A 72089-nucleotide genomic window follows, 5' to 3' on the forward strand; every position below is an offset into this window, starting at 1 on the left:
TCCAGGACATGGAGATTGCAGGATTGTGAGTGGAGGCGAGGGCAGCCCAGCCCCGTGCACCTGACTATTGGGAGGGGGTGGTGGCTGCAGCCTGACATGCACACAAATACCAATGCAGCAGCTGGCAGTGGCCCTATGGGCGTGCACAAACCCCCTCATGGCACCAATGGTGGCAGTGGGCCAGCATGCATGCAAATGGCTGAGGGCAGGCAGCAATGTGGCAGTGGCCCTGCCCCACAACTGTCAGTGGAGTGGTGGCAGAGGCAGCAGCCCGACATGCACAACTGCAAGCAGACAGGGTGGGAGCATCCAGCCCCTGGTGGCAGCACCCCTGAAACCAACTCCACCAGTGCAGGGGCTGCTTACAAGTCCCTGGGTCCCTGGGCCCCTATTAGTGACAGCATGAACACAGCATAAACACAGCACCCCTGGCAGCAGTACAACTAGCACTCCCAGACAACTGTGGAACAGCCACACAGGTTGAACATGGGACAACAGCATCTGAAGCTGCAAAGAACCAGTGGAGGAACATGAAACCTAGGCAATCAGAACCAAAGTAACCAAAGCCATACTCAAATAAGAGAGGGTGATTAGTAACATAAATACACCAACAGAGGATCACTTCATCAAACTCCATGAAGAACTACAGTAACATGGCAGAACAGAAGGAAAATGACAACTCTCCAGAAACTAAATCTGAAGTCACAGAAGTATACACTCTAACTGACAGAGAATTCAAAATAGCAGTCATAAAGAAACTCAGTGAGTTACAAGAAAACCCAGAAAGACAGTTCAATGAGCTCAGGAATAAAATTAATGAATAGAAGGAACACTTCACCAAAGAGATTGAAACTCTAAAAAAAACCAAACAGAGGGCTGGCCCCATGGCTCAGTGGTTAAGTGCGTGCGCTCTGCTACTGGCGGCCTGGGTTCGGATCCTGGGTGCGCACCAATGCACTGCTTCTCTGGCTGTGCTGAGGCCGCATCCCACATACAGCAACTAGAAGGATGTGCAACTATGACATACAACTATCTACTGGGGTTTTGGGGGAAAAAAAAGGAGGAGGATTGGCAATAGATGTTAGCTCAGAGCTGGTCTTCCTCAGCAAAAAGAGGAGGATTAGCATGGATGTTAGCTCAGGGCTGGCCTTCCTCACACACACACACGCAAAAAACCAAACAGAAATTGTGGAGATGAAAAACACAATTAATGAGATAAAAATTAATGTAGAAAGCATAAAAAGTAGTGCAGACCTTACAGAGGACAGAATTAGTGACTTTGAAGATAGAAACATAGAAATGATTCAGGAGGCAGAGAGAGAGCTAAGATTTTATAAAAATGTAGAAATTCTTCAAGAAATATCCAACTCAATTAAGAAAAGTAACATAAGCATTACAGGCATCCCAGTGGAAGAAGAGAGAGAGAAAGGAGCAGAGAGCTTATTCAAAGAAATAACAGCTGAGAATTTCCTAAACCTGGGGGAGGAACTGGACATATAAGTACGTGAAGCTAATAGAACTCCTAATTACATCAGTGCCAAAACACCTTCTCCAAGGCATATAATATTAGAACTGTCAAAAGTCAATGACAAAGAAAAAATATTAAGGGCACCAAGACAGAAGAAAATAATCTACAAAGGAGCTGCCATCAGGCTTTCAGCAAATTTCTCAGCAGAAACCTTACAGGCGAGGTAGAGTAGAATGATATATTCAAAATACTGAAAGACAAAAACTATTAGCCAAGAATACTCTATCCAGTGAAATTATCCTTCTGATATGATGGAGAAATAAACACTTTCCCAGACAAACAAAAGCTCAAGGACTTCATTGCCACTGGATCTGCCCTACAAGAAATGTTGAAGGAAGCCCTCCTACCTGAAACAAAAGGCTAAGGTTTATGAAGCTTTGAGAAAGGAGATAAATGGACAGACAAAATCAGAAAATTGCAGCTTTATTTCAGAACAGGTTAGCAAACACTTAATTATAACATAATTAGGATAAAAGGATAAAACGAATACCTGGGAAGCTGTGAAACTAGGGGAGCAAACCCCCTGACCCCCAGTGGGGTGCATTCTAAACATAAGGATAAACATAAAGGATGAAAAGAAAGAAAGCATCAAAAATAACTATAAACAATTGAATTTGGTCACAAACTCATAACACAAATAAGAATAATTTGTGACAACAAAAACATAGAAGGAAAAGAGGAAAAGGATGGGACCTGCATAGGTTAATGGAGATAAGAGGCTATAAGAAAAAGGACTATCTAATCTATGAGATCTTTTATACAAACTTCATGGTAACCACAAATCAAAAAGTAAGAGCAGAGTCACAAATCGTAAATAAAGAGAAAACCATCACAGTAAACCACTAAACGGAAACGGCAGATAGATACAAGGAAAAAGAAACAATGGAAATATAGAACAAGCAGAAAACAAGAGAAAAAATGGCAGTACTAAGCCCTCATATATCAATAATCACTCTAAATGTAAATGGATTGAATTCTCCAATCAAGAGACACAGAGTGGCTGGCTGGATTACAAAACAAGACCCAACAATATGCTGCCTCCAGGAAACACATCTCAGCTCTAAAGACAAACATAGGCTCAGAGTGAAGGGATGGAAGGTGATACTTCAAGGAAATGGTAAGCAAAAGAAAGCAGGTATAGCCATACTTATACCAGACAAAGCAGACTTCAAGATAAAAAAGATAATGAGAGACAAACATGAGCATTATATAATGATGAAAGGGACATTTCACCAGGAAGACATGACATTCATTAATATATATGCATCCAACACAGGAGAACCAAAGTATATAAAGCAACTATTAACAGAACTAAAGGGAGAAATTCACACCAACACAAAAATAGTAGGGGACCTTAACACCCCAGTTATGTCAATGGATAGATCAGCTAGACAGAAAGTCAACAGGGTAACAGTGACCTTAAATTAAAGACCAAATGGACTTAATAGATATATATAGGACATTTCATCCCAAAACAGAAGAATACACATTCTTCTCAAGTGCACATGAAATATTCTCAAAGATGGGCCATATGTTGGGAAACAAGGCAAGCCTCAATAAATTTAAGAAGATTGAAATCACATCAAGCATCTTTTCCAACCACAATGCTATGAAACTAGAAATCAAGTACAAGAAAAAAGCGAGAGAAGTCACAAATATGTGGAGACTAAACAACATGCTACTGAACAACAATTGGATCAATGAAGAAATCAAAGGAGAAATCAAAAAATACCTGGAGACAAGTGAAAATGAAAACACAACATCCCAACTCTTATGGTATGCAACAAAAGCAATACTAAGAGGGAAATCTATAGCAATACAGGCCTACCTCAACAAATAAAAAAAATCTCAAATAAGTAATCTGAAACTACACCTAAAAGAACCAGAAAGAGAAGAAAAAACAAAGCCCAAAGTCAGTAGAAGGAGGGAAATAATAAAAATCAGAGCAGAAATAAATGAAATAGAGACTAAAAAACCAATAGAAAGGATCGATGAAACTAAGAGCTGGTTCTTTGAGAAGATAAAGAAAACTGACAAACCCTTAGCCAGACTCACTAAGGAAAAAAGAGAGAAGACCTGAATAAATAAAATCAGAAATGAAAGAGGAAAAATTACAATAGATACCACAGAAATATAAAGGATTATAAGAGAATACTATGAAAAGCTGTATGCCAACAATACATACAATACACAGATAACCTAGAAGAAATGGATAAATTCTTGGACTACACAAGCTTCCCAAACTGAATCAAGAAGAAATAGAGAATATGAATAGACTAATCACAAGTAAAGAGATTGAAACAATAATCAAAAACCTCCCCCAAAACAAAAGTCCAGGACCAGATGGCTTCCCTGGTGAATTCTACCACACATTCAAAGAAGGTTTAATACCTATCCTCAAACCATTCTGAAATATTGAAGAGGATGGGATGCTTCCTAACTCATTCTATGATGCCAACATTACCCTGTTGCCAAAACCAGGCAAGAACAAGACACACAAAAAAGGAAAATTATAGGCCAATATCACTGATGAACATAGATGCAAAAATCCTCAACAAAATATTAGAAAATTGAATACAACAGTACATTAAAAGGATCATATGCCATGACCCATTGGGATTTATTCTGAGGATGCAGGGATGGTTCAACATCTGCAAATCAATCAATGTGATACCCTACTTTAACAAAATGAAGACTAAAAATCACATGATCATCTCAATAGATGCAGAGAAAGCATTTGACAAGATCCAACATCCATTTATGATTAAAAACTCTGATGAAAATGGGTGTAGAAGGAAAGTACTTCAACATAATAAAGGCCATATATGACAAACCCAGAGCCAACATCATACTTAACGATGAAAAACTGAAAGCCATTCCTCTGAGAAAAAGAACAAGACAAGGGTGCCCACTCTCACGACTCTTATTCAGTATAGTATTGGAAGTTTTAGCCCGAGCAATTAGACAAGAAAAAGAAATAAAAGAGATCCAAATTGGAAAGGAAGAAGTAAAACTCTCATTGTTTGTGGATGATATGATTCTAGATATAGAAAACCCTAAAGATTCCATCAGAAAACTATTAGAAATAATCAACAACTACAGCACAGTTGCTGGGTACAAAATCAACTTACAGGGCCAACCCGGTGATGCAAGCGGTTAAGTGCTTGTGCTCCACTTCAGTGGACAGGGATTCGCAGGTTCGGATGCCGGGCGCGCACCGACATACCACATGTCAAGCTATGCTGTGGCGGCGTCCCATATAAAGTAGATGAAGATGGGTATGGATGTTAGCTCAGGGCCAATCTTCCTCAAGAAAAAAGGGGAGGATTGGCATCAGACGTTAGCTCAGGGCTAGTCCTCCTCACACACACACAAAAAAATCAACTTACAAAAGTCAGTTGCATTTCTGTACTCTAATAACGACCTAGCAGAAAGAAAACGCGAGAATACAACCCCATTTACAATTGCAACAAGAAGAATAACATATCTAGGAATAAATGTAACCAAGGAGGTGAAAGACCTATACACTGAAAAATATGAGACATTATTGAAAGAAATTGAAGAAGACACAGAGAAATGGAAAGATGTTCCACGCTCATAGATTAGAAGAATTAATATAGTTAAAGTGTCCATATTACATTAAGCAATCTACAGATTCAATGCAATCTCAATCAGAATCCCAATGATATTCTTCACAGAAATAGAGCTTCACAATAATATACTACAAAGCTATAATAATCAAAATAGCTTGATACTGGCAGAAAAACAGACACACAGATCAGTGGAACAGAATTGGGACCCCAGAAATAAAACCATATGTCTATGGACAGCTAATCTTTGACAAGGAACCAAGATCATGCAATGGAGAAAAGAAAGTCTCTTCAATAAATTGTGTTGGGAAAACTGGACAGCCACGTGCAAAAGAATGAAAGTAGACCATTATCTTACAGCATACACAAAAATTAACTCAAAACGTATTAAAGACTTGAATGTAAGACCTTAAACCATAAAACTCTTAGAAGAAAATATAGGCAGTATACTTTTTGACATCAGTCTTAGCAGTATCTTTTTGAATACCTGGTTTCCCCAGGCAAGGGAAACAAAAGAACAAAGAAACAAATGGGACTATATCAGACTAATAAGCTTCTGCAAGGCAAAAAAAATCTATGAACAAAACAAAAAGACAGCTCACCAATTGGAAGAAAATATTTTCAAATCATATATCTAACAAGGGGTTAATTTCCAAAATATATAAAGAACTCATACAACTCAACAACAACAAAATCAAACAACATGATCAAAAAATTGGCAGAGGCTATGAACAGACATTTTTCCAAAGAAGGTATACAGATGGCCAACAAGCACATAAAAAGATGTTCGACATCACTAATTATTAGGGAAATGAAAATCAAAACTACAATGAGATATCACCTTACACCCATCAGAATGGCTATAATTAACAAGACAAGAAATAACAAATCTTGGAGAGGATATGGAGAAAAGGGAACACTCATACACTGCTGGTGGGAATGCAAACTGGCGCAGGCACTGTGGAAAACACAATGGAGATTTCTCAAAAATTAAAAATAGGTATACCATACGATCCAGCTGTCCCACTACTGGTTATTTATCCAAAGAAAATAAAATCGACAACACGAACAGATTTATGCAGCCCTATGTTCATCATAGGATTATTCATAATAATCAAGACTTGGAAGCAACCCAAGTGCCCATCAACAGATGGGCATAAAGAAGATGTGGTATATATATACAACGGAATACTACTCAGCCAAAAAAAAAAAAAAAGGACAAAACCGTACCATTTGCAACAACATGGATGGACCTTGAGGGTATTATGTTAAGTGAAATAAGCCAGACAGAGAAAGACAAACATCATATGATTTCACTCATATGTGGAAGATAAAAAAAAGACGTTGATAAGGAGAACAGATTAGTGGTTACTAGAGGGGAAGGGAGTGGGGGGAAGGCCAAAGGAGTAAAGGGGCACATATGTATGGTGACTGTTAAGAACTAGACTATTGGTGGTGAACATGATGCAGTCTATACAGAAACTGATATATAATAATGTACACCTGAAATTTACACAATGTCATAAGCCAATATGATCTCAATAAAATAATTAAAAAAATAATTTTGAGTGATAAATTACCATGTCATTTTTATCCTATAGCTCAGAGGAATTCAAAGAATTGAGTGACATTGGTATCGCAAATCTCATTGTTTCTGTAACTACAAATACAAGTGACAAGTGTTTTCAGAGTTGACGTATAAAAATGAAAGCCATGAATAAAATTTCCTCATTTTAGCAATAAATCACAGTATCCAAGCATATGTAAAATCAAAGAGTTCTCATTCTGGTCATTAAGAGACGGATTTATCAATAACATTTTCCTTCGTATACTTAAGAAGTATCAAAATTGAGATATATCGGGGTCTTTATCCAAAGCTACAAGCATCTCAGCTGGTACTCAAATCACTGATGTACCTCTTCTTACAAACTCCTTGAAGCCATCTCAATACTTCTTCCCTTGCCGTTGTGCACTGTGAGCTTACAAGATTTATGCCCTGAGGTTCCTCAGGGAAATATGTGAGCTGATGGAACCATTCCTTACTACTTCCAAAGACTGCCTGTCAGCAACTCTTGACACCTAATCGTGATCAGACTGTTTGCTACAAGCTTTGAGCTGCAGAGAGAGGCCTGTGACATGGAAAAGGCCATTGGGGTCAGAGATTGTTTCCTTCACATTCTTGCCACGAAGTGATGGTTGTATGATATCTAAATCTCTTTTCTGCGTCATAACCTAGGAAGAAGAATGTAGGAAAACATCAGAAATTCTTGGTTTGCTCCTGAATTTTCCATAACAGGTTCTCATTGTTTGCACTGCCCTATTTGTGCTGTTCATGATACTGAAATCTAGTCCAGCTATCAGTTGAGACACAACCTAGAGTTTGAAGATCCTTCAATCACCTGTAAATTGACTTCATACACCGTCTCGCATCAATGGGGTTCTCCTATGACCACTAGATCATGTACGCTCTCTGGATGGCTTGAGGCCTTCTCTCCCGAGAAGTCAGAAGCTGTGTTCATCACAACACTTTTGATTTACTAATACAGTTTTTAACTTTGTATTTGGAATTAACTTTGACTTATGGAAACATTGTAATAATATATATAGCAGAAGAAGATCTGTATATCTTTACCCAGATGCAGTTGTTGATGTGTTACTGGACTTACTTTAGTATACATTCTTTTGGAGAATTCTACTCACAAAGACTCAGGCCAAAGATTTCAATACATGGAACAAACTATTGAACAGGAATTCAAAGCCTTAAATATCAAATTACACTCATATGTCCCACTCCCCCACCCTTCCAGAGCTCCGGTAAGGTCATACATAAAGCCAGTGACAACGTAGGGCATAAATAAACTACAATGAACAGTTCTTTAGTGGCCTCAAACCTTTCCATGTCAAGATGAACATGCAGGCTACATAAAAATGAAATGAGGAACATTGCACATATGAGACTGTCATGGCCCATGAGATCTCCAGGCGGTATTCCAGGGTGTTCCTTTACCACATAGAAGACACTCCTGTGTCAAGGATTCTCCTTCCCTTCTAAGTTCCTTTTCAGCAGGAGTCAATACTGACAGACCAATGAGAGGCTGTGTTCCAATATATCTGTTCTCCACGGGGAACTGATCATACATAAAGCAATTCCAGAAGAAGACCTGCCTTGCAGCAAGGAAGGCCATGTCCTAACAACTCTTCTTGACCATCCTCACAGTCCATTAGTTGTGCTGGAGCATCCTGGGGGCTCGTGCATCAAATTGTAAGTTGGCCTCACATATGAAGGAGACGTCTGAGGACAGCAAACCACAACACCATCAACGGTACCTCCCAAACAGGGGGAGTTTGAGTCTTCTGCAAACACAGGTGCCACTTATAATGATGAGAATGAGCAGATATTTTCCATCTTCATTTTAGAGAAAAATGGTTACGGTTTGACACCCATGACAGATTGAATGTAGTTTTTTTTTTTTTATGAATTCTGGAAAAGACGCATGGAAGAGGAAGCCAAATAACCTCAGAGCTTGTGCGGAGGACCAGGAGAGTGCTGAGCCGATACTCACTGTAGGATCCTCAAGAATATTTACTTTTCTTGATTCTATACTTTGCTCACTGAAAAGCCTTTCCTTCCCCAACAGTCTATTGTAGTGAAGAGGACAGTAAAAGTCTTTGTTTCTTGTGGTTGTTGGGCCTCATTAATATCCATTACCATCTAATATTTTTGTACACAAAGTTTTACCATCTTCCCCGAAATCTCTCTCATTGTAGATCTGCCGCTCTTGGAGTCAGGCATAAGGCATGAGACCTGACAGGAATTTTTCTTATTCCAGCTTTATCTTGTACACAGATACTGACCAATGAAGTTGTGTGTTCATTAGTTGATTGATATATTTATTATGCTAATTTTGTCTTGTTTATCATGTTGTGGGCAACAAACTGTCCAGCTATTAACTCTTCTACAGGTCAGACAAATGGCCTTCAACTGTCTAAATAAAAAGACCAAGACTCTGTAGATTACAATTGCTCTGCCAAATAGGGCCTGTATTTTCTTAGTTCTAGAGTTGCTTTGTCCTACTCATCCCTCAATTGCTAGAACTGAAAGCCTGCAGGTTATATATCCCAGACTCTCTCGCCAGCTGCCTTCTTGTTGGGTTCTCCAATGGAAGGCAGTGATGGGAGACTGAAGGTGAGAAGAGGGCAGAAGTCATGTTTTCTTAGCTTTGATGTAACCTCTTGGCAGTGGTTGTGGCAGCAGTGTGTCTAGTAGACTAGCAGCCCAGCAACGGCAGTGTCCGCAGTGGTGACTGCCATGTATGGGCTCCTGGGTTCCTGCTCAGGCAGCTCAGTTCCAGCAACAGCCTCAGCTTCACCTGCAGTCATGGGGTCTGAGAAACACCATTTTTTTTGTATCCCAGTTCTAGCAATGGATTGTCTTTCTGCCATTATTGATCATTGGGCATCCTTCATAGTCTCTTTTTTGCTTCTCTAGCCCTTCAAACATCTTTATTACCAATTCCTGTATGAAATTTGCTCTGTTCAAAATAGGATATTTTCCATTTTCTTGATTGGGCACTAACTGATAAACACTATAAAAATCTATTTATAGCTTAGATGAATACATATATGACAATGTGTAGTTTGAAGAATTACAATGGGAAGAGAGAAGGCCAATCATGACAGAGATTAAAGAAAATTAAAATTTTTTAATTAAAAAAAAATTGAAGTACCAACAAACTTCAAGACCTTGTTGTTTTACACTCTGTGGACAAATATTCTGACAACTTCAAAAGTATGTGATCAGCACTGTCTACCAGTAGTTGAGGAATTTGACTAATCTCTGGTTTATATGGTAGTTGACACTGTATAATGATTTGTAATGCTGTATTATTTCAGCCTAATCAGTTGATTGTGTGTCTTAATGTACTTATGGAAAATCACTTGTCTAATTTTTTACTCCTGTCTTTGGAAGATGTAAAACCACAAATTGAGGAAAGGACTGATAGAGTGATGTAGCTGTCCAAAATGTGGTTATGCATTTCTACTCTCATCTTTTCTTCTTTTCAGCTTTAATAAATATACAAGTCCTACTCTAAACCTCAATTCCTCTTTCCCACTAAAAGCTCCTCCTTCTAAAGAATTTCTCTAGCACGTTTGGAATTCAGCTTTTTTAAAATTTTTTTTTTTGGGTTTCATCTCTGTTCTCTAACAGGAAGTCTTCAACAGTCTAATCAAAGGTTGTCACTTTCTCTTTTCCACCACACTGTGGCATATACTGCTTTGATCTTTTCTCATTGTTTAATATCATTGTTTATATATTTTGAGATTTAAAAGTAAGATGGACAGAGATTAAATCCATGCTGTCTGTGTTCTTGATCCAACCTCAGGTCAGTTTTATTTGTTGACTTCCTTTGTGGTCAGGTGCTTTGACTGACAGATCACTGTGATATTGTGGGCTCGTGGTGGCAAAGGGCAGCTTGTTTGCTTTTTAAGTAAATGTAACTCCCTCTAAATCTCTTTTTGACATTTAGTTTTGTACTGAGTAACCTGAAGCTTCCCAGATTTGCTGATAGTGACGTGAAGGAGATGATTCCAGAAAAGACAGTTGTAGCAACAACAGAGAAGGATGTTCTGGCATTGTTTAAGAGAAAAAACTAGTCCAGCTTCCTATATTCAGTTTAGAATTTTTCAGTCTGTAGGACACCACTAATTGGGGCTCTGACGCCTACACAGGATTAACAGGGAGAGACAGAGAAACCAATCAGTAAAATAAAGAATTTGAAGTGTGGACCTAATTTTCCAGCTGTGGGCTATATGAACTAGGTCAGCCTGGGAAAGAGGATTCATCCTTTTAAGTCACAGTAAATGGAGACTACACTTCTTATCTGAGTCATAGAGATTAAATAACACTATGTGTGTTAAACACTCAGCACTGTGCTTTATGTAGATTATATCTTTAACATGAATCATCCAGGGAGTCTCATTCCTCTCCAAAAAAGCACTTTTGGGTCATCTTCACTTCCTCCCTACCTTCATCCTTCAAATGTTACTACCTTTTCCTCCTACAAACCACCAATTAACAACATATGCCCCCCTGTATTCCTCCACCCACTATGGGCACTGGTAACCTTGGTTCTACTCACCACCTGTCTCATAGATTCATAATCCTATGTTGTCCACGATTTCATTGTATGTATTGTCCATGAACACATATATGACAATGTGTAGTTTCAAGAATTACAATGGGAAGAGAGAAGCCCAATCATGACATAGCTTAAAAAAAATTAAAATTTTTTAAATAAAAAAAATTAAAGTATCAACAAACTTAAAGACCTTGTTATTTTACACTCTCTGGACAAATATTCTGACAACTTCAAAAGTGTTTGATCAGCACTGTTTACCAATAGTTCAAGGTATAGTTTACCAATAGCTCTGTGGCTATGAAATCTGAGGAGATAGCAGTTTTATACATCTGCTGCAATAATGCAGAGCCCTCTTTTGTGAAGAAGAGAAAAGCTGGTGAGCTATTTTGAACTCATAGAAACCTCAGTGAAGCATACATTTCATTTTAGTCATTTTGATCCTTGCATGCAGGAATGGCATGTAAGGGCTCCCTCATTAGGCCCATGGTATACTTCAAGTGTTCTCGTAGAGTCCTGATTCTACATGAAAGGGTGCCACATAGAGGTTCAAATTTATGTTCAGTTTAAGAAAAACTCATTTCATTACTGTGCTAGACTTGTGATTGAGAGATTTAAAACTCATGCACCCAAGGATTTCCCAATCTATGGTGAAAGCAGACCCATGAATATTTTCCTTCATTACCATTGTGTTGAATACAATTAAATACCAAACATGGACCTGGATTTAGATGTGCTTGAGGCCTTGGCTAGAGATATGCATAAGGAATCATAGAAAATGACCACCTAAACCAGGTGGCATTCAGGGGAGGCTGTGTGAGTGAGGTGCAAGGGGTAGGGGAATCAACAAATCTTAGCCTGGATGTAAATGCTCCATGGGTCCTAAGTGCAAGAGAGGGTTAAAGTCCTAGCAGAAATCTTGGGATTTATACAGATACGCAGACAGGATCTATCTCGGGGGTTAAGACAGTATTACAGCAGTGTGGGAAAGTCAGTGTGTCAGATGGCACTGTGTACACATTGTAGACTAGAAATTCTGAGACATTCGTATGTGGTCAATAAGAAGTCATTAGAATTCTTAGAGGTCTATCATGCATCACTTGATCATGAGAGGTATAGGAGACTGTTGTGAGTTAGCGACCAATAGTTGGTAATTAATTATTAGGTGCCACAGATTTAGTAGGGAAGAATAAAGAATCTACTTTCTCCACCTGCACTGAAGAAAAACAATTTGTACTGTGTTTCTGAAAGTTCTGCTGTCTCCCTCTAAGTATCTTTGACATTTGCACCATCACATCTTCCACATACGAATATATACTTGAATGAACTCCTCTAGCTTGGACAAGGGACAAGTCAAGTAGTAACAATGTCATAAAGACCAGAGTGCTTCTCCAGGATTAGGGACTATGGATGGTTCTGGAGACTTCAGTGGCTCAGGTAGTGGAAGGTCTTCACCCTTGACTGAGACTGACTTTCCTCCCAGGGTTGGAGTGTGAAGGACAGAAGCAGAGAAAAATATGGAGAAAATATGAAGAAAAATAAAATGTCAATTCTTAATCTCTATTTTGGGACAACTTCATAATCATTAAAAAAATAGAAAATACAGGGCCGGCTCCGTGGTGTAGCGGTTAAGTGCACGCGCTCCGCTGCTGGTAGCCCGGGTTTGGATCCCATGTGCGCACCGATGCACCGCTTGTCAGCCCATGCTGTGGTGGCGTCCCATATAAAGTAGAGGAAGATGGACGCGGATGTTAGCCCAGGCCCAGTCTTCCTCAGCAAAAAGAGGAAGAGTGGCATGGATGTTAGCTCAGAGCTGATCTTCGTCACAAAAAAATAAAAGAATAAAAAAATAAAGAATTCATTAGAAAAAAATAGAGAATACAGTATAAAAATAAATAAAGACATAAAAAAACAATTAAAAAAGGCTTTTCTAATTACTAAGAGATATGGTAGCTCAACCAATGTCAGAGATGATACTGGATACGGTAATGAGAAAACTAATGGGTTCTGAGTCTGGGACCAGAAAGCATGTATCCCCTGGTCCATAGCCCTAGGAAATAAAACCTCACTCCAAGGTCATGGGCTCTATTAGTGATTTACTTTTGCAGCCAACAAAGTATCCAAAATCATGCTTTGTTGATAACAGATGCTCATCATATATTTGTTAAAAAAATTAATATTGTTGACGTTCATTTTAGTCTTTTGACTGGAATCCAGATTCTAGCTTCTGAACTGAATTTGAGTTTCTAAGTGAGTTTCCCTACAAAGAACAGAATATGCTATCTCGGGCAGTGCAAAAGGAGGAAGACAGGCTGGAAAATCATAGAAATAGCATGACAGATGCAGTGTGGACTTGTTAATTGCAGATGGCTAAATTGGACAAACATCTTACTGAAAACAACTAGAAAAGCTGGAGATAACACATGCGGTACTATCAAGAGAATGAAGAATTACCAGGCCTATAGCTAGGAAGAATATAGGCATTGGGAGGAGATTCCCACATTTGGGGCTGGTTTTTCTCTGAGAGTGTTTGGCAATCCTGCAGGAGAAACTGACAGGCCGTCATATTCAGGTTGGATCAAGAATGGAGTTCAAGGTCTGCCTAGGGGGTTGTTGATTTTTAATCACCTTACATTGAGTTGGAAAAAAACTTGAGAATAAAAATGAAACAAAGGAAGACAGGCCTTTGTCAGGGATGCAGGTCAGTGCAAATGGGATTGAGGTGATCAGAGAGCTTAGTGCCTCCAGGCATCCTGGTGTGTCCACAGTTGGCTGTAAGAAGACAATGTAGATAGAGGAAGATAGAGGAAGATGATATCATCCTAGGATGGTATTTCAAGAGATTAAGGATGTGCCTCACAGATCCTGATCCCCTCAATCAGACCAGAGAGTCTTAGGAAGCATAAGAACATATTCTTTGGAAAGAGGCCGAAGTAGCGAAGGGTGTATAAAAAAAATCTGCAAATATGGCTTTTGTCCAACATGCTGAATCACAGAGAAATCCACCACAGACCTGTAAAGTTCTCATGACATTTCATACTTTCCCCTCTTTGACTCATCGGTTGTTGGAGAGTGTTTTCTTTAATTTCCACATATTTACAAATTTACAGTTTTCTCTCTGGAGTGGGAAAATCACTCCTGAATTTCTCCTTTACTCACACACACAACACTTCTCACACCAGATGTGTGGGTTTTTTCCACATCAATCAATTCTCCCACATGAGCTGAGTGTCCTACAATTTAACTCAGTTTTGACAGTGTCTTCCTGGAAATTGATTCCACAGGAATTGATTCTGCATCAGATTCCACATGTTAAGGGCTCAGCTCCATAAGACTCCCCTCCACACCTTCTGATACCAGTCACAAGTCCAGCTTGCTACTTGTGCTTCCAACCAACCAGATATAAATCAGAGGTTCCCACATCTTGCTCCTAAGGATCGATTAATTTGCTAGAATCATTCACAGAACTCAAGAGAACATTTTACTTACCAGATTACTCACTTTTTATAAAAGGATATAACTCAAAAACAGCCAGATATAAGATATACGTAGGGGAAGGGCCTTGGTATTTGGGAAGGAGTACGGAGCTTCCAGGCCTTCTCCTAGTGTGCCAAACGCCCAGCCTCTCCACATGTTCACCAACCTGGAATCTCCCCAAACCCCATATTACTGGGACTTTTGGAGGCTTCTTCACAAAGTCATGATCGATCTTTGACTCAATGTCCAGCCCGTCTCCCCTTCCAAAGGATGGAGGTGAGGATGAAAGTTCCAAGCTTCTAAGCATGGCTTGGTCTTCTGGTAACCAGACACCATCCTGAAGTTATCCAGGAGCCCACCAAGAGTTGACTCATTAGAAAAAAGACAATTCTGTCGCCCAGGGAATTCCAAGGGGTTTAGGATCTCTGTGTCAAGAAACAGGGTGAAAGATCAAATATTAGAGAAAAGATGCTCCTAGTGCTCCTAACACTAAGGCAATTATAAGGGTCTTAGGATCTCTGTGCCAAGATCTACGGGCAGAGACAAGCATATATGTCCTATTATTTCACACCTCTGGTATTGATTTCTAGTTTTATTCCACTGTGGTGGGAAAAGATACTTGGTATGGTTTCAATTGTTTTAAATTTCTTAAGACTTGTTTTTTGATGTAACATGTGATCACTCCTGGAAAATGTTCCCTGTACACTTAAGAATATATACTCTGCTGCTGTTGGGTGGAACGTTCTGTAATGTCTATTAGTTCTGTTTGACCTATGGTGTTGTTCAAGTTCACAGATTTTCTATTGATTTTCTGTCTGCACGTTCTATCCATACTTGAGAGTAGGGTATTAAAGTCTCCTACTATTCTTGTATGGCTCTCTATTTCTCCCTTCACTTTTGTCTATGTTTGCATGATATAGTTAGATGTCCTGATGTTGGGTGCATAAGCATTTATAACTTCCTGATGAATTGACACTTTTATCAGTATATAATGACCTTTGTCTCTTATGACAGTTGTTGACAAAGTCTGTTTTATTTGAAGTAATTATTGCCATTCCTGCACTCTTTTGGTTACTACTGGCGTGGAATATCTTTTTCTATCCTTTCACTTTTAGCCTATGTGTGTCCTTAAATATAAAGAGTTTCTTGTAGACAGCATTTGGTTGAATCTTTTTTTTTTTAAAAATCAATTCAGCCCCAGCTTCTCTTTTGATTGGACAGTTTAATCCACTTAGTGTTGAAAGTGATTATTGATTTTGAATTACTTACTATTGCTGTTACGTTCATTGTTTTCTCTGATTGTCATTGTTTTGTCCATCTTTACCTCTCTTGTGTTTTTTTTTGTTGTGACTCGTGGATTTTTTGTAGTAGTTTGCTTTGATTCTTTTTTCTTTTTCTTTTTTGAAAATTCTATAAGTACTGTCTTTGTGGTTACCACGAAACTTACAAAAAACATATTATAGTTATGAACCTCATAGCTTAATTTCAATTGCGTTCCTAAACTCCTCACTTTTCCTTCTACCTCCTCACACTTTATATTATGGATGTCACACTTCACCTCTTTTTACATTGTGTATCCCTTAACTTTTTGTATTTATACTTATTTTTAATACTTTTGTCTTTTAAATTTTATACTAGAATTAAAAGTGATTTACACATGACCGTTACAGTATTACAATATTCTGTTTGCTTATGTATTTACCTTTACCCATGACTTTTGTACTTTCAAATATTTTTATGTTGCTGTTTAGCATCTTTTTGCTTCTACATGAAAAATTCTATTTAGCATTATTTGTAATGTAGATTGAGTGATGATGAAATCCCTCAGCTTTTGTTTGTCTGGGAAAGTCTTTATCTATCCTTCATGTTTCATAAGGGTTTTAAACTTTATTCTAAGAACACTGTTAAAGAACTGAGTGGTTTGAGGCAAGGGCTTCAAAAGGGCTTTCCTCCAGTACATATTTGAGCCTTTTCGTTTTTAAATTGACAGTTCATCTCGTATAGTTTCTTATCCTCATCCATATGATCATTAAGATGTGTCTACTCTTCCATCACATGGCTGTTAAAATTATATGTACACAGCAGTAAAATTGGTTGTGCATATTCTTACTAATTTTCTTATGATAATTTTTAAAAGTAGAATTGTTAAATCATTCTTTTTGTTTTTATGGGTAGTTTTGATGGTTATGATATCCTTGGTTGGCTGTATTTTCTTTCAGCACTTTGAATATATCATCTCACTCTCTTCTCATCTGCAAAGTTTCTGCTGAAACGTCTACTGATAGTATTATGGGACGTCCTTGTATGTGATGAGTTGCTTTTCAACTGCTAGTTTAAAAATTCTCTTTGTTTTTGATTTTGACAATTTGATTATAATGTGTCTCAGTGTAGATTTCTTCAGTTCATCCTAATGGGCTCCTTTGGCTTCATGAATCTGGATGTCCATTTATCTCCCCAGATTTGGGATGATAACAGCCATTATTTCTTTAATGAAATTTCTACCCAGAGTGCTCTCAGAGTACTGAGCTTACACTCTCATTCAGTGGTCTGTAGACCACCAACAACACCTGAAGCTAAGAGTCGGTCCCTGGAGTGATAACTTTGTTAGTGTTCATGCTCTCCATGGATCTCCTCACACCATTAGCTGGGATCAGGATCCATTTGCCACCAGTGTCCCTTGAGCTGAGGCACTGCTCCAGACCTCTGACTCCACAACACTTCATCCAGTCTTGATTAAGATCCTCAGATCCATCCATGCCCCTGACAGAAAATATTAATCCCACTGGGGAATTCCCAATGGCATACATGTTTCCCTAAACTATGTGCAGAGGTAATCTCCTCCATCAGCCAAGACCCTGAGCATTGCTGTGAATGTTCACTTTTTCCCCATTTGAGTATTGTTGAAATTAGGCTTTTCCCTCAAAAGTCACCAGTGATGACCCCTCTAAGCAAACTGGCATCTCTGTTTTCCCCACCTCAGCCATTTGGAGTCATTTGCAACCCTACCTTCACTGAGCCAACATGCCACTGGTCAGTGATGAGTTTCCCAGTGGTCTTCAGATGGGTCCTGGGCTGGGCATCTTATGCCTTTGAGGCATAAGATGAGATCTTCTCATCATCCTCAGCCTACTTTGAACCCTTTCTCTGGAATGTCCTGTCCCTGGGCAGTTTTGGGAGCTTTCAGCTACATTGCCTTACCTGGTTGTAGAGTTCATGTTCAACTGCATGTATCTGACATATTTGGCTATGGGAACTTCCTTGGAGACAACCTCTTATTTTTGGACCCTCAGATGCTTGCCACTTGGCATGGGCATTCTGGAGCTGCTGCTTCCCTTTGTGCCCATCTCTAATATTTCTTTTAACGTGCCAGTCTGCATGACACTCTGGCAGTTGCTGGTCCTGTCAAAACAACCCACCATCATTCACTTCAACTCTGATTAGTAATGCAGGCACAAGCCCCCTCTGACAGACACTTTCTCCTTATATCATCAGATGAGTGATGCACCCAGGAAACACATGACCATGTAAACAGGTGCCCTCACTCCCCTGGGGCAGCTCAGTGATGTCCTAAGGCAGACAGAGTCCAGAGTAGTCAAAGTGCTGAGACTGAGGAGGGAGAGGGGCCTTCCAGGGCCTGCCAGATGTAGAGGTTTACATCCAATTCTACACTCCTGGGAAGGTATCTCCTTGGAGCTGCCATTGCTCAGAATTCTGAGGCCTTTCAAAACCAGTGACCAGTCTACTAAAGAATGGGAATTTCAGTGACTGCAGCCATATTTATCCTACTGAGTCCCCCCCACAGGGCCTTCTGCAACTCCGTCAAAACGTCCACTCCTCATTGGAAAAATATACACACCCCTCCCGACATAGGCCAGGGCCCATCTCTGAGCAGATGTGAACTTCTGCATACCCTATTGTTCATATTCAGTTCCTGCATCTGAATCTTTTCTTTTTCCTCTCCTCTTGGGGTCCAACAGAGAGAGGATGGACTGAGGTCCCCATTTCTGGGGAACAGAGAGAGCCAGCATCTCCTCCCTCCCCAGTGGGGATGTACCAAAAGCACCAAGAACTGAGCATACCATGAATTCTTAATAAATAGTAGTGTATGTGTGTGTGTTTGTGTGTATTTGTATGTGTAATGTGTGAGATCTTTTAAGGTATAGGTCCTGGGAAAGGGTCCATTTGCCTGGGCCTAATGGTGTCACAGATCCTGAGGTGTTCTGGAGAGGGGGAGGGGAGGGTCTCGCGATGAGTTTTGGGAGTCATATACTTTTGGCCACTTGTATGAAAAAATATATTAAATATTGTATCTTACAACGCCGTTGTTATAAAGATGAATATACCTCACACTGGTTCTTTGGTTATATTCATTAATACCATAGTCACTTTTGGTGAATATTTTTAAAGAAATTGTAACATTTTTGTGGAAATTTAAAAGTATTATGTGCCTAATTCCCTCTACACGTTATGCCTCGTGGAAGAACCAGCCCTGGTGGGAGCTGAATTGTCCTGAGAAAGGGTCAGGGGTCTTCCTGGGTGAGAGGACAGCCCAGGAAGGAAGAGAGTCCTGCTGAGTTGTGAGCAGAAGGGGTGGCACTAACTTATCTCTGTGACAAGATTGTGGGGACTGAAAAAGTAAGGAGAGCTCAGGTTCAATGACATCTTGTTTGCTTTGCATTATTCCTACAGAACACACATATTTCCCTCAACCTTCATTGCTTTGTGGGTCACTGCGGGAACGAACGAATGGACCACATTGCCACTTGCAGGACAGGACTAGGGGGCATCACACAAGTTAAGGGGGCACCAAAAAATCTCAGTAATTAGGGTACATAACATTTTAATAAAATATTTTTAAAAATCAAAATTAACACCATATATCAAATTTTAAAATCAAGATACGATTCACCCCTGCTTTGCACGAGTCCCCTCCCTGGCTGGCTCTGTTCCGAGCCCTGCACACTTGGGTCAGGGACAGAGAGAGCCGGGAGAGGAGCCTCGCCATGGCACGCGGGGCTCAGAGTGGAGATGAAGCCTGCAGTGGATCAGGAACCTGAGCAGGACCCAACCAGCAGAACCTCAGCGCCCGAGGACATCAGAGACAGTCCTGGGGGAGACGGGGTGATAAGGGAGGAAAGTCACTTTTCCAGAGCGAGGATCAAGGTCAGGCTACAGATGGGAAGGAACAAGGGCTTTTCAGATTCTTCAATCCCTCACCCACGAGTTCTTAATGAATAATTGTGTGTGTGATATATGAGGCTCTCTAAAGCCTCCATTTTAATTGGATAACAAAAAAAGAACTTTAGGTTTGCAGATACTTTATTGAAATGAAAATGTAAATGAGGTTTCAACAATTGTCTTGCAGTTTGTAGATCAAAAGACAAAAAAGAAAGAAAAATTGTGGTTTATAGCAATCCATGGTTGGTTTCTGAGCATTCTCTGTAGTCCTTTGAGCCAAAGTTCTCGTGGAAAGTTAATATCCATCACACCAAGGACTGTTGTAAATTACGTGCTGGAAAACAAACACAGAGACATCACTTAGATTTCGACTCTCTCTTACAAAGTAAAATTCTGAAACACAAACATTTCTTCCCTTTGTTTTCCTGGGTTTGTCCACACACATCTGACATCCAAGAAAGTTATTGCTGGAAGTAGCACTAACTATGAAGAAGGGGATCTTTTTTGCTGATCAATCCTACAAGTGAGGGGCTTCTTCAAAATCAGATTTTTTTACTTTGATAGAAAATGTGTGTATGTGGACGTGTGTGTACCTGTGTGTGCGTGTGTGTGTGTGAACTGGGGAGCTGAGAGTTAGGTAAGAGTTTTCCTGAGTGATCTTTTCTCTCTTTTGTCTTTTTCAATCATTCACTAAAGATTCCACAAAATGAATAGGCGAATCACCACTGGGGCCTTGATGGCTTTCTTGGTCTCAAAGTCACCAGACTCACCCACAATTAAATTCTCTGAGATAAAATAAGGCATGTTCACCGTTGATCTGTCATAATTAGTGACAAACTTAGAGTCTGCTTGTCCCTGTCCAGTGGTTTAAAAGCACATAAGAAAAAACTGAAATTACCATCATCTTTCTGAAATTGGTCAGAGTTTCATTTGACTGGTTGAGAAAACATTGCTTGAATTCCTCTCCAGCCTTTGCAGTGGCCTCATCTGATATGAACTCTTGAAGAGCTGCTAGATATTCAGTCGTGGACAGTTCAGGATTAATTGTCTTTTCAACCACATCCTCGAGAAGTTGGCAGCCGGAACCTGGGAGGAAAGCATGCAAAAGTGGTCTCAATTATGGAAGTATGAACCCCTTTTGGAGCATCACTACGATGTTTGCCATCTTCTTACATCCAGTAGAGACATGCATTCAGAAAGATTCTGGTGAATGATCAATGAACTCAAGATCTTGAGTTCTCAAGATCATTCACTCAGAGCAAACTCAGGATCTGGGATTTCCTTTAAGCCCTGAAACATCTGCTCTCCCCCAGCTTCCTGCCTCCACAGCCCAGAGAAGCCCAACATTATGTAACCATGATTAAGGCGGATGCTGGAGTAATGACAGGCTCTGATTTAGTGCAACACATTAAACATTATCTGGTCTTTCTTTGTTCAGAGTCATGTGATGCTTCACTATTATCATTCAGAGCATCAAGTAGGATTTCCAAGTACTGTAGATGTATTGGGTCTAGAATATTGTCCATTAGCTCTGTTGACACAAATTATTTTCTGCAACAAAAATTAGCACACAAACAAAATTCTTGTTCATGAAGTGATCTGTTGTGGCCACTTGAGTTGCATAGGGAAAAGGGCTCTGGAATTGGATTCAGGAGAGCTGGATTTTACTGCTGGTTCTGCAATTTTCTATTTAGTTGACCTTGAGCATATCACCTTTAACTTATCTGCACATAGTTCAGGAACAAGTGAGGTGAGATATTAAAAGAGCTTGGTTAACTGAACAAAGCACACTATGTAGGTGATCTATTATTGAAGCTCAGATTCTGGCTGCCAGGGCATTTTCCTCCCTCTGGCTCTTCATTGCCAGAAGGAGACCTCTAAATGGTGTGAGTTCTACCCAGTCAGTGCTGACCATGAAGAGACTAGGAGCTAATGGGCATCCTGGTAGGATGAAATCAACTCTGTAAATGTGTGAAGAGTGGACCCCCATTTAGGGGGCCACACTGGGTCACACATATAGCCTGAGCCTTTTCCCCTTGGAGGTTTCCCTTTTCTTTCCACATTTAAGGAAACTCCATGATGCCTCTTTCAGGAAACCTAGCTAGTGCAAATGTCAGGGGGCCATCGTAGCATGTGTTTCCCTTCTCCCACTGAAATATCTAATTCTAATGTTCAATTCCAAGACTCATCCTGGTTTTCATGGTACCTGTGATGATGGTGATATGCCCTGAACAGGATGAGACGCTACATGCAGCTCCACTGTAGAAGCAAAACCTACGAGGAAACTTAATTTTTTAGAATTAATGATAATTACACCCTTTGGGCTATTACACCCAGACACATTATACTAGGGCTGTCCTGTACTGGGGTTTGGGGACCAGGAAATCTTCCACAGGCGTCCTGACAACAACCTTTAGCCCAATGCTTGCCCTCTCTGTCATTGCTCACCTGCATAGCAGTAAAGGGGGAGGGCCAGCAGCGTGAGGACCGTCACCAGCTTCATGGTGGAGGCAGCTGTAGCTGGCTGGTCTCTGATGTGGGAGAGAGACGAAGGAACTCACTTTGGAGGGGAGTGCCCAGAACTCCTCCTTTTATTCTCCTGGTCACCACCTTAATCCCTCCCATGAATAAGGGAATGAGTCATACAATAAATCTGGCATTGGACCAGGAAACAACGGTGAGAATCAGCCAGAACCCAGCCAGCCTGAGCTCTGTTTGTAGAAACCAAGGAGGCAGAGGTTTTGACCCAAAACAATTTTGGAACTGCAGTAATGATACAAGACTTTAGGTAAAATTAATTTAAAAGAGCTTTCTAAATAATAAAGCAAATTATACCATTGTGAGCCTGTGTTGTCACCCTTGTGGTTTTTATTATTATTTTGGTTGTCATTATCTCCTCTTCCTCCTCTTTGCCTCTTCTTCTTCAAGGTACAAAAAGCTTCATATCCCCTGAGCCTGTTCCTGCTGGTTTACCACACACCTGCGCTCAGTGCAGTACCACCTACCTCCTCTGGGAGGCAGACTTCTCTCGCCCACAGACACTCCCTGGGGTGCTTGAAGTTTGGGAAATTATGTCTCACCGCTTCGAAGGTTGTTTTTACAAAGAATATCTCACTTAGTTAACTCAATTCAATAAATATATCTATTATAAATCCTTGAATTAATTTTTTAAAGTTTTTGTTGGCTGTTTGAGGTTTTTCTTCCACTGACTGAAAGGATGACGTGAAGAAGTAGAATAACTGATTGCTTAGGGGAGGCAGTGCTGATGGTGGAATGGTGATGAGACCTGGGCTCATGCCGGGGTGGATTTGAATCTTGGATGCAACACCTGATAATGAAGTGTCTTTGGGTAAGTTGAAGTGCTGATCATTTTGAACTTCCTTTGCCTCATTTCTAAGAGGGACATAAATGATACCATGCCTGGTTTTATAAGGAGGATGGACACTCTATGTAAGGAGCTGATCACAGGGCTTAAATTAGGGTAATCATGAACAAATGGGAGGTTTCATCCATCCATCCACCTATCCATCCACTCATCCATTGTTCAACAGTAACCATGAGCTTCTCCTCTGACTGGGCTCTGTGTTCTGTGCCACAGATTGAGTTGTAGGAATACATTAGAGGAGGACCTTGCTCTGTGGAGCTCACCTCTCACCAGGGAGACAACAAACAAGCTTACAATTGAGTGAGTGATATTGGATAGTGACTGTGTGAAGAACAACACAGCCCCCAGGGGCAGCGCCCTGCACAGAGGTCCAGGCAAAGCTATAGAAGGAGGGACTTCTAAGCTTGGATGAGTGGACAGTGATGTCCAGGGGAAGATGAGGGGAAGGGTGTTCTAGGCAGAGGGAACAGCATGTACAGAGGCCTGAGAGGAGACGGCACTTGGCAAGGTAAGGAATGAGTGTCTCTTGGTGCCAAGAGAGGGACAGCACAGCCTCATGATAGAAAAGCCAATTCAGTTTAAGCAGGGACAATACGAATGTTATAGGAACTAGAGAAACAAAGTTGGCTTAGGTTAAAAAAAGAAAGAAATGGATGAGAAAGCCAGAGAAATGAGTCAATAGTTAATTACCCGTGAATGCATTATTTGCTGTCTGGATTATTTGGGACATCTTTGTTTCCGTTCTTCACCGGGGCATAACTTGCCAAGAACAAAACGGATTTGGCAAGATGCTAGAAACAGAGAAGGTTATGTTCTCACGTGTGTACTTTCACACAGTTGACATTTGCTGGCGATTTTCATTCCAAAGGCAGGTGAAAGACTTTAATAATGAAATGGGATAATGTTTCTTTCACCAGGACTTAATAGGGACTCTGCCTGGGGCCCCAGTTGTTATGGGTCTGCCATGTCACCTGCTGCGACTCTGGACCCGTCAGAGGTTTCTTACTCAAAAAAATTCCCACCCACGTCATGTACACAGTGCCCACGATAAAGAGGTGTGTTTTCTTTACCTCCACGTTCTTTCCATACAACTGATGACGATCATTCTCAGGTGAATCAAAATACAATGAATTGTCCCAGAAAAGACTCTTTTGGAAGCCAGCATTTACAGGGAGAAATAGGAGAAGCCAAAAAGCCAGAATGCTTGAGTTGCTAGCCTGATTTTTTCTCTTCCCAAAAGGAACTTTGACTCGGGTCCCCAAATCAAGTTCAGAAACTACGGAGTGAAATGGCCTTCAGTTTCAGTGTTTGTGGGACATTTATTGATCACCTACTATGACAAACCATGGTGCAAAGTTAAATGATTCAGATTCTACCCAGAATGAGCTAGTGTTTTCGGGGAGAGATAAAGCACGTGGTAAGAGGGAATTATATTTGGCCTGTCCTTGGAGTCATAGAAGCCCTGAGATACACTAATATTTTGGTTATTTGAGGCCTTGCATACTTAATAAAAGTCATAACAATCAGTGAGAGCCATTTTTTCTTAGTGACTCGTGCATTGGCACAAAAACCTTCAAAGGAATTATTTTGAAATTGAGATGATCTAAATTTTTTAAAATTGTGAGTTACTGATATCAGCCCCACAGTATTTAGAGTAAGAGATGCCAATTTTTTTTTCACTTATCCTCTAAAACTAGTCCTGCCCCTCACCTCCAGGGCTGTTGGGACACTAACCTCAGGCACGTTCTTTGGAGGTGAACCTCTTCTTCTTTAAGATCATGCCAAAGTCTAGAAGTCTGGTGGAGAGGTAGGTGCCCAGGAGGGAAACTTTAAGGAAGGTCCTGCTCTTGGGGACATCTTGGCTGTCAGTGAGATGTTCGTTGTTCACGGTATCCAGGCCATTCCTAGACCAGGTGCCTCCCTTGCCTTGGTTCCAGACTGGTGTGGAGATTTCACAGCCATGTCTCTTCATACGTTGGGAATAGTCCTAGGATTGTTGTGAGTCCTGAATGAGCTACAACATGTAAGTGCTCAGAACAGGGCTGGGCTCAGAGTAGGTGCTAGCTACATGTAAGCTACCAGGGATTAATTTTATAAAATTGATAACGGTGATATGGTAAACCTTGTAGGACTACATTGTGATATGGTAAACCTTGTAGGACTACTAGGACCATTATAGACCACTGAAGACTCTGCCTCTGCTTACATTCTCTAAAAGATCCAGAGATAATCGTGTTCAGATCTGAGGTCAAAGTTGTAAGTTTGAAAATAAAGCACTGTACTTAATCCATGCTTACTTGATATTTTTCTGACTCCTTCTTAAAAGAGTTTTATTGAGATATAATTTTTATATCACTTCTTCTCAAACATATTCTACATACTGTTGGCCTAGTCATCTTCTCAATACCCAGCACCAATCCATGATTACTTGTTTTCAGAATTCGGTAAAATATGAATGGCAAACAATTACATAACACTTACTTGATGCAGGGCACTGGTGAGAGACTCTTTTAATCTTCACAACCACAACCTAATGAGTAGGGTGATGATGAGACTTATTGGCCAAACCTGGGTACTTTGGAGGGTGAAAGAGGTCACTAAATGGGTGGAATGCTGGGACAGCAACATAAACCAGGATCTCCTGAGCAAACTGAGATGTGTGGTCACCCTCCACCTGAGGTGGACATATCATTTCTCCCCAGCTGCAGACAATGAGATAAGAGAGGTCAAGTAACTTGACCAAGGGCACACAGTTAGTGGATGACAGAGCCTGTATAAGGAGCCAAGTGTTCTGATTTTAGAGACAGCTCTCAACACCATCGACATCTTGAGTTTGAGTTGTGGACCTTCACTTTATGGCTCAGACAGATCCTTGTGATCTCAACTGCCACAACTGCCCTATGTGAACTCCAGGTTGATTTCTCTGCAGGCCCCACAGTTTCTGCTTGAGGCCTCTGCTCCCTGTGAACTCCCTTCCCCCACTGTCCTTGCCTCAGTCCCACTGAATTGAAACTCCTTATTCATTCCGAATGCCACATCAAAGACAGCCCACTTCTTTTGCCCTTTCTGGCCCGTAAATCTCTGGGAACTCCCTTCCAGGACCCCATGGCTTTCTGTGTGCAGCTCTCTCCTGACATCCCAGGACCTGATCCCATGGCCCTTTCCTCCCTGTTCATGCTCCTTGGGGGCACGGCCTTTGCACCTCTGCTCTTTGAGTGACAATACTCACCCTGTAGCTACTTAATTAATTATTGTATAACTGCCTTTCAGGGCAATTTTGAGTTTTTACATCTATTTAGAAAGAGAAGCTCATTTAAATTTGAATCTTTAGTAAAGGCGGGGATCAAATCCAACACTAAACCAGACTCAGCATGATATCGTGGTGCTAAGACCACCTTTCTTCTGTTCCTGGATGAGGACTCTGGAGTCACAAAAGGGAGGGGACAGGTGAGGAGAGGAGGAAGTTGGAGCCCATGCCATCAGGGACTGGGCCACCTGGGTCTCTCTGTTCCCCACAAGTAACCATTACCTTGATCCAATCTAAACTTGATCCATCTAATGACTTGGGTCAGTGAGCCGGATTTGGAAGGTGAGCAAGGATCACAAGTCAGCCCCAGGTAATTCTCCTTGGCTCATTCACCAAAACCCTGAACTTTACACAACTTGACATTTCCCCAAAACGTGTACTTGAATGTTTAATCCACTACTAATGTGAGAGTTCATTACACCAATACCTCCTCTATTTGTTAGTAATTTTCCCTCCACTGCATGTCCACATTTTCTTGCTAACCATCGGCATCCATGGTTGTGAACATCTTGTCCTTGCAGGCATCTCAGTGGTGTGTGAGGGGACCTGATATAAAGTATTTCCACTGATAGAGCAGTGATTCTTTTCTGAGGCTGATTTACTCTCTCCTTCCATGCACCCCTGTGGACATTCTCAGTGTCTAGAGATGTTTGTGGTGTCTCTGCAGAGTGGGTGGTGTCCTAATGGCATCAAGTGGGCAGAGACTAGGGATGCTGCTAAACAACTTGTGTGGCTCAAGACCTTCACTAAGAAAAGAATCCTTCAGCCTCTGATGTCAGTAAAGCCGTGGTTGGGAAACCCTGTCATACAGAAATACCTAAAAGCATTTGCCCTTGTGGTGAAAGGTCAGTAGTACTAGGTAGCCGCACACAGTGGACAGTGAATGGAGCCCCAGTGCAGAGAGAGGCTGACAGGAGTGTGGGCATCTGTATCCTCTAGTGTGCGGAGCTCAGCTTCACAGCTGTGCCTCTGCTTGGACTTCTCCCCACAATTTCTCTGTTCCATCATCCTCATCCACTTTGTCCTTCAAGATCCAACTCAGTCATCACCTCCTCACAAAGTCTTCCTTCCTGGAGAATGCAAGCTCGTAAGGACTTTGTTCTTCTTTGAATTTCTATGGGCCTTTAATTTCTAAGGTAAAATCTCATTCTCAAATAGTGATATACTTCATATCTTTCTTCAGTTCTCACTGTGTCATTTTACACGATAAAAATGCCTTGTCATTTGTCATGGTAATTAATTTTTAAGGAAATATAATAAATTGTGTTGGCACAGTGGCCATAGTTAGCAAACAAAAATGTTTCTGCTCTTTTTATTACCTCTGTTGTTATTAGCTACAGATGGTTTTGCAACCCAAGGACATGTATGGAAGAAGACAAGTGTATGTTTCCAGCAAGGAATGCTGCTGCTCCTATTCTCTGTGCTAAGCAAATTTGAGAAAACCAGATATTGCCCTGCAGTTACGGAGCTGAAGTCCCGGGGGCTCGCATCAATTAACTGATTATACAGTTGTAAGTCTACAACCTCATAATTGAGTCAAAAGTTGTGTAATGTTCCAGCAGAGCTCATAAAAGGGACATTGACCAAGTCATTGGGGTAGGGACCAATCCCCCAAGGATGGGAAGATTGAACTGAAATTGTGACTCTGTTAGACAAGGAGGAAGGCAGACATGAAAAAATATGAGCTATGAAAATTTTAAAAACACTGAGAAGGTGAGAAGAGGTTTTATATCAACAAAAATATGTCCCTCTCTGATGGAACATACTGTGACCCAGAGTCTGTGTCAGCACAAGCTCTGTTCAGCAGATATGGAGACGTCCTCACAGCTCAGCGTGCAGTAAGAGAGGTTTCACTGCCTAATTCATGTCGTTAGGTCTGTAGACTCAGACCATGAGCTGAGTTTGCTTCTCCATATATTTCAGAGAGAGGTGGTGTATCTAGGTTTCCTTACAGTTCTGAAAAGTGATTATGTAGTTTTCATCAGTGCTTTAATCTAGGAACTGGTGACAACCCATGATGTTTGACAAAGAGAACAAGATAGGAGTATTCAACATTTTTTGACAGTTTAGTATGTGTCAGACCCTGGTAAATTTACACACACAAGCATATGTTTATTCATCCTATAAAACCTATCATGGGGCACTTTTATTAGCCACCTTTTCCAGATGAGAACACTGGGTTCTCTTACATAAACTGGGTAATTGTCCTAAGGTCTGAGACCACAAACAATCTGAACCCAGGTCTTCGTGGTCCTCACCATGTGCCTCCTGTTCCTAGTTGGGGAGGCAGAGCCGCCTACAGGAACCCCCCACCATCCTGTGTGATTGACGTGGGTACCACTGTGGCCCTCCACTGGGACTTATCCAAAACCTGCAATGTGCTCACTGACAACACAGCTCATAAACATGCCCCTTGTTAATAAAGGTCTTTCTCAGTGGTTTTCAGTCCTGTTGCCCCATAGAATCACCAGTGGAGTTTAAATAGTACGGGTACCTAGGCATCACCTCAGACTTACTGAATCAAAATCTCCAGAGGGGGATCCAGGGAATCTGTATTTTTTAAAAGCTCCCAAGTGATTTGATTGTACAGTTGGGACTGGAAACCTCTGGACAGGACCATGAGTCCTCTCAAATATACTTTCATGTAAGTGGGTAATTTCTGATGAAAGAAAATGCGGAGCAGCATGACCCAAGAGTGGAATGGCAGGTGGGGAGTGTATTGCTTTAGCTGGGGGCCGCCTTCACCTAAAATGAAATTGACCCAGGTAGCAAAACTAGGTTTGGGTGGAAGACTTGAGCCCATGGGCGAAGGGGAAGTGGATACCCACCCTGTTCACCTGTCTCTTCATTCCATCATCTTCCCTGCCTGGAGCCCAAGAGCAGAGAAACTCTCAACACCTATGATGCTTACTTGGCTTCTGACACCCCAGGGCTCCCTGGAAGAAAGAGCTGAGTTCATTTAATCATCATAATAAACCTAAGATGACATCATGGCAGCCTTGCTCTTCATGGACTGAGAATATGAACCTCTGCGTTGTTGTCAACTCCGCCAGAAACAAAGACTCTGGCCTTGGAATGAGCTGGGAGAGAACAGATAAAGGAGGTTTTCCCCAAAGAAATTCTCCAAGGGTGGGATGTGTTCAACAGTGTTTGAAGGTACCTCTGCGTGAAGATGGTGGTGATGGAAGGGGAACTGAGGGAGAGGATAATTCTTGTTCAGACTTGATCAATGTACATTTGAACCAGATGTGGTTCGCTATCAGCACGCAGACAAGGGGTCAAAGCTGGGTCTCTCTACAGCCTATCTCTATAACAATAGTGGAGCCTCCAGATTCCCAGTCCCTTGATTTGCCCTCTTGATGTCAGAACACACCTATGCCTCTGCACTGACACAAAGAACACAGATACAATGAACAAAAAGTCAGAGGCAAACTGAACAAACAGGACACATTTCCACAGGTGATTGAACACCCTCCTAGAAGGCAGAGAAGAATCCTTCAGGGCTGCTTTCCTGCAGTCTTCCCCGCTCAGGAAGGAGGGAGGTGTGGGGAATGAGACATAGATGAATAGCATCAGCCCTCAGTGAGGAAGGGAGGGCTGGAAGCCAGACCTTGTGACCTGCCACGTGCCATGTGGGCAGGACCAGTGAGGCTCTCAGATTACAAATAGCTCTGGGCTCCCCAGGATCCTGAGTCCTAATTGCTCATCCTTTGCTAAAGCTGAAAGCTCAGAGCAAATAAGCCACCATGAGGCTGTCCCTGTCTGTTCTGCTGGTCACTCTGGCCCTTTGCTGCTGTGAGGGTGAGTATCATTTCTAATCAGTCCAGCACCAGCCCTGGTAAGTAACCTTCTCTGAACTAGGTGAACTTAATTGGAGTACGAATAGATCAAAATCCAAAACTTTTCCTCTACTTGTGAACTAGACCCTCAAAAGCCCAGGGCTCATTTTATCAAATCCCAATACTCTGAAACTATTACAAAAAATCATTGCAGGCCAATTTTAAGAGTTTTCACCTGAAGCCTCACTCCTTGTCTGTGGTCTGTGTTTGAGAAGCAGCATGACATAACAAGTTTTGGATGTGAATCGTGGCTCTGCCACTTACCAGCACTTTGACCTTGAACAAAATGCTTAATCTCCCCAAGTACCTTCTTGTCATCAGGTTTTACAGCTAGCACCAAGAATAGCTATGACAATGGGGTGGGTTGAAGTGTGTCAGGAGCCCAGTTCTGGGTATCACGCAGACATCTCGTAGTTATCAAGATGTCCTCCATCCAGAGATTTTTAGGTGCCAGTTGAGTCCACAGCTTTTTAACTCATAGATTCAGAATCATAAAGTGTTATAGCTGGAAGGGTTTTTAGAGAGTTCTCAGTTCAAGAAGAACCAGTGTTCTCTGAATCTCTGAATAATAATTCTTCACATGTGCTTGGTGAATAAACAGCACTCAATGTGTCTACAATTACTACTAGTTTTCTAGGATTACCACCAGGAATTATAGTAGAACTAGTACAATTATTAGGGCTACAATTTCCATTTTTCTAGATTAATTCTAGCCATTAATTCAACAATACTTTTGCATGTCTTCATGCCCTCTTTACTGTCCCATTCTTGTGGAGTCTTTCCCTTCCATTTGACTTTCTAAACATCCTCCTCTTTCCCTGCATGGCCTCTGATTTTACCCTCTCCAAGTTCTCTGCATAGTTTGATGTCTGACCAGAGGTCAGATCAGAGCCTGGTAGGGCACATCCCATGGTGCAGGGTGGTTGCAAAGACTTGGGGGGATGGAGAATCCAGACAAGTTTCAAGTCTCAGCACAATTCCAGTGGGGTCAGGGAAGAGCCACCCTTCCCACCTCTCACCCTATCCAAGGAATTCTGTACTTCACAGCAGAATAAAAGAGCCAATCATAACTTTGTACATAAGCTTCAAATGTGTTTAAAGTGATTAGATTTATCTTTTTTTTAAGCTTTTTAGCTATGTCTGCATCCAATTACATAATGTTATTCTTTAATTTGGTCTCAAAATAGCATCTTCCACTTTACAAATAGTTTACTTACTCTTTTCTAGATTTAATCTCCCTTCTATGATCTCTAATAAGATTCTGAATCTACCATTTATTTGTATTTAATTATCAAAAATATCCTCTTTCCCAATATCTAAGACAAATAAGGTTTCACTCTATTAGCAGCCAAAACTTAATATTTTTAAATCTAGGGAAAGTGAATTTCAGTGAACCAGAGTAGTTTTGGAAAGTAGTGGGGTGAACAGGAAAGAAAAAAAAAGAATTAGACATCAGGAAACTTGGTGTCCAGTCCTAGCTCTGCTGCTTGCTGTGTAACCTTGAGGAAATCATGACATTGATTTCCTCACATTATTATCAGCACAATGATCAATGGGAATACAAAATCCTTGAGTTTCCTGTCTAGTTCTAATTTCAGGAGCCATAGGAAAAAATCACTTTTCTCACAGTAATTGTATTTCTTTTTCTTCTTCTTCAGCCAGTGAGATCGTTTGTCCATTCCTTGCTATTGATATGTCATCCTTCCTATTCACTAATGACCCTCTGTACAAGCTACAAATTGCGAAATACCAGGCACCTCCAGAAGCTGTTGAAGCCAAGTTTGAAGTGAAGCAATGCACGGATGAGATCTCCTTTGAGAACAGAGTGCTAATTAAAAAGACATTGGTAATTCTTTTTTCTTTGTGCATAGAGACTTTTGCTCAGGTGAACAGCCAGGAAGGAGTTTAGCATGCTGCTCTTGGGGGGCACAGATGGTGGAGGCTTCTGCCTTGTTGCTCACTTCTGATAGGGTGACCCAGTGGCCACAGAGTGGATGATCACATTACACCTGCTGAGTTATACTGAGGCTGCACAGACAGTATGGTCACGTTCCTCCTTCTCAAGTCAGCTCTCTGGCTGCCAGGTTCCCCATAGTGTCTTGAAGAAGAGAACACCTGGGGCCCCATGCAGTGATGTTGAAGGGCCAAAGCACTGCTGCCTCCCTGCCTGGGAGCTTTCTTTAGGGTGAGTTCCCTCAGCCAGTGGACACAGTCCCTGTGGAATCTCATGGAGAGTGTTGGGAGTGTTGAAAGGGGAAGCCGGTGGTGGGGAACTATCCCCCACCCTCTGTCGGGATTGCAGGGCAGGGGGACTGGCTGGGTTCTCTGCCAGCTTCTGCAGAGCCAAGGCCCACTCCTTGCACCTCCATCCACTTTTCTACTCCTCACCTATGACTCTCCTCTTTATCACAGCCAATGGGCAGAGACCCTCCTTGTTATGTCTTCTGCAGCCACATGTGAAGGTGAAACACTTAAATTATGTCTTTATCAAGAAATCAGATTGTTAATGGTGTCTCTCAGCCTGTCTACCACTGCATTTAGGTCATGAAGTTCAGCTGCAAATGCCCATAGATGCTGGATTCTCAGTGCTGAGAAGAACATGTACTTTCAGGTTGAGCTTCCACATCCTGAGGCTGGGAATCTCCTGAAAGCAGTACTTCCCATGTCCTCTCCCACCCTTGTCCCCATCTCTCAATTCTGTGTCTCCTTTGGAGTGAAATGGTAGAGTCTCTATCCCTGGACATCAGAGAAAATGGGCTGCTCTCTCCAACCTTTCACCCCCTCCTTCCATAGAAACCTGAGTCCTACTCTAGGGTCGCCTCAGCGTTTATTGGCCGGACTATGGAAATAGTGCTTTCTTGGCATGCATGGTTGGTTGTAACTGTCAGGTCTATTTAGTTTACATGCACACTGGGGTCCTGCCTGGTGTCTTCCATATGCCCTTTGTTGGTTGAAATTTCATTGACATCTTGGTGTGGACAACAGTCTGTGTTAACGTGTCATCTCCAGGAGCAGCATGACTGACCTCCCATTTCTTTCTTTCTTTTTCTATTTCAGGGGAAAATACTGTTGAAGTGTGGTTTCGCAGATTTCACAAATTGACCAAGTCTTATATAGTAGTACCTCTGTCTTTCAATGATCACCTGATCTTTTCTGGAAAATGTAAAGGTTTCACCATCCTGCTTCAATAAATCACTTGCCCTGCACTTCTCTACTTGTCTTGTCATTATCCAACAGTCTCTTGCTTCAAGTTGGGGTGAATTTCATCACAAAGTGTCCATTGGGTGTTGTCACTAGTAAATTTCAGAGACCCAACGTCCATTTAACCTTGGCGGCCTGAGGTGCAGAGATCACAAGAGGAAATATTTGTCACAAATCATCCTGCATTACTTTACAGATTTCCCATTTATGTTGCCATAAGTGAAAAGGATGGAGAGGATAAAAGCAATTAAAACGTTCCTGCTACTGGTGTTTATTTAGCGATACTTGTAGCCTAACCGTCTGGCCAGTCATGTGGTTCCCAACCAGCAGCATCACTAATATTTTGTCCTCATCATAACCACAACCAACATGGTTTGTCCTCACCACTTCACTGTGGTTTCAATCATATGAACTGTCCAGTGTAATTTGTTTTCATCTACCTCTCAATTTAAGTAAATCCCCAGGGTTCAACCTTCAATTAACTCTTTTTCACTCTGCACACTCACATGGCTCATTGATGTCTACACCACTCACCAACACCTCAGGCTAATGCTTCCTTCCTCAAATTCTCCCAAGTGCTCCAGAAATAAGCATCCACCTGCTATCTGAACAACTCCATTGAAGCACTGAATAGTCATTTCTAAAGGAATATATAAGATTGAACACACTACTATAGCAACCTACTCCTTTTCCATGTACCCTCCCCCCCATCTTGGATAATGATCCACCACCCAATGAGGCATCTGACTCAGAAAATTTGGATACATCACAGGCTCTGGGTTAGTTTCCAGTGGCTGCTCTAATACACTACCACACACTTGGTGGCTTAAATCAGCTCATTTTCTCAAAGTTTGGAGGGAAGAAATCCAAAATGCATACCACTGTGCCAAAATTATTGCGTCAGAAGGGGCACACTCCCTGTGGAAAGTTGAGGTGAAAATCTCATTGCTGCTTCCAGCTTTGATGGCTGATGGTATGTCTTGTCTTGTGTCCACATCATTGCAATCTCTGCCCCGTGAGGTCACACTGCCTTCTCCTTTTCTGAGTGTGTCTAACATCCCCCTGTCTCCTTCATTTAAACAATGGGATTGCATTTAGAGGACACCGGAAAATTCAAGGTAATCTCCCCATCTCCAAATATGTTAACTTTATCACATCTGCAAAGTCCTTTTTTGCCAAGGAAGGATAATATTACAAGTTTCAGAGATTAGGATGTGGATATTTTGGGGTGTTTTATGAGCTTACTGCAGCTCATTTTCCTGGTGACATCTAAGAGTCTACTAAATTATGTTCCCTCCACTGCCACATCGTTACTTCTGAGTATCCCCTCCTTTCCATCCCCACAACCATCATCACAGTCCAGTTCTTGTCCTTCCTGGCTTGCTCAAAAGTTTCCTAAATGTTTTCCTGGGCTCTGAGATACCTTCCTGCAATACATCGTCCTCACTGACACCGAAGGGATCCTCCTAAAATCAAAATGTGATCCTGATCTCACTTCAATAACTGTGAAATTCTAGTGGGCATTGGTTTCCGAATGTTTCAAGTAAGAGGACTTATTATTAGTCCTAAACTCACTCTTAAATTATATGTAGTAGGTGTTTTGACACAACCTCTTGGCTGAGAAATAGAAGATAAGTTATCTACTCTTATCAGTTATCAGCAATGCTTTTACAATAAATGTCTATTTTTAATCACATCAAGAAATATGTACACTTAAATTAGTCCTTATTTTGTGAAACACATTACATATCAGTATACATACTATGCTTGGTGGATGCAAGGACTCATGGAGCTCTTGTAACACCCAGAGAAACCCAGATTGGAATCACTGCTGGAGGATCCAGTCCCACCGTTGTCATTGCACACAAGGACATCCAAGACCTCATCTCTGGCACTCATCTGAACTCACCTTCCTGCTTGCAAAGGATTCTATGCTTAGCCATAGTTGTGCATATGCCATTTGCCTATGCATCACATTGAATCACACACTTGCACCAGGCCGGTGGTGCACCCTTCGCCTCTATATCCTTCCCCTGCATAGGACAGCTGACATAGTATGTGTAGTGTCCATTTCACATTTCGTCTTTTCCTCTGAAGCCCTCTTTGACTCTTGCATTATAAAATAAACCTTTGTACACATTGTCACACATTTTATACTCAATAGCACAGACAGAGATACACATTTTTACACACATACACAATCAGACATGCACACAGACACAGACATACACAGACACACCTAGAGACATTCACAAACGGACACATACACACAGACAGGCATATGCCTTCATCTATTGTCACTTTATTTTTCTGCGATATAATATTCACATCACAGAGTTGTTGTGAGACTATATTGAATAAATTAATAATGTGAAGCAACGCATATTATCAATCATTATTATTATTTCTAAAACACTGAGAGTTTGCATGCATCGAGCACCCCTATGGTAAGGAAGGTTTACCTGTTTTATCTTACGTAGTCCTTACTAGTCTCCAGGAAGGTAAAAGATGTTCCTACCACTGACCGTTGGGGTGAAGGATGCCCTACTCAATCCTGTCCTTCTTCAACCCTGGCTCTGTGTTAAAATTAACTGGGAAGATTTCAAAAGCAAGTGATGGCCAGGCCCCAGCCCAGGAGAAATACATTGATATCTCTGCAAATAGAACCCATGCAGTCCCCATTTCCTCACCTCTGCATCCTACAGGGGCAGCCACTCAGTGAATAGGGAAGAGCACCAGACTCTCCATGAGGGTCAGAGAACACCCAGTATCACCAAAGTGATCATCTTGAGACCTTTCCTTGGCCACCTATCGCCCCTCATATCTGGCAATTACAGGTCATCCATGAGTTTCACTGTTATAAAGCTAATAAACTTAGGGTCTCATATAGGAGAATTTTCTTCATGAGCTGCTGTATAAGAGTGTGAGGTGGGTTATCACAAGACTCCAAAGGCTGGGGCTGGGAGGAGAGAGGTTTAGAGGTTTAGTTACCGTGTAATGGGTACAGACTTTCTGTTTGGGATGACGAAAAGTTTCTGGAAATGGGCAGTGGTGACAATATTGTGAATATAGTTAATGTAATTGAATCATATACTTAAATATGGTTAAAATGGTAAATTTTATGTTACGTATTTTGCCAAAAGACAAAAATAAACTCCACAGCCTGAGCTCTCTTTGAGGCAGCAGAAAGATAACTGAAATGGGACTGGGGCCTATATTTCAATCCCTAATGGACATGCTCTCCCAGAGCTGTCAGCTCCTCAAAGTCTAATTATGTCTTGTGCCAACTCTGTTTGATTTGCCTCCTGGATTTTTCTCTGTTGAAGATATCACTAATTTTTAAGAAACTTTGGTTCAAACTCACAAATTGAGTTTAACCAAGTACAAAGGATTGACTCATGCAGAATCTTGACTTTATCCCTCGAGGCCTCTTGTTCTTCCCCTGGACAAGTCCTGTTGTGCTCTGTCTGGGCTCTCCTCCTCAAGTCTCTTCTTCCTGCAGCCATCTCACTCTCTACGACAAGGTCAACATTCTGAACACAAAGCTCTGGTCTTGCCACAAGCTCACTTAAAGCAAACTTTCAATGACTTCCGTTTCCTATGATATGAAGCTCAATTTCTCCACTCTGAAACTAGAATATTCAGACCTATATAATAATTAAGACTACATTGATTCAAAATTAAGACTTCTCCTTTCTTTCTCTCCTTTACTTCCACTTTTCCTCTCCCAGCTACTAAACATAGTTTCTCACCTTGTTAGGGCATAAGAAAAGGAGAGACAAGAAGATAAGAAAGTCCTGAATTGACTCATACTCTTTTGGGATTGGCCCAGGCAGATCTTTCTCCTGTGGGAAACCTTCATGGGTCTTCAAAAATCTTATAATACTAAGATCTCTTCATGGCTTAATAAATGCTCAAAGTACAAAAAGGAGCTCTGGAAAAATAAAAAATATGACAGCTGGAAAAAATAATAAAGGAGTTGGAACACAAAATAAAATAGTGGAAGGATGGTAGGGTGACTGAAGTGGGAAAGATAAAGAAATACGAAGGAAGAGAAAAGAATGTTAAAGCTTCCATCCAGAATGTCCAACTAATTGATAGGAAGAAAATGAGGGAGAACTGATAGGAAGATAGGAAGAAAACAACCAAAGAAATACTACATGATAATTCTCTTGAAATGAAATCTATGAAATTGAATAGACCACTCACTCCCCACATCAAAACACATTTTTGTGAATTTTTAAAATATCATCTTAAAGAAAGAACTTCTTTTCAGAATGAAACACTAAATCATGTCAAGGATGGGGAATGAAAATCGAATCAACACAGGACTGGAAGACACAGGAGTAATACTAAAAATTCAGAGGCTCTGACCTATAATTGTATACAAATAAAATTCTATATGCAGTCAACTACATTTAAGTATGAAGACAAGTAAAGGTATTTTAGAAGTGCAAATCTTCAAAAGTTTTATCTCCAATGAGATTTTGTCTGAAGATATCAGGGTATGCTGTACCAAAACGAAGGAGTATATGAAGAAAGATAAGGCATGGAATCCAGTAAACACAGGATATAAAATAGATTTTTATAGATGAATCAGGACAGAACTGTAAAAAACAATATTTTGAACATGTCAATACCAGGCAACCCAGTGGAAGAAGTTGTAGGTGAGTATGAGACAACGTGGTGTGGATAGGAATGGACAGGGGTCTAGTGTTTCTCATTGGAGCTGTTTTTCAATATTTTCCTTTTGAGCAGTGCTCCTATAACACTATTTTAAAATAAAAATTTTGAAAAATACATGAAGATGTAAGATAGAAGTGAAAAGGAAAGACAGGATTGAAGAAAATGGGCCAAAAAAATGTGTAGGAGCAAATTTTCACAACTTATAGGATATGATGCTACAAATTAAGGTCAACTTGGAATACATACTGCATGAAACCTACAGAAACTTCACGTATTTTATTGAAAGAATTAATGAATTTCCTTAAGGAATTCATTATTGTGGTAAATGACAAGACATACGACAGAGAACTGAAGAAAGATATGAGGTATATCACTGAGAATGAGATTCTACCATAGAAATTAAAAGCCTATAGAAATTCAAGGAAGAACAAAGCTCTTATGAGTTTGCGTTCTCCAGGAAGGAAGACTTTTTGAGGAGGTGATGACTGAGTTGGATCTTGAAGGACAAAGTAGAAGAGGGTGACAGAACAGAGAAAGTGTGGGGAGCATCTGAGCAGAGGCACGGCCGTGAAGCTGAGGTCCACATACTGGAGGATACAGATGCCCACACTCCTGCTGGCCTCTGTCTGCACTGGGGCTCCACTCACTGTGAACTCTGTGATGCTACCTAGCACTACTGACCTTTCACCACAAGGGCAAATGCTTTTAGATATTTCTCTATGACGAGGTTTCCCAACCATGGCTTTATTGACATCACAGGCTGAAAAATTCTTTTTTAGTGAATGTCCTTAGCATCACAGGTTGTTTAGCAGCATCCCTGGTCTCTACCCACTTGATGCTAACAGGACACCACCCACCCTGTGGAGACACAAAAATCTCTGGACACTGATATTGTCCACAAGGGTGGTGGAAGGAGGGAGTAAATCAACACCAGAAAAGAGTCACTGCTCTAGCAATGGAAATGCTTTACATTAGGTCTCCTCACACACCCCTTGTATTGCCTCTAAGGACCAGAGGTTCGCAACCGTGGACGCCGACAGTTAGCAAGAAAATGTCGGCGTACAATGGAGGGAAAATTACTAACAAATAGAGAAGATAATGGTGTAGTTATATAATGAACCATATGAACTGTCACATTAGTAGCAGATTAAATATTTAAGAACACATTTTGCGGAAATGTCAAGTTGTGTAAAGTTCAGGGTTTTGGTGAATGAGCCAAGGAGAATTACTTGGGGCTGACACCTGATCCTGGTTCTGCTTCCAAATCCGGCTCACTGACCCAAGTCATTAGATGGATCCGATTTAGATCCATCTGGGGAACAGGGAGACTGAAGTGGCCCAGTCCCTGGTGCATTGGCTTCAACTTCCTCCTCTCCTCACCTACCCTTTACCTATAGTGACTCCAAGGCCTCATCCAGCAACAGAAAGAAGGTGGAGTTAGAACTGGGAATGACATGATGATGTCTGGTTTTAGTGTTGGAGTTGATCCCTGCCTTTACCAAAGATTCAAATTTAAATGAGCTTCTCCCTCTAAATAGATGGAATAATAAAACATGTAAAATAACCAGTGAAACCTTTGTAAAATTTCAAAATATGTCCTGAGAATCAGTTACACAACAATTAATTAAGCAGCTACAGTTTGACTATTGTCACACAAAGAGCAGAGGAGCACTGGCTCTGCCCTCAAATAACACGATCAGGGAGGAAAGGGCCATCAGTTCAGGGCCTGGGGTGTCAGGGGAGAGCGGCACATGGAGAGCCAGGGGGTCTTGGGAAGGGAGGGCCCCAGAGATTCAGGGGCAACAAAAGGGCACAAGAAGAGGGCTGTCTGTGATGTGGCTTTGGGAATGAATAAGGAGTTTCAATTTAGTGGGACTGGGGCAAGGACAGTGGGGGAGGTGGGCTAAGGCCTCGAGCAGAAATTGTGGGACCTGCACAGAAATCTATTTGCGGTTCACTTCCACTATCACTTCCAAGGTCACAGGGATCATCTGACCCATAAAGTGAAGGTCATAAGAGTGAAACTAAGGAGGTGAATAGTGTTGCGGGCTGTCTCTCAAGCCAGAACACCTGGCTCCTTATCTGTGCTCTGACACCTACTACTTGTGTGTCCTTGGTCAAATTACTTAATCTCTCTTGTCTCATTGTCTGCAGCTGGGGAGAAATTATATGCCCAGGCTCATGGGGAGGGTGACCACACATCTCAGTTTGTTCAGGAGAATCTTGTTTTATGTTGCTGTCCCAGCATTCTATCCATTTACTGACCTCTTTCACCCTCCAGAGTACCCTAGTTTGACCAATAACTTTCATCATCACCCTACTCATTGAGTTGTTACTGTGAATATTAAAAGAGGGTTTTGCAAGTGCCCTACACTAATTACTATATTCATATTTTATTCAATTTTGAAAACAAACAAGAGACCTTTTGGTGATAAGTATTGAGCAGATGACCATGCCAACAGAATATAGAATATGTTTGAGAGAGAAGTTATATGTAAATTATATCTTAATAAAACTCTTTAAAGTAGGATTTAGAGAGGATTCTGGGAAGATGGTGTTATAGGAGGACTCTGAAATCACCTCCTCCCATGGACAGAACAAATCTACAACTACCCATGGGACAATTTTCTCTGAGAGAGATGTGGAAATTGGAGAAAAATATCCCTCACAACAAGGGACAACACTGACAGGGGTGGATGAGGCAGAAATACACCTCTGCTGATGAAAAAAAATGCATCCTATACATGGCGCTTCACGGTGGGAGCAAACTTAAATGTACGAAGCTTTTCCTGGAGGAGCAGGGGTATCTGAGCAGGGGATCTATGTCACAATAGGCATCCCAGCCTTTAGATTCATCACAACCCAGATGAGATCCCATAATTTCTGGCTCTGCTGGCTTTGAAGCAACAAGGAATACCCCTAGAAAAACTGTCAAACTTCAGAGAAAGAAAAACCTACTCTTAAAGGGCACATGCACAGATTCACCTGTTCTGGAAACCAACACAAAAACACCAGAAATAAATGTGCATAGTCCATTGGTAAAAGAGACTCAGTTACTAAGCTTGGAGTGCATCTCAGAGAGGCAGGAGGCAGCTGAGCCCCTGGCCCAGCACCAAGGACTGAGACACTGGCGGCAGCCATTATTGTGACCTAGCTCAGCCATGCTGACACAGGCTCTGAAAGATGCTAATGGATTCCTCCATCTAGTCTGTTAGTGCAGAGATTTGCCCTGCCCACTAGAGTACTAATTTAATGTAGTACAGCCAGGGCAGGGAGCCTGCCCCAGGGACTGACCCCACCCACCAGCAAACCCATGGGTACTGTGGGCATGTAGGTGGGGTGTGTGGGACCTAAGCAGTGGGGGTGAGTGGGTCTGCCTCACTTGGGCAGGCCTGCATTGGTAGGGTGTGTGGGCCCACGGGCAGTGGGCCACGTTGGCTGCAGCAGACTCGGTGCTGCTGGCCATCTCAAACAGCCACACGAGATCTGTCCCACCCTCCATGACCTGAAAGGACTGTGGGCTGCTGCACCTTGGGCCAGCCCCAACCATCTGTGCTCCCGAGAGAGCTGACAACAGCACTGTGCCACAGGGGGCCCCAAGGGAGGCCTGCAGCAATTGTGAGCCCCTGAGCAAGCAACCAGCCACACTTGGGGCCTGACTCACTTAACAACAAAACAGCAGTAGTTGTGTGCTATTGGACCTCACAGCCAGCTATGCCTACTCAATAAAGTGACTAAAATGACTGTAGCAGCCACACGCAGCTGAGTGTTACAAATAGCTTTCCCAGGGGCTAGCTTAGCCAACCTGTGCACCTGCAGCAAGAGAAACTCCACCACAGGGGACACCCTGGTGCATTTGGAACAGGTGACAAGAGTGAAACACATTACTGGGCCCCATTAGGCAGCTCTTATATAAGGCCACATTTGCAAGATTGGGAGACATAGCTGATCTACCTAATACATAGATATAAGCACAGAGAGGAAGGAAAAATGAGGAGACAAAAGAATATATTCCAAAACAAGGAACAGGACAAATCCTCTGAAAAAGAATGAAATATAACAGACATAAACAATCTATCTGATAAAGAGTACAAACTAATAGTCACAAGGATGCTCATGATCTTGGGAGAAGAATAGATGAGCACAGTGATAACTTCAACAAAGAACTGTAAAATATAAAAAACAACCAATCAGAACCGACTAATACTATAATGGAAATGAAAAATTCACTAGAGGGAATCAACAGCAGAGCAGATGACACAGAAGAACAGATCAGTGATCTGGATAAAAGAGTAGAGGAAATCTCCCAAGTTAAACAGAAAAAAGAATCAAAAAGAAGGAGGACAGTCTAAGGGATCTCTGGGACAACATCAAGCATACTAACATCTGTATTATAGGTGTCCCAGAAGGAGAAGAGAGAGACAAAGGGGCAGAGAACCTATCTAAAGAAATAATAGATGAAAATTTCCCTAGACTGAGGAAGGAAATAGATATCTTGGTACAGGAAGCACAGAGAGCACTAAACAAGATGAACCCAAAGAGGCCCACACTAAGATACATTATAATTAAAATGTCAAAAATCAAAGATAAAGAGAGAATCCTAAAAGCTGCAAGAGAAAGGCGACAAGTTACATACAAAGGAAACCCCGTAAGGCTATCAGCTCACTTCTCAGCAAAACCTTACAGGCTAGAAGGGAGTGGCTCAATATATTCAAAGTGCTGAAAGAAAAAAACCTATAGCTGAGAATACTCTACTGAGCAAGGTTATTGTTCAGAATAGAAGGAGAGATAAAGAGTTTTCCAGGGCCAGCCCCGTGGCTTGGTGGTTAAGTGCGCATGCTCCGCTGCTGGCAGCCCGGGCTTGGATCCTGGGCATGCACTGACGCACCGCTTGTCCGGTCATGCTGAGGCCGCGTCCCACGTACAGCAACTAGAAGGATGTGCAACTATGACATACAACTATCTACTGGGGCTTTGGGGAACAAAAAAAAAAAAAGGAGGAGGATTGGCAATAGATGTTAGCTCAGAGCTGGTCTTCCTCAGCAAAAAGAGGAGGATTGGCAATAGATGTTAGTTCAGGGCTGATCTTCCTCACCAAAAAAAAAAAAAAGAGTTTTCCAGACAAACAAAAACTAAAGGAGTTTATCACCAATAAACCGGCCTTACAAGAAACGCTAAAGGGACTTATTTAAGTGGAAAAGAAAAGGCCACCAATAGGAATAATAAAATTATCAAAGGAGAAAAACCACTGGTAAAGGGAAATTATACAATAAAGGTAGCAAGGTAGCAGATCAACCACCTATGAAGCTAATATGAAGATAAAAAGTCAAAACTACTCAAATTATCTATTTCCATGGTAAGAAGTTAAGGAATACACACACACACAAAAGAGGTTAAATATGAGATCAAAAGCATAAAACATGGGGGAGAGGAGTAAAAGAGTAGAGCTTTTGGTAAGAGATCAAACTGAAAAGACCTTCAACTTAATGTAGACTGCTATTTACATAGGTTATTATATATGAACCTCATGGTAATCACAAACCAGAAACTTATGATAAATACACAAAGAATTAAGAGAAAGGAACCCAAACATAAAACTAAAGAAAGCCATCAAGGAACAGAGAAGATCTACTGAAACACCCAGAAAAAAAAGTTAAAAAATGGCAATAAGTACATACTTATCAATAGCTACTTTAAATGTCAATGGACTAAATGCTCCAATCAAAAGGCAAAGGGTGGATCAATGGATAAAAAAACGAGACCTATATATATGCTACATACTAGGTACACACTTCAGACCTAAAGACATTCAAAAAACTGAAGGTGAAGGGATGGAAAAAGATACTGCATGCAAATGTAAAGGAAAAGAAAGCTGGGGTAGCAATACTTTTATCACACACAATAGACTTTAAAACAAAAGCTCTAACAAGAGGCAAAGAAGGGCACTGCACAAAGATAAAGGGAACAATCCAATAAGAGGACATAACACTTGTAAATATCTATGCATCCAACATAGGAGCACCTGAATATGTAAAGCAATTATTAACAGACATAAAAGGAGAAATTGACAGTAACACAATAATAGTAAGGGACTTTAACACTCTGCTTACATCAATGTATAGATCATCCAAACAGAAGACCAATAAAGAAACATTGGCCTTAAATGACACATTAGTCCAGTTGGACTTAGTAGATATATACAGAACATTCCATCTAAAAGGTACAGAATACACATTCTTTTCAAATGCACATGGAACATTCTCCTGGATAGATCACATATTAGGCTACAAAAAGTCTCAATAAATTTAAGAAGATTGAAGTAAAACCAAGCATCTTTTTTGAACACAGCAGTATGAAACTAGAAATAAAAGACAAGAAGAAAACTGGAAGAGACACCAATATGTGGAGATTAAATAAAATACTACTAAACAACTATGGGTCAATGAAGAAATCAAAGGAGAAATAAAAAAATACCTGGAGACAAATGAAAATGAAAATACAACATGCCAAAATTTATAAGATGCAGCAAAATCAGAACAAAGAGAGAAGTTTATTGCAATAAAGGCTTACCTCAAAAAATAAGAAAAGTCTCAAATAAACAATCTAAGGCTACACCTAAAGGGACTAGAAAAAGAAGGAAATAATAAAAATCAGAGTGGAAATAAATGAAATAGAAACTAAAAAAAAAAGAAAAGAAAAGAAAAAAATCAATGAAACTAAGAGCTGGTTCTTTGAAAACATAAACAAAATTGACAAACCTTTAGCTAGATTTATCAAGATAGAATGAGAGAAGCCTGAAATTAACAGAATCAGAAATGAAAGAGGAGAAATTACAATGAACACCACAGATATACAATATGAGAGAATACTATCAAAAGCTATACACCAACAAATTGGATAACCTAGAAGAAATGGATAAATTCTTAGAATCATACAACCTCCCAAAACTGAATCAAGAAGACATAAAGAATCTGAATGGACCAATCACAAACAAAGAGATTGAAACAGTAATCAAAAACCTCCCAAAAAACAAAAATCCAGGACCGCACAGCCTCCCCGGTGAGTTCTACCAAACAATCAAAGAAGACATAATACCATCCTTCTCAAACTCTTCCAAAAAATTAAAGAGGATGGGAAGCTTCCTAACTCATTCTAGGAGGCCAACACTGCTATTATACCAAAACCTGACAAGCATAACACAAAAAAGGAAAATTCCAGGCCCATATCACTGATGAACATAGATGCAAAATTCTCAACAAACATTAGCTGATTTAATACAATGACACATTAAAAGGATCATACACCATCATCAAGAGGGATTTATTCTAGGGATGCAAGGATGGTTAAATATCCACAAATCAATCAATGTGATATACCATATGAACAAAATGAAGAATAAATTTCACATGATCATCTCAATAGGTGCAGAAAAAGCATTTGACAAAATCCGACATCCATTTATGATAAGAACTCTGAATATAATGGGTATAGAAGGAAAGTACCTCAAAGTAATAAAGGCCATATATGACAAACCCACAACCAACATCATACTCAATGGAGAATAGATGAAAGTCCTCCCTCTGAGAACAGGAACAAGACAAAGATGCCCATTCTTGCCTCTCTTATTCAACACAGTACTGTAAGTTTTAGCCAGAGCAATTAGGCAAGAAAAAGAAATGAAAGGGATCCAAATTGGAAAAGAAGTGAAACTCTCACTATTTGTGGATGACATGATTCTATACCTAGAAAACCCTAAAGAATCCAATAAAAAACTACTAGAAATAATCAACAATTACAGTACTGTTACAGGGTACAAAATCAGACCAGCCCCATGGCTTAGTGGTTAAGTGCATGCACTGGTGGCCCGGGTTTGGATCCCAGGCGCGCACTGACGCACCGCTTCTCCGGCCATGCTGAGGTTGTGTCCCACATATAGCAACTAGAAGGATGTGCAACTATGACATACAACTATCTACTGGGGCTTTGGGGAAAAAAAGGAGGAGGATTGGCAATAGATGTTAGCTCAGAGCTGGTCTTCCTTAGCAAAAAGAGGAGGATTAGCACAGATGTTAGCTCAAGGATGATCTTCCTCACACACACACAAAAAAAGTGTACAAAACCAACATACAAAATCAGTTGCATTTCTATACACTGATAACGAACTAGCAGAAAGAGAAGTCAAGAATACAATCCCATTTACAATCGCAAAAAAAGAATAAAATATCTAGGAATACATTTAACCAAGGAGGTGAAAGATCTATACAATGAAAACTATAAGACATTATTGAAAGAAATTGAAGAAGACATAAAGAAATAGAAAGGCATTCCATGTTCATGGGTTGGAAGAATAAACATAGTAAAAATGTCCATACTTCCTAAAGAAATCCACAGATTCAATGCAATCTCAATCATCCATACTTCATGGAACTAGAGCAAAAATCTTAAAATTTATGGAACAACAAAAGACTCCAAAAAGCCAAAACAATCCTAAGAAAAAAGATCAAAGTTGGAGGTATCATACACTCTGACTTCAAAATATACTACAAAGCTATAGTAATAAAAGCAGCCTGGTACCGGCAGAAAAACAGACACACAAATCAATGAAACAGAATTGAGACCCATAAATAAAACCACATATCTGTGGACATCTAATCTTTGACAAAGGAGCCAAGAACATACAATGGAAAAAGGAAAGTCTCTTCAATAAGTTGTGTTGGGAAAACTGGACAACCACAGGCAAAAGAATGAAAGTGGACAATTTTCTTACACCATACACAAAAATTGATCAAGATCGATTAAGGACTTGAATGTAAGACCTGAAACCTAAAACCCTTATAAGAAAATATAGGCAGTACACTCTTTGACATCAGTCTTACCAGTATCTGTTAGAATACCGTGTCCCCTCAGGCAAGAGAAACAAAAGAAAGAATAAATAAGTAGGACTATATCAGATAAAAATCTTCTGTACAGCAAAAGAAACCATGAAAAAATGAAAAGACAACCCAACAACTGGGAGAAAATATTTGCAAATCACATATCCAATAATGAGTTTATTTCCAAAAAATATAAAGAACCCATACAACTCAACAACCAAAAACCAAACAACCTGATTGGGGCAGCCCTGTGGGCTCTTGGTTAAGTTTGGTGTGCTCTGCTTCAGTGGCGTGGGTTCAGTTCTCTGGGCACGGACCTACACCACTCGTCATTGGCCATGTTGTGGTGGTGACCCACATACAAAATAAAGGAAGATTGACACAAATGTTAGCTCAGGCCAAACCTTCCTCAGGAAAAAAAAAATCAAAACAAAAACTAAACAATCTCATCAAAAAATGAGCAGAAGATATGAACAGACATTTTTCCAAAGAAGATATACAGCTGGCCAACAAGCACAGGAAAAGATGTTCAACATCACTAATTATTAGGGAAATGCAAATCAAAACTACAATGAGATATCACCTCACGCCTCTAGAAATGGCTATAATTAACAAGACAAGAAATAACAAGTGTTGGAGAGGATGTGGAGGAAAGGGAACCCTCATACACTGTTGGTGGGAATTCAAACTGGAGTAGCCATTAAGGAAAAAAGTATGGAGAGCCCTAAAAAATTAAGAATAGAACTACCGTATAATCCAGCTATTCTACTTTTGGATATTTATCCAAAGAACATGAAAACATGAATGTGAAAAGATATTTGCACCTGTATGTTCATTGCAGCATTAGTCATAATAGCCAAGACTTGGAAACAACCTAAGTGCCCATCAACGGATGAATGGATAAAGAAGACGTGGTATATAAACACAACAGAGTACTACTTAGACATAAAAAAGGATGAAATCTTGCCATTTGTCACAACACTGATGGACCCTGAGGGAATTACGCTAAGCAAAATAAGTCAAATGGAGAAAGTAAACACTACATGATTTCACTCATAAATGGAAGATAAAAACAACCAACAAAAACATAGATACAGAGATTAGATTGACGGTTACCAGAGGGGAAGAGTGGAGAGAGGAGGCAGAAAGGGGTAATAGGGCGCATGTGTACGGTGATGGATGGCAATTAGTCTTTGAGTGGTGAACATGTTGTAGTCTACACAGAAATTGAAATATAATGATGTACACCTGAAATTTATATAGTGTTATAGACCAATGTTACCTCAATTAATGAAAGAAAGAGTTAGAAAAATATCAAGGAAGCACGGGCCAATACGGTGCTTTATTTTCAAACTTAGGACTTTTACCTCATATCTTTACATTACTATCTCTAGATTTTTTAGAGAATGTAAAGCAGAAGCTGTTTTCAGTGGTCTATAGTGGTCTATAAAGTTATCATCTTCCATACAGGTCCTTGGGTTACAAAACCATCTGTAGCTAATAACAGTAATGGTAACAAAAAGAGTAGCAATATTTTTGATTGCTAACTATGGCCAGATAGTGTGCAAACACTGTATATTATATTTAATCTTTGCTATAAATTTATAAGGTATAAACGTTTACATCTCCCATTATACATTTGAGGCAGCTGACTGGTAGAAAGTAAGACACTTGCTTCAGGTTGTGCATTTTAAAGCCAGAAAGTCTACCAGAAAATATTGATAATCTGTGAATGGCAAAGTAGCAAAGTGGTACTTTCAATTGGGATGCCTGGTAGTGGTGCCATGTCAGATGGAATGAAGGTTGATGCAAATCAAGTTCTACCTCAGCTGCCCCTTGCACCTGAGTTTCTGATAAAATGAATACTTCTAGTCAAGGACTTATCGTAGCTCTTTCATTTGTCTCTCTTCAATTTTTTTTTTTTAAAAGATCATGTAATGACACCAAACACCGGCTTGGATGTGGAGAACCGGAAACTCCCACGCAGGGGCAATGCAAAATAGTGCAGCACCTTACAGTGAGGTTTACCAGTTTCTTATGAAACTAAGCATGCTCTCACCCTAGGATCCAGCAATTGTGCTCAGTGGTATTTACCCAAAGGGGTTGATAACTTATGTCCACAGGAAAACCTGAACAAGGAAGTTTATAGCAGGTTTATAATTGCCAAAACTTGGAAGGAAACAACTACTCCTTCAGTGGTTGAATGGATAAACACTGTGGTACATAAGACAATGAAATATTATCCAACACTAAGAATAAATGAGGTATCAATCCATGGAAAGACATGGAGGAATCTAAATGCATATTACTAAGCAAAAAAAGCAATCTGAAAAAGGCTACCACAATATGATTGCAGATATATGACATCCTGCAAAAGGTAAAACCATGCAGACAGTAAAAGATCAATGGTTTCCATGGATTAGGGAGGAGGGAGGGATGAATATGCAGAACACAGAGGATTTTCAGGGCAGTAAAACTATTTCATATGATACCACAACAACGATATTGTCATTATACATTTGTCGAACCCCATAGAATGTACAACACCAAGAATGAACACGAATGTCAACTACGGGCTTTGGGTGACAATGATATATCAATGTAGGTTCATCACTGGAACAAATGAACCATCTGACGGGGCATGTTGATAGTGGGAGAGGCTGTGCCTGTGTGGGGGCAGGGGCTATATGGGAACTCTCTGAACCTTCTGCTCCATTTCACTGTGGATCTAAAACTGCTCCAAAAAATAAAGTCTACCAAAAAAAGGAGAGACATATGTTATTAAAATGTTCTCTTCAAACAAGAAAAAAAACCCATACGGGATAAAGAAAAATAAATTAATCTGTTACTGCTTATAGACAGATGATCAACGATCATGGAAATCAAAGAAAATCTATTGAAAAGACTATTGAAACTCATAAGACTTCATCAAGTTAGCTGAATACAAGACCAGCATATAAGTAATCAGTCACAATTGATAAACCAACTATGACCTGCACATAACATAATGGAAATAATGATAAATGTACAGTAGTAACAGTAGCAACAACAAAAATATATTGAAATACACCTATTGGAAAAATGGACACCTTTAAGGATCACATCACGAAACTTTACTCGTGGGTAAAAAGAGATCTACATAAATGAAGGCACACACCTAGTTTTCAAGGAAATAATGAAAACATTTAATGATGTCAAGGGCTTTCTTATTATTCTACAAATTCAACACAGCCCCCATCAGAATCCTAACAGCGTAGTTTTAGGTTTGTTTTGAACTCTGAACTGCTGTTTGAATCCTTCAAAACTAGCATATATTCATTTATTAAGTAGAAAGGAGGAGGGCAAGTTTGGGCCCAGACCACTGGGGTTCAGGCTCTGCTGTGGAACTTTCTATTTTGGGGACATCAGCAAGTTGCTTACCTCTCAGCCTCAGGTTACTCTTGTGTTAAATAAGGGTAATATAATAATACCTAGTCATAGGCTTTATGGAAGGATCAATGATACAGGAAAGTGCTCAGCGCAGTGTCTGGCAGTAAATGTACACTTATGTAACCAAAAGAAACAAGTCAAACAAAGTTAATCACCCTATTCTCAAATTAAATTATCAAACTGAATCTTACTGTCTCTGCCAACAAGGAATATTTGTTTATCCTAAATGCTAACAAAGCCTGCTTCAGAATTTGGCTCTGTTTCCACTGAGATTTCTCTCAGTTAAGGGGAGATCACTACTTTTCACTCAATTAATTGTTTTCTGGTCATGTCTATGTGACTGCTATTGTGGTTTTAATATCATGAATACTGACTCTTGGAACTAAGGGTATAAGAGAGTGGTGGGTGGGGGTAGATATTATTTATCTCAAGGCCCACTGGTTTTCTGGACTCACGTCCTCAGCAGGATGCACTGGTCTCTCATGTCCTTTTGGCTGAGGTTGAAATCCCAAGGATTCCCTAGGGTTCATGTCTTGAGCCAGATGAGCATGTATCCAACCTCCCATTGCAGAATTCCTCTTGTTCCAATTTACTGAAGACATAAGGCATCTGATTCACCCACCATAATCTTAATACATACAGAGCATTGACTCTTCATTTACAAATCTCTCAATTTCAAAGAATCAACTTAAGGTCTTATTAGGTGGTACAAAATTTTTTCTATATCAAGTGGTTTCTATTTCCTTCCCTTTAATAAGCCCAAAGGAGGACCTAATTTATCCATGGCAGATAAATCATTAAAAATCATTTCAGTGGGGCCAGCCCGGTGGCATAGCAGTTCAGTTTGCATGCTCTGCTTCAGTGGCCCGGGGTTCACAGTTTGAGATCTTGGGCGTGGACTGATACACTGCTGGTGAAGCCACGCTGTGGCGGCATCTCATATAAAGTAGAGGAAGATGGGCACAGATGTTATCCCAGGTCCAATCTTCCTCAGCAAAAAGAGGAGGATTGGCAACGGATGTTAGCTCAGGGCTAATCTTCCTTACACACAAAAAATCATTTCAAGGAGTGACATCAGCATTGTGGCAGAGTGAAAGTTTCCCTTTGCCTCTCCTCTCTAAATTACAACCAAACAGACATCCACTGACCCAAAGAGAATTTCCTAAACAGCACAGCAGGATGTCTAAGAGATCCAGGCAGCTATACATCTGAAGTTGGGTGGGTGGGACCCTGCGAGGCAGTGGAACCAGGGAAGTAGTCCCCTCCCCCACCCCCTGTGGCAGTGATCCAGGACGTGGATCCTCACACAGTGGTCCACATGACTATGAGTCATGCGAGGGTGGCCCAGCCACATGTGCTCGAATGCTGGTAGGATGGCAGCAGCCCTGCACACTCGTGCACATGCATGAATACCCAGGAGGTGGCAGCAGCCCCAAACACACATGAATGCCTAAATCGGGGCCAGTGGCACCCCTGCACAAGCACAAATGCCTGAGTGGTGGATGGTGGTGGCCCTGCATATACACATGAACACCCCTGGGGTGGTGGTGGTGGCCAGCCTGCACACACACAAATGGCTGAGGGGTGGAGGAAACAGCACGGCAACAGCCCTGCCCTGCAATGGCTGGAGCAGCAGCAGAGGAAGTGGTCCGCCCCACACAACTGTAAACAGACAGGGTGGGAGTACCCAGCCCCTGGTGGAAGCACCTCTGATACCAACTCCACCAGCAGTGTGGGCTGCTTACAAGTCCCTGGGTCCCTGGACACCCACAAGTGACAGTGACATCCATGAACCCAGCACTCCTTGCAGCGGTGCAACCAGCGGCCCAGATAATTGGAGAACTGCAGCACAGGTGGTGCAGAGGAAAACAGCATCTGAGCACATGGAGAGTCAGTAGAGGAACATGAGACCTAGGTGAACAGAATCAAAGTAACCAAAGCCTTACCCAAATAAGAGAAGGTGATTTGTACCACAAATATGCTGACAGCGAATCAATTTATCAAACACCATGAAAAACTACAGTAACACACCAAAACAGAAGGAAAATGACAATTCTCCAGAAACCAAATCTGAAGTCACAGAAGTTGACAATCTAACTGACAGAGAATTCAAAAGAGTAGTCATAAAGAAAACCAAGAAGTTACAAAAAACTTGGAAAGAGAGTTCAATGAGCTCAGGAATAAAATTAATGTACAGAAGGAATACTTCACCAAAGAGACTGAAGCTCTAAAAAGGAACAAAACAGAAATTCTGGAGATGAGGAACAGAATTAATGAGACAAAAAATAATGTTGAAAGCATAAAAAATAGAGCAGACCTTATGGAGAAGAAAAATAGTGACCTCAAAGATAGAAATATAGAAATGATTCAGGTAGAGGAGGAGAGAGAAATAAGATTTAAAAGAAATGAAGACATTATTCGAGAAACATCTGACTCAATTAGGAAATGTAACGTGAGGATTATTGGTGTCACAGAGGGAGAAGAGGGGGAGAAAGGAACAGAGAGCTTACTCAGAGAAATAATAGCTGAGAACTTCTCAAACCTGGGGAAGGAACTGGACGTGCAAGTATATGGAGCTAATAGAACTCATAATTACATCAATGCAATGATCACATTAGATTAGATGTTCTCTAAGGCATATAATATTACAACCGTCAAAGGTCAGTGACAAAGAAAATATATTAAGGGCAAGAGGATAGAAAATAACCTACAAAGGAACTCCACCAGGCTTTCAGTGGAATTTTCAGCAGAAACCTTACAGGTCAAGAGAGAGTGGAATGATATTTTCAAAATATTGAAAGACAAAAACTATCAGCCAATAGTACTCTATCCAGTGAAATTATCCTTCTGATATGACAGAGAAATAAAAGCTTTCCCAGACAAACAAAAGCTGAGGGAGTTCACTGTCACTAGACTTGCCCTGTAATAAATGTTGAAGGGAGCCCTCCTAACTGAAACAAAAAGGCAAAGGTTTACAAAGCTTTGAGCAAGGAGATAAAGAGAGAGACAAAATCAGGACATTGCAGCTCTATATCAGAATAAGTTAGCAAACAATTATAACATAAAGGATAAAAAGAAAGAAAGCATAAAAAATAAGTATAAACAATTCAATTTGGTCACAAACTGATAACACAAATAAGAATAACTTGTGATAACAAAAACATAGATGGGGAAGAGGAAAGGGATGGAATCTGCAAAGGCTAAAGGAGATAAGAGGTTATCAGAAAAAGAACTGTCTCAGAGATTGCTTTGGTGGTTACCAGAGGGGATGGGAGGAGGGAGGAGGGTGAAAGGCATAATTCGGCACATGTGTGTGGTGATGGGTTGTAATTAGTATTTGGGTGGTGAACATGATGTAATCTATGCAGAAATAGAAGTATAATGATGTACACTTGAAATTTATACAATGTTATAAACCAATGTTATTGCAATAAAAAAAAAAGAACAAGTCCTATATCAAGGGGATAGGGACAGAACAAGAACAAAAAGAAAAATAACTCTTAGTTATAATAACTCCAATCCTAAATAAATTTAAAGTTTACATTAAAAAAAAAAGAAAAAGAACTGTCTCATCTATGAGATCTTTTATACAAACCTCATAGTAACCACAAAACAAAAAGTCAGAGCAGAGTCACACATCATAAGTAAAGAGAAAAGTGGGAAAATCATCACAGAAAACCACCAAAAGGAAATGGCAGACAGAAATACAAGGAAAAAGAAACAATAGAAATATAGAAACCAGAAAACAAGAGAAAAGTGGCAATACTAAGCCCACACAAATCAATAATCACTCTAAATATAAATAGATTGAACTCACCAATCAAAAGAACTGAATGGCTGGTTGGATTAACAAAAAAGACCCAACCATATTCTGTCTCCAGGAAACATCTCAGCTCTAAAGACAAACACAGGCTCAGAGTGAAGAGATGGAAGATGATTCTCCAAGAAATGGCAAGCAAAAGAAAGTGGGTGTAGCCATACTTATGTCAGACAAAGCAGACCTCAAGATAAAAAAAATAATGAGAGACAAACATGGGAATTATATAATGATAAAAGGGACATTCCACCTAGAAGACGTAACACTTATTAATACATGTGCACCTAACACAGGGGCACCAAAGTATATAAAGCAACTATTAACACAACTAAAGGGAGAAATTGACACCAATACAATAATAGTAGGGGATCTTAACACCCACTTATGTCAATGGATAGATTATCCAGACAGGAAATCAATGAGGAAGTAGGGACCTTAAATGAAACACTAGACCAGATGGACTTAATAGATATATGTAGAACATTCCATCCAAAAACAACAGAATACACATTCTTCTCAAGTGCACATGGAACATTCTCAAAGATAGACTGTGTGTTGGGAAACAAGGCAAGGCTCAATAAGTTTAAGAAGATGGAAATCATATCAAGCACCTTTTCCAAACACAATGCTATGAAACTAGAAATCAAGTACAAGAAAAAAGCTGGGAAAGTCACAAATATGTGGAGATTGAACGACATGTTACTGAACAACTATTGGAACAATGAAGAAATCAAAGGAGAAATAAAAAAATATCTGGAGACAAATGAGAATGAAAATAAAACAGACCAACTCTAATGGGATGCTGAAAAAGCAGTACTAAGACAGAAATTTATAGCAATTCAGGTATACCTCAAGAAACAAGAAAAGTCTCAAATAAGTAATGTTAACACCTAAGAGAACTAGAAAAAGAAGAACAAACAAAGCCCAAAGTCAGCAGAATGAGGGAAATAATAAAAATTACAGCAGAAATAAATGAAATTGAAACAAAAAAACAAGTAGAAAGTTGAAACTCAATGAACTAAGGGCTGGTTCTTGAAAAGATAAACAAAATAGAAAAATACTTAGCCAGACTCACTAAGAAAAAAACAGAGAAGGCTCAAATAAATAAAATTAGAGGTGAAAGAGGAGAAATTACAACAGATACCACAGACATACAAAGGATCACAACCGAATACTATGAAAAACTATATGCCAACACATTAGACAATCTAGAATAAATGGATAAATTCTTAGACTCATACAACCTCCCAAAACTGAACCAAGAAAAAACAGAGAATCTGAATAGACCAATCACAAGTAAAGAGATTGAAACAGTAATCACCGCCCCCCCACCCCCAGGCCAGATGGCTTCCCTGGAGAATTCTACCAAACATTCAAAGATTTACTACCTATCCTCCTCAAACTATTCCAAAAAACAGAAGCAGATAGAACACTTCCTAATACATTTTATGAGGCCAACATTACCCTGATCCCAAAGCCAGACGAGGACAACACAAAGAAAGAAAACTACAGGCCAATATTGCTGATGAACACAGATGCAAAAATCCTCAACAAAATATTGGCAAACCGAACACAGCAATACAATAAAAAGATCATACACCATCATCAAGTGGGATTTACACCAGGGAGACAGGATGGTTGAACATCCACAAATCAATCAATGTGATACACCACATTAACAAAATGAGGAATAAAAACCACAAGATCATCTCAATAGATGCTGAGAAAGCATTTGACAAGATCCAACATCCATTTATGATAAAAACTCTCAATAAATGGGTATAGAAGGAAAGTACTTCAACATAATAAAGGTCATATGTAACAAACCCATAACCAACATCATACTCAGCAGGGAAAAACTGAAAGCCATCCCTCTGAGTTCAGGAACAAGACAAGAGTGCGCACTATCACCACTCTTATTCAACATACCACTGGAGGTTTTGGCCAGAGCAGTTAGGTAAGAAAAAGAAATAAAAGGCATCCCAATATGCAAGGAGGAAATGAGTCTCTCACAGTTTGTAGACGACAAGATTTTATATATAGAAAACCCTAATGAATCCATTGGAAAACTATTAGAAATAATCAACAGTTAGAGCAAAGTTGCAGGGTACAAAATCAACTTACAAAAATGAGTTGTATTTCTGTACTCGAATAATGAACTAACAGAAAGAGAACTCAAGAATACAATCGCATTTACAATCACAACAAAAAAATAAAATATCTAGGAATAAATTTAACCAAGGAGGTGAAAGACCTATACAATGCAAACTATAAGATATTATTGAAGGAAATCGATGATGACATAAAGAGATGGAAAGATAGTCCATGCACATGGATTGGAAGAATAAATATAGTAAAAATGTCCATACTATCTAAAGCAATCTACAGATTCAGTGCAATACCAATCAGAGTCCTAATGACATTTTTTCACGGAAATAGAACAAAGAATCCTAAAATTCATATGGGGCAACAAAAGACCCCGAATAGCTAAAGCAATCCTGAGAAAAAGAGAACAAAGCTGGAGACATCACAGTCCCTGACTTCAAAATATACTATAAAGCTAAACTAATCAAAACAGCATGGTATTGGTACAAAAACAGACACGCAGATCAATGGAACAGAATTGAAAGCCAAGAAATAAAACCAAACATATACGGACAGCTAATATTCAACAAAGGAGCTAAGAACTTACAATGGAGAGAGGAAAGCCTCTTCAATAAATACTGTTGGGAAAACTGGACATCCATGTGCAAAAGAATGAAAGTAGACCATTATCTTTCACCATACACAGAAAATAACTGAAAAATGGATTAAAGACTTGAAGGTAAGATGTGAAACCATAAAACTCCTAGAAGGAAATATAGGCAGTACACTCTTTGACATCGGTCTTAGAAGGATCTTTTTGAATGTCCTATCTACTCGGGCAAGGAAAACAAAAGAAAAAATAAACAAATGGGACTTCATAAGACTAAAGAGCTTCTGCAAGGCAAAGGCAACTATGAACAAAATGAAAAGACAGCCCACCAACTGAGAGAAAATGTTTGCAAATCATATATCCAGCAAAGGGTTAGTTTCCAAAATATATAAAAAAGTCATACAACTCAGCAACAAAATGACAAACAACCTGATCAAAAATTGGGCAGAGGATATGAACAGACTTTGTTCCAAAGAAGACACACAGACGGCCAACAGGTACATGAAAAGATGTTCTACATTACTAATCATCAAGGAAATGCAAATCAAAACTAAAATGAGATATCACCTTACACATATTAGAATGGCTATAATTACCAGGACAAAAAGCAACAAACATTGGAGAGGTTGTGGAGAAAAAGGAATCCCCATATAACTGTTGGTGGGAATGCAAACTGGTACAGCTACTATGGAAAACAGTATGGAGATTTCTCAAAAAACTAAAAATCAAAATACCATATGATCCAGCTATACCACTACTGGTTATTTATCCAAAGAACTTGAAATTGACAATTCAAAGAGACTTATGCACCCCTATGTTCATTGCAGCATTATTCAAAATAGCCAAAATGTGGAATCAACCCAAGTGCCCATCGACTGATGAATGGATAAAGAGAATGTGGTATATATATACAATGGAATACTACTCAGCCATAAAAAGAGACAAAATCGTCCCATTTGCAATAACGTGGATGGAACTTGATGGTACTATGTTAAGTGAAATAAGCCAGTCAGAGAAAGACAAACACCATATGATTTCACTCACGTGTCAAAGATAAACAAATATATGGACAAAGAGAGCAGATCGGTGGTTACCAGAGGGGAAGGGGGTTGGGGGGGGCATAAATGGTAAAGGGGCACATATATATTGTGACTGACAAATAATAACGTATAACTGAAATTTCACAATGTTATAAACTATTATGACACCAATAAAAAAAGCAATAGAAAGGGTCAATGAAACTAAGAGCTGGTTCTTTGAGAAGATAAACAAAATTGACAAACCCTTAGCCAGACTCACTGAGAAAAAAAGAGAGAAGTCTCAAGTAAATAAAATCACAAATGAAAGAGGAGAAATTACAAAGGTTACCACAGAAATATAAAGGATTATAAGAGAATGCTATGGAAAGCTATTTGCCGACAAACTGAAAATCCTAGAAGAAATGGATGAATTCTTAGAGTCAGGCAACTTTCCAAAAGTGAATCAAGAAGAAATAGAGAATCTGAATAGACCAATCACAAGTATAGAGATCGAAACAGTAATCAAAAACCTCCCAAAAAACAAAAGTTCAGGAGCAGATGGTTTCTCTGGAGCATTCTATCAGACATTCAAAGAAGAGTTAATACCTATCCTTCTCAAACTATTCCAAAATATTGAAGAGGATGGGACATTTGCTGACTCGTTCTACGAGGCCAACATTACCCTTATACCTAAACCAGATAAAGCCAACACAAAAAAGGAAAATTACAGGCCAATATTGCTGATGAACATAGATCCAAAAATCCTTAACAAAATATTAGAAAAGTGAATACAATAGTATATTAAAAGGATCTTACAGCATGATCAATTGAGATTTATTCTGGGGATGCAGTGATGGTTCAACATTCGCAAATCAATCAATGTGATGCACCACTTTAAAAAAATGAGGAATAAAAATCACAGGATCATCTCAATAGATGCAGAAAAAGCATTTGACAAGATCCAACATCCATTTATGATAAAAACTCTGAATAAAATGGGTAAGGAAGGAAACTACCTCAACATAATAAAGGCCATATATGAGAAACCCACACCAACATCATACTCAGTGGAAAAAAACTGAAAGTCATTCCTCTCAGAACAGTAATAAATCAGGGTGCACACTCTCACTACTTTTATTTTACATTGGAAGTTTTGGCCAGAGCAATTGGGCACGAAAAAAAAATGAAAGAGTTTCAAATTGGAAAGGAAGAAGTAAAACTCTCACTGTTTGCACATGACATAATTCTACATGTAGAAAACCCTAAAGAGTCCATCAGAAAACTATCAGAAATAATCAACAACTACAGCAAAGTTTTAGGGTACAAAATCAACATGCAAAAATCAGTAACAAACTAGCAGAAAGAGAAGTCAAGAATACAATCCCAATTATGATCACAATAAAAACAATAAAATATCTAGGAATGAATTTAACCAAGGTAGTGAAACATTCTTACACTGAAAACTGTAAGACATTACTGAAAGAAATCGAAGATGACATAAAGTAATGGAAAGATATTCCATGCTCACAGATTGGAAGAATAAACATAGTTAAAATGTCCATATTACCCAAAGCAATCTACAGATTCAATGCAATCTCAATCAGAATCCCAAGGGCATTCTTCATGGAAATAGAACAAAGAATCCGAAAATTTATATGGAACAACAAAAGACCCCAAATAGCCAAAGTAACCCTCAGAAAAAAGAACAAAGCTGGAGGCATCACAATACCTGCCTTCAAAATATACTACAAAGCCATAGTAATCAAAACAGCCTGGTACTGGCAGAAAAACAGACACGCAGATCAAAGGAATGGAACTGAAGCCCAGAAATAAAACCACACATCCATGGACAGCTAATCCTTTACAAAGGAGCCAAGAACATACAGTGGAGAAAGAAAAGTCTCTTCAATTAATGGTGCTGGGAAAACTGGACAGGCACGTGCAAAAGAATGAAAGTAGAGCATTACCTTACACCATACACAAAAATTAACTCAAAATGGATTAACGACTTGCATGTAAGACCTGAAATCATAAAACTCCTAGAAGAATATATAACCAGTGCACTCCTTGACATCAATCTTGGTAGTATCTTTTTGAATACCATGTTTCCTCAGGCGGGGAAAGAAAAGAAAAAATAAACAAATGGGACTACACTAGACTAAAAGCTTCTGCACGGCAAAGGAAACCATGAAAAAAATGAAAAGGCAACCCACCAACTGGGAGAAAATATTTGCAACACATATATTGGACAAAGGGTTAATTTCCAAAGTACGTGAAGAACTCATACAACTCAACAACAACAACAACAAAAAAAACCCAATCCCAAAATGGGCCTGGATATGAACAGGCATTTTTCCAAAGAACATATACAGATGGCTGACAGGCACATGAAAAGATATTCAACATCACTAATTATTAGGGAAATGCAAATCAAAACTACAATGAGATATCACCTTATACCTGTCAGAATGGTTCTAATTAACAAGATAAGAAATAAGAAATGTTGGAGATGATGAGGAGAAAAGGGAACTCTCATACACTGTGGGAATGTAAACTGGTGCAGCCACTATGGAAAACAGTATGGAGATTTCTCAAAAAATTAGAAGTAGAAATACCATATGATCCAGATATCCCACTACTGGTTATTTATCCAAAGAACATGAAATCAACAATTCAAAGAGATTTATGCATACCTATGTTCATCAAAGCATTATTCACAATAGGCAAGACTTGCAAGCAACTCAAGTGCCCATCAACAGATGAATGGATAAAGACAATGTGATATATATACACAATGGAATACTACTCAGCCATAAAAAAGACAAATCTTGCCATTTGCAACAACATGGATGGACCTTGAGGGTATTATGCTAAGTGAAATAAGCCAGACAGAGAAAGACAAACACCATATGATTTCATTCATATGTGAAAGATAAACAAACTCTTGGATAAGTAGAAGAAATCAGTGATTACCAGAGAGGAAGGGACTGGGGGGAGTGTGAAAGGAGTAAAGGGGCCACACACATGTACGGTGACAGATAAAAACTAGACTATTGTTGGTGAATACGATGCAGTCTATACAGAAACTGATATATAATTAGGCACACTTGAAATTTACACAATGTTATAAACCAATGTCACCTCAATAAAATAATTAAAAAATAGTAATAATTTTGAGTGATACATTCCCATGTCATTTCTATTTTATAGCTCAGAGGAATTTGAAGAATCAGGTGACGTTTCTATCACAAATCTCATTGTTTCTATAACTACAAATTCAAGTGACAAGTGTTTTCAGAGTTGACATGTATGAAAATGAAAGCCATGAATAAAATTTTCTCATTTTAGCAATAAATCACAGTATCCAAGTATATATAAAATCAAAGAGTCCTCATTCCATTCATTAAGAGATGGATTTGTCAATAATACTTATCTTCACATATTTAGGACGTATCAAAACAGAAATATATCTGTCTGGTCTTTATCCAAAGTTGCAAGCATCTCTGCTGGTGCCCAAATCACTGATGTACCTCGTCTTACAAACTCCTCGATTACAATATGTTCTCCTCGAAGCCATCTCATTACTTCTTCCCTTGCCATTGTGCACTGTGAGTCTATGAGATTTATGTCCTGAGTTTCCTCAAGGAAATGTGTGAGCTGATGGAACCACTCCTTACTACTTCCAAAGCCTGCCTGTCAGCAACTCTCAACACGTAATGCGTGCATTGTTTGCTACAAGCTCTGAGCTGCAGACGGAGGCCCACGGCTTGGAAAAGGCCATTGGGCATCAGAGATTGTTTCCTTCACCTTATTGTCACGAAGTGATGGTTGTGTGATATCTAAATCTCTTTTTTGTGTCACAACCTAGGATGAAGAAGGTAGTAAAATATCAGAAATGTTTGGAATTTTCCATAACAGTTTCTCATTGCTTGCACTGCCCTATTTGTGCTATTCATAATGCTGGGAATCCATTCCAGCTATCAGTTAAGACATAACCTAGTTTGAGAATCCTTCATCCAGCTGTAAGCTGACCTCATATACCTTCCCCCATCAATGGGTTCTCCCATGACAGCTATATCATGACACTCTCTAGATGGCCTAAGACCTTCTCTCCTGAGAAGGCAGAAGCTGTTCTCATCACAGTACTTTTTGCTTCACTAATACAATTTTCAACTTTCCGTTAGGAATTAGCTTTGACTTATGGAATCATTGTGATAGTGTGTGTAGTATAAGAAGACCTGTATACCTTTACCCAGATGCACTTGTTGATGTGTTACTGGATTTGCTTTAGTATACATTCTTTTGGAGAATTCTACTCACAAAGACTCAGGCCAAGGGTTTCAATATATGGAACAAATTATCCAGCAGAAATCCAAAGCCTTAAACATCAAATTATACTCACGTATCCCACTCCCCCACCTCCCTAGAGCTCTGGAAAGTTCACACATAAAACCAGTGACAATGTAGGGAATAAATAAACTACAATGAATGAGTCTCTAGTGGCCTCAAACTCTCCCATGTCAAGAAGAACACGAGGCTGCATTCAAATGAAATGAGGAGCACTGCCCATATGAGACTGCCATGGGCCATGAGATCTCCAGGCAGTGTTCCGGAGGGTTCCTTCACCATAAAGAAGACGCTTGAATGTCAGGGATTCTCCCTACATCTTAAGTTCTTTTCAGCAGGAGTCAAGACTGACAGACCAATGAGAGACTGTGTTCCAATATATTTGTTCTATGTGGGGAACTGATCATACGTAAAGTGATTCCAGAAGGAGACCTGCCTTGCAGCAAAAAAAGTCATGTCCTAACAACTCTTCTTGACCGTCCTCACAGTCCATCCGGTGTGCTGGAGCATCCTGGGGCATGTGCACCAAATTCTAAGTCTGCCCCACATGTAAATGAGACACTTTAGGACAGCAAACCACAACCCCATCAAAGGTACCTCCTGAATAAGGGAAGTTTGAGTCTTCTGCACATGCGGGTGCCACTTATGATGATGAAAATAAGCGGATATTCTCCATCTTTACCCTAGAGAAGGAAGGGGTTGCACTTTGGTATCTGTGACAGATTGAATATGTTTTTTTTTAATGAATTCTGGAAGAACTGCATCGATAAGGAGGCCAAATAACTCCAGGGCTTGTGAGGAGGACCAGGAAACTGCTGATCCAATACTCGCTGTAGGATCCTCAAGACTATTTGCTTTGCTTAAATCTATAGTTTGCTCACTGGAAAGCCTTTCCTTCCCCAAAAGTCTATTGTAGTGAAGAGAACAGTAAAAGCCTTTGTTCCTTGTGGTTGTTGGCCCTCATTTATATCCATTACCATCCAATATTTATGTTCACAAAGCCTTAGCATCATCCCGGAAATCTCTCTCATTGTAGATCTGCCACTCTTTGGATGTCAGGCATAAGGCGCGAGACCTGACAGAAATTTTTCTTACCCCAGCTGTGCCTTGCACATAGGTATTGACTAATAAAGTTGTCTCTTGGTTAGTCGATATATTTATTGTGGTAATTCAGTCTTGTTTATCATGTTGTGGGCAACAAACTGATCAGCTATTAATTCTTCCATTGGTCAGACAAATGGCCTTCAATTGTCTAAAAAAAAAAAGACCAAGACTCTGTAGATTACATTCTCTGTGGCAAATAGGGTGTGTATTTTCTTAGTCCCGGAGTTGCTTTGTCCTACTCATTCTTCAATTGCTAGAACTGAAAGTGTGCAGGTTACATATCCCAGACTCTCTTGCCAGCTGCCTTTTGGGCTCTCCAATGGAAGGCACTGATGGAAGATTGAAGGTGAGAAGAGGGCATATCATGTCTTTTCAGCTTTGATGTCACTTCTTGCAGTGGTTGTGGCAGCAGTGTGTCTAGTAGACCAGCAGCCCAGCAACGGCAGTGTCCGCAGTGCTGTCTCATGTATGGGCTCCTGGGTTCCTGCTCAGCCAGCTCAATCCCAACAGCAGCTTCAGCTTCACCTGTAGTCATGGGGTCTGAGCAACACCATTTTTTTCTATTCCACTTCTAGTGGTGGAGTGTCTTTCTGCAATTATTGATCATTGGGTATCCTCCATATTCTCTTTTTTGCTTCTCCAGCCCTGCAAACATCTTTATTACCAATTCCTGTATGAAATTTGGTCTGTTCAATGTAGAATATTTTCTATTTCTCTCATTGGACACTATCTGATAAACACTAGAAAAATCTATTTATAGCATGAATGAATATATATGTATGTATATATATACACATTATCATTTTATATATATCATTATAGTATAATATCTATGATATATATATATATTTTTGTGTGTGTGTGTGAGGAAGATCAACCCTGAGCTAACATCCATGCCAATCCTCCTCTTTTTGCTGAGGAAGACTGGCCCTGAGCTAACATCCATGCCGATCTTCCTCCAGTTTAGGTGGGACGCTGCCACAGCATGGCCTGACAAGCGGTGCGTCGGTGCACGCCCGAACCGGGCCACCAGCAGCGGAGCGCGTGCACTTAACTGCTATGCCACGGGGCCGGCCCCCAGATATATATATATATATATTTATATATATATATCATATCATTTTTTATATATATATATATGATAATGTGTAGTTTGCAGAATTACAAAGGGAAGAGAGAAGCCCAATCACGACAGAGCTACACGTCACACTGACTGCCAGTTAAAGAAAAAATTAGAGTATCAACAAGCTTCAAACCTCATTGTTTTACACTCTCTGGACAAATACTCTGACAATTTCAAAAACATATGATCAGAGCTATTTACCAATAGTTCAAGAATTTGGCCAATCTCTGGTTTATATGGTAGTTGACACTGTATAATGATATGTAATGCTGTATTATTTCAGCCTAATCAGTTGATCATGTGTCTTAATGTACTTACAGAAAATCACTTGTCTAATTTTTTACTGCTGTCTTTGAGGGATGTAAAGCCACAAGTTGAGGAAGGACCGATGGATTGACGTAGTTGTTCTGCATCTGGTTATGCATTTCTGCTCTCCTCCTTTCTTCTTTTCAGCTTTAATAAATATACAAGTCCTACTCTAAACCTCAAATCCTCTTTCCCACAGAATCTCCTCACTCTAAAGAATTTACCTCTGTCACGTGTTTGGAATTCAGTTTTCTTTAGTTTAGTTTTTCCAGGTTTCATCTTTCTGTTCTCCATCAGGAAATCTTCAATACTTCTGATCAAAGGCTGTCACTTTCTTTTTTCCACCACACTGTTGAGTTAACTGCTTTGTTCTTTCAGAGTTGTTTAAAATCATTTTTTATATATTTTGGGATTTAAAAGGAAGATGGACAAAGATTAAATTCATGCTCAGTCTGTGTTCTTGATCCAACCTCAGCTTAGGTGTTTTATTTGTTGATTTCCTTTGTGGTCAGGAGCTTTGACTGACAGATAACGGTCACAGATAACTGGGCTTGTGATGGCAAACGGCAGTTTGTTTGCTTTTTTAACTCCCTCTAAGTCTCTTTTTGACATTTGGTTTTTGTTTGAGTAAAACACTTAGATTTGCTAGTAGTGACATGAAGGGGATAATTCCAGAGGTGACAGTTGCAGCAATGGGAGAGAAAGATGTTCCAGTATTGTTTAAGGGAAAAAGCTAGTCTAGCTTTCTATACCCAGTTTAGAATTTGTCCATCTATTGGACACCACTAATTGAGGGTCTGATGCCTACCCAAGATCAATAGGGAGAAGCAGAGGAGCCAATCAGTAAAATAAAGAATTTGAAGTGCAGACCTACTTTTCCAGTTCTGGGCTATATAGACTATGTCAGCCAGGGAAAGCCAATTCATCCTTTTAAGTCTCAGTAAATGGAGACCATACTTTCTTACCTGAAAGTCACAGAGATTAAATAATAGCGTGTGTGTTAAACACTCAGCACTGTGCCTTGTTTAGATTATACCTGCAACATGAACCATGAGGGAGTCTCATTCCTCTCCAAATAAAGTACTTTTGAGTCATCTTCACTTCCTCTCTACATTCATTCTTCAAATTTTACTACTTTTTCCTCCTATAAACCACCAACATAACCATATATCTCCTGCTTTATTCCTCCACCCACTATGGACACTGGTAATCTCGGCTCTACTTGCCTTCTGTCTCATAGATTCATAATCCTATGTTGTCCACGATTTCTTATCTCTTGCCCACGATTTCTTATCTCTTGCTCTGTGGCATTGAAATCCGAGGAGACAGCAGTTTTACACATCTGCTGCTATAATGCAGAGCTCTTTTTTGTGAAGAAGAGATAAGCTAGTTGAGCTGTTTCGAACTCATAGAAGCCTCAGCGAAACTTTCTTTTAATTTTAGTCATTTTGAGCATTGCCTCCAAGAACGGGATTTAAGGGCTCCCCCACTGGGCCAATGGTATACTGCAAGTGTTCTCCTAGAGTCCAGATTCTACATGAAATGGTGCCACCTGGAGGTTCAAACTTATATTCAGTTTAAGAAAAACTCATTATTCCCTTACTGTGTAAGACTTGTGATTGAAAGATTTAAAATTTGTGCATCCAAGGATCTTTCAATCTTCTGATGAAAGCAGATCCATATATATGTTCCTTCATCACTGTTGTATTGAATACGTTTGAATACCAAACAGGACATGGAAGTAGACATGCTCCAACGCTTTGCTAGAGATGTGCATAAGGAATCATGGGAGCATAGAAAATGGCCACCTAAACCAAGGGGCATTCAGTGGAGGCTTCTTGGAGGGCAGGACATGAAGAGAAATAATGACGCATTTAGGTTGGAGTAACAGTCAACCTTCAACTAGTTTACACGGAGTCAAAACACAGGAAGACCTGACTGCATTGCATGCTCACTCCTGTGCGATGTGAACTTCTGGGGAAAGAAGTGGAACTGTAACCAGGTAAAACCAAGATTAGGGAATATGCACCTGATTTTTTTTTATAGGGAATAGGATCCAGCCTAAGTGTGTGTGGGGAGGCGGAGTAGTGAAGAGGAATCAACAAATCTTAGCCGTGATGTAAATGCTCCGCGGGTCCTAAGTGCGAGAGAGGCCTAACGTCCTAGCAGAAATCTCTGGATTTATGCAGATTCGCAGACAGGACCTATCTTGGGAGTTGAGACGGTATTCCAGCAGTGTGGGAAAGTTGGGGTATCAGATGGCACTATGCACACATTGTAGACTAGAAATCCTGAGAGAGTGGTTTGTGGTCAATAAGAAGTCATTAGAATTCTTAGAGGTCTATTAGTGTCGCTTGCTCACGAGGGGTAAAGGAGACTGTTGTGAATTAGGGATCAATAATTGGTAATTATCAGCTGCCATAGATTTAGCAGGGAAGAATAAAGAATCTACTTTCCCCACTTGAACTGAGGGAAAAAAACACTCTTACTGTGTTTCCGAAGGTCCTGCTGTCTCCCTCTAACCAACTTCGACATTTCCTCCATCACATCTTCCCACATACAAGCATACACTTGAATGAACCCCTCTAGCTTGGACAAAGGATAGGTCAAGTAGTAACAAGTTCATAAAGACCAGAGTGCTTCCCCAGAAATAGGGACTGTAGATGATCCTGGAGCCTCCAGTGGCTCAGGAAATGGAAGGTCTTCACCCCTGACTGAGACTGACTTTCTATCCAGGATTGGAGTATAAAGGACAGAAACAGAGAAAAATATAGAGAAGATATGAATAAAAATAAAAGAATATATCAATTCTTAACATCAGTTTTGGGACAACTTCATACTCATTAAAACAAATGAACAGAAGATAGAATAAAAATAAATAAGGACATAGAAAATAAACAAAAAGGCTTTTATAATCCCTAAGGGATATAGTAGCTCAACCATTGTCAGAGATGATACTAGATATGGGTAAAGACGAAACTAAAACTGGTTCTGAGTCTGGGACCAGAAAGCATGTATCCACTGGTCCATAACCGTAGGAACTAAAGCATCATCCAGAGGTCATAGACTTTGTTAGTCATTTAGTTTTGCAGCCAATAAAGTATCCCAAATCATGCTTTGTTGATAACAGATGCTCATTTTATATTTGTTAGACAAATTAGTATCATTGAAGTTCATTTTAGTCTTTTGACTGGAATCCAGATTCTAGTTTCTGAACTGAATTTGGGCTTCTAAGTGAGTTTCCCCACAAAGAAGGGAATATTCTACCTCAGGACATAAATATTTGACCTTGTTGGCCCTCTCATCTTTTTCTCTAAGTCGAGGTTAGAATACTGGTTAAAAATGTCCTTTTTGGGGGCTGGCTCTGTGGTCGAGTCATTCAAGTTCTGCATGCTCCACTTTGGCAGCCCAGATTCGGATCCCAGGCATGGACCTTTACCACTGTCAGCCATGCTGTGGTGGTGACCCACTTACAAAATAGAGGAAGATTGGCACAGCTGTTAGCTCATGGCTAATCTTCCACAAGCAAAAAAAGAGGAAGATTGGCAACAGATGTTACCCAAGGGTGAATCTTCCCCAGCCAAAAAAAAAAAAAATCCTCTTGGTGGGGGAGGGTCTCAATTATTATGACTCAACCCAACCAAACAGTCACTTCATGATGATGAGGAAGTTAAGATAAGGAGAAAATCAGTGGGCAGATTTGCAAAGAATTCAGCAAGTACAGTGGAATGTATAAATTCCCAATTAAATTATTTTTGGGCTAGCTAGTGGAAGGCAGAATGTCTCTTCTGTTGAGGATACACTCCTAAGAAGGAGTCTGAATTAAAAGAAAACAAGATTCTAGGAGCTCACCTAAGTGCCACAAAACATGACATGGCAATTGTGAACCCAGGCTGCAGAGCTCTATTACTCCGGTCTACTGACCTTCATGTGACTTTGGCATAAAATGAGAACAGAAATGATCAGCTTCATGAATGTACCCACAGGCAGATAAACCTTCCTTACAGGTTAATACCAACCTCTTGTGAAATCAGAAAAACTGTAAGACATTGATAATCCCATTGAACAGTGGAGGAAAATGGAAATAAGAAGGAATATATAAGTAAATACAACAGGAGAGACCTCAAATGAGTCAATAATGAAGGGAGACCCTAAACTGTGGAGTAGTGTTGACTGAGTACCTGGAGTCAAAGAGCGTAAAAAAATTAAAAAAAGTAAAGCAAAAATGGTATCTATGCATGAAAATAGTATAAGTTTGGAGCGCGTACAAGTTTCAGACTGGTAGAAGACAAATGGATTTGAAAAACATCCCAGTCAGTGCAAAAGAAGGAAGACAGGCAGGAAAAATCACAGAAAAACACGACAGATGCACCAGGGATCTGCTAATTATAAATGGATAAATTGACAAACATCAACATACCTCAACATAATAAAGACCATATAAGAGAAACCCACAGCTAATCTCATCCTCAATGGTGAAAAACTGAAAGCTATCCCTCTAAGAACAGGAACCAGACAAGGATGCCCACTGTCACCACTCCTATTTAACATAGTATTGGAAGTCCTAGCCAGAGCAATCAGGCAAGAGAAAGAAATAAAAGGGATCCAAATTGGAAAGGAAGAAGTGAAACTGTCACTATTTGCAGATGACATGATTTTATATATAGAAAACCCTAAAGAATCCACCAGAAAACTTTTAGAAGTAATAAACGAATATGGTAAAGTTGCAGGATACAAAATCAACATACAAAAATCAGTTGCATTTCTGTACACTAACAACGAAGTAGCAGAAAGAGAAATTAAGAATAGCATCCCATTTACAATTGCAACAAAAAGAATAAAATACCTAGGAATAAACTTAACCAAAGAGGTGAAAGATCTGTACAACGAAAACTATAAAACATTTCTGAAAGAAATTGAAGAAGACACAAAGAAATGGAAAGATATTCCGTGCTCTTGGATTGGAAGAATTAACATAGTTAAGATGTCTATACTTCCTAAAGCCATCTATAGATTCAGTGCAATCCCTATCAAAGTTCCAACAACATTTTTCACAGAAATAGAACAAAGAATCCTAAAATTTATATGGAACAATAAAAGACCCCGAATAGCTAAAGGAATCCTGAGAAAAAAGAACAAAGCTGGAGGTATCACACTCCCTGATTTCAAAATATACTACAAAGCTATAGTAACCAAAACAGCATGGTACTGGCACAAAAACACACACACAGATCAATGGAATAGAATCGAAAGCCCAGAAATAAACCCACACGTCTATGGACAGCTAATCTTTGACAAAAGAGCCAAGAACATACAATGGGGAAAAGAAAGTCTCTTCAACAAATGGTGTTGGGAAAACTGGATAGCCGCATGCAAAAAAATGAAAGTAGACCCTTACCTTACACCATACACAAAAATTAACTCCAAATGGATTAAAGACTTGAATGTAAGACCTGAAACTATGAAACTTCTAGAAGAAAACATAGGCAGTACGCTCTTCGACATCGGTCTTAGCAACATCTTTTCAAACACCACATCTGACCGGGCAAGAGAAACAATAGAAAAAATAAACAAATGGGACTACATCAAACTAAAAAGCTTCTGCACAGCAAAGGAAACCATCAACAAAACGAAAAGACAACCTAACAATTGGGAGAAGATATTTGCAAACCATACATCTGATAAGGGCTTAATCTCCAAAATATTTAAAGAACTCATGCATCTCAACAACAAAAAAACTACCAACCCAATTAAAAAATGGGCAAAAGACCTGAACAGACATTTCTCCAAAGAAGATATACAGATGGCCAACAGACACATGAAAAGATGTGCAAAATCACTAACTATCAGGGAAATGCAAATCAAAACTACAATGAGATATCACCTCACGCCCGTCAGAATGGCTATAATTAACAAGACAGGCAACAACATGTGTTGGAGAGGATGTGGAGAGAAGGGAACTCTCATACACTGCTGGTGGGAGTGCAAACTGGTGCAGCCACTATGGAAAACAGTATGGAGATTCCTCAAAAAATCAAGGATAGAACTACCATATGATCCAGCTATTCCACTGTTGGGTATTTATCCAAAGAACTTGAAAACACCAATTTGCAAAGGTACATGCACCCCTGTGTTCATTGCAGCATTATTCACAATAGGCAAGACTTGGAAGCAACCTAAGTGCCCATCAAGGGACGAATGGATAAAGAAGATGTGGTATATATACACAATGGAATACTACTCAGCCATAAGAAACGATGAAATCCAGGCATTTGTGACAACATGGATGGACATTGAGGGTATAATGCAAAGTGAAATAAGTCAGAGGGAGAAGGTCAAATACCGTATGATTTCCTTCATTAGGTAGTAGATAATAACAACAATAAACAAACACATAGGGACAGAGATTGGATTGGTGGTTACCAGAGAGGAAGGGAGGAGGGAGGAGGGTGAAAGGGATAATTCGGCACATGTGTGTGGTGATGGGTTGTAATTAGTATTTGGGTGGTGAACATGATGTAATCTATGCAGAAATAGAAGTACAATGACGTACACCTGAAATTTTTGCAATGTTATAAACCAATGTTACTGCAATAAACAAAAAATTAAAAAAAAAAAAAAAGAAAAACATTCCATTCAGTGCAAAAGAAGGAAGACAGGCAGGAAAAATCACAGAAAAACACGACAGATGCACCAGGGATCTGCTAATTATAAATGGATAAATTGACAAACATCTTGCTGAAGACAACAAGAAAAGCTGGAGAAAATACATACAGTGCTATCAAGAGCACGAAGAATTACTAGGCCGATATCTAGGAAGGAAATAGGCATTGGGAAGAGATTCCCACATTTGGGGCTGGTTTTCCTCTAAGAGCATTTGACATTCCTGCAGGAGAAACAGACAGGCCATCATATTCAAGGTTGGGTAAAGAATGTAGTCCAAGGTCTGCCTAGCGGGTTGTTGATTTTTAATCACCTTACATTGAGATGGAAAAAAACTCAAGAATAAAAACAAAACAAAGGAGGACAAGCCCTTGTCAGGGATGCA

General features: G+C 40.0%; 2 protein-coding genes across 2 annotated transcripts; one reads left to right on the forward strand and one right to left on the reverse strand.

Annotated features, from left to right (window-relative positions):
• Nucleotides 1–7197: 7197 nt before the first annotated feature.
• LOC131395286 (mammaglobin-A-like) lies at nucleotides 7198–22413 on the reverse strand. Its single transcript, XM_058527219.1, has 3 exons — nucleotides 22359–22413; nucleotides 20809–20996; nucleotides 7198–7350 (listed from the first exon to the last, which is right to left on the reverse strand). The coding sequence occupies exons 1-3, from the start codon at nucleotides 22411–22413 to the stop codon at nucleotides 7198–7200; spliced, it is 396 nt and encodes a 131-aa protein (XP_058383202.1).
• A 7935-nt stretch (nucleotides 22414–30348) lies between these two features.
• LOC131395288 (secretoglobin family 1D member-like) lies at nucleotides 30349–33543 on the forward strand. The gene is made up of 3 exons (XM_058527220.1): nucleotides 30349–30403; nucleotides 32100–32287; nucleotides 33499–33543. The coding sequence occupies exons 1-3, from the start codon at nucleotides 30349–30351 to the stop codon at nucleotides 33541–33543; spliced, it is 288 nt and encodes a 95-aa protein (XP_058383203.1).
• Nucleotides 33544–72089: the final 38546 nt, after the last annotated feature.

This window comes from Diceros bicornis, chromosome 31 (genome assembly GCF_020826845.1).
Source record: "Diceros bicornis minor isolate mBicDic1 chromosome 31, mDicBic1.mat.cur, whole genome shotgun sequence".
NCBI lineage: Eukaryota > Metazoa > Chordata > Mammalia > Perissodactyla > Rhinocerotidae > Diceros > Diceros bicornis.

Excerpts from the sequence above, each read along its gene's own strand:
- LOC131395288 (XM_058527220.1), top strand. The coding sequence starts at position 30,349 with ATGAGGCTGTCCCTGTCTGTTCTGCTGGTCACTCTGGCCCTTTGCTGC. Across the intron at positions 30,404-32,099 it reads GGCCCTTTGCTGCTGTGAGG|CCAGTGAGATCGTTTGTCCA; the intron begins GTGAGTATCATT and ends CTTCTTCTTCAG. Across the intron at positions 32,288-33,498 it reads TGCTAATTAAAAAGACATTG|GGGAAAATACTGTTGAAGTG; the intron begins GTAATTCTTTTT and ends TTTCTATTTCAG.
- LOC131395286 (XM_058527219.1), bottom strand. The coding sequence starts at position 22,413 with ATGAAGCTGGTGACGGTCCTCACGCTGCTGGCCCTCCCCCTTTACTGC. Across the intron at positions 20,997-22,358 it reads CCCCCTTTACTGCTATGCAG|GTTCCGGCTGCCAACTTCTC; the intron begins GTGAGCAATGAC and ends CTTTCCTCCCAG. Across the intron at positions 7,351-20,808 it reads CCAATTTCAGAAAGATGATG|GTTATGACGCAGAAAAGAGA; the intron begins GTAATTTCAGTT and ends TCTTCTTCCTAG.